At 42.1% G+C, this 55,719-nt stretch overlaps 1 protein-coding gene and 1 long non-coding RNA gene across 4 annotated transcripts; both read right to left on the reverse strand.

Annotated features, from left to right (window-relative positions):
* Window positions 1–3,440: 3,440 nt before the first annotated feature.
* Window positions 3,441–23,176, reverse strand: LOC140592556 (uncharacterized). 2 transcript variants are annotated; one of them, XR_011992884.1, is made up of 3 exons: window positions 22,873–23,176; window positions 15,205–15,378; window positions 3,441–5,369 (listed from the first exon to the last, which is right to left on the reverse strand). It is a non-coding gene; the product is annotated as an uncharacterized lncRNA (long non-coding RNA). The 2 variants fall into 2 exon arrangements; XR_011992883.1 differs by lacking the exon at window positions 22,873–23,176 and having other exon boundaries at window positions 15,205–15,662.
* Window positions 23,177–30,440: 7,264 nt separating this feature from the next.
* Window positions 30,441–54,980, reverse strand: LOC111851091 (RNA-binding protein 26). Of its 2 annotated transcripts, none has more exons than XM_023825630.2 (22): window positions 54,558–54,980; window positions 51,461–51,579; window positions 50,878–51,014; window positions 50,562–50,650; window positions 43,168–43,451; window positions 42,783–43,052; window positions 39,982–40,224; window positions 39,711–39,851; window positions 39,063–39,203; window positions 38,840–38,948; window positions 38,262–38,415; window positions 36,261–36,425; window positions 36,043–36,162; window positions 35,886–35,954; window positions 35,649–35,771; window positions 35,467–35,541; window positions 35,120–35,284; window positions 34,897–35,001; window positions 33,500–33,703; window positions 33,198–33,284; window positions 32,665–32,778; window positions 30,441–32,111 (listed from the first exon to the last, which is right to left on the reverse strand). In XM_023825630.2, exons 1-22 carry the CDS (start codon window positions 54,614–54,616, stop codon window positions 32,022–32,024), a joined length of 3,063 nt encoding a protein of 1,020 aa, XP_023681398.1. In that variant the 5' UTR covers window positions 54,617–54,980; the 3' UTR covers window positions 30,441–32,021. The 2 variants fall into 2 exon arrangements, with proteins under 2 accessions (XP_023681398.1, XP_023681397.1); XM_023825629.2 differs by having other exon boundaries at window positions 38,262–38,418; window positions 54,558–54,979.
* Between the last annotated feature and the right edge of the window lie 739 nt (window positions 54,981–55,719).

Consider the following 55,719-nt stretch of genomic DNA (forward strand, 5'->3'; position numbering starts at 1 on the left):
GAAGGGAGAGCCGGGCAGATCAGGCGCCGGCAGGACAGGCGAGACAGGCAGATCAGGCACCGGCAGGACAGGCGAGACAGGCAGATCAGGAGGGGGCGCCTCGGTAGGTGCCTCGGCCATGCGGCTAGTAGGGGGCGCCACGGGCAGAGCAGCTTCCTCCGCTGCAGGCGGAGGCGAAGCCAGGCCCTCGGGCGGAGCTGCAGCGGGCACCCTCAGTTCCCGGCCAGCAGGGGGTGCCGTCATCACCCGGCCAGCAGGGGGCGCATCCGCGGCCACCGCCATCACGCGGTCAGCAGGGGGCGCATCCGCGGCCACCTCAGGCAGTACTGCAGGCAGAGCTGTGGCAGCTGCAGGAAGCGGTGCAGCTGGAGCTGCAGGCAGGACGGGAACCAGCGAGTCAGGAACAGGCAGGTCCGGAGCAGGCTGGACCGACGAGCAGGGCTGGACGAGCAGAGCGGCGGCCTCAGGCAGGGCCGCGGGCAGGACAGGAACGGCGGCCTCGGGTAGGGCCGCGGGCAGGACAGGAACGGCGGCCTCAGGCAGGGCCGCGGGCAGAGAGGACATGTGGCCAACAGGGGGCACCTCGGCGGGCGCCGCCATCACGTGGCCAGCAGGGTGCACCTCAGCAGGTACCTCAGGCGTGCGGTCAGCAGGGGGCGCCTCGGCGGGCGCCGTCATCACCCGGCCAGCAGGGGGCGCCGCAGTAGGCACCTCGGGCAGAGCGGCGACAGCAGCTGCAGCAACCGTAGGCCGGACGAGCGGGTCAGGCTGGACAGGCTGTGCTGCTGGCAAAGTGGCGGAAGCTGCAGCAGGCGGTGCCGCGGGCAGAGCGGCGGCAGCAGCAACAGGCGGTGCCATGGGCAGAGCGGCGGCAGCAGCAACAGGCGGTGCCGCGGGCAGAGAGGCGGCAGTAGCAGCTGGTGCTGCAGGCGGGTCCGAAGCAGGCAGGTCCATAACAGGCGCCAGGGTTGGCGCAGGGAGTGCAGGCGCTGCCCCTTTAAGGGCCTTGGGGATCCGGGGAATGGCGTCCCAAACGGACCTGGCCCCCCAATTAAACAGGCGTGCTGCCCGAAAGTCATAAGCCGCCAAGGGTGGCGGCATCTCATCGGTGGGGCTGGCGAGGGGTACCGGCAAACTGGAAGCGGTGATGACGCCCGGGGTGACGGCAGCGGAGAGAGAGCAAGCCCTCAGAAAGCTCGCCGGTTAATGTAGTTTACTACATAATGTAGGTTCTTCTGCCTGCTTTCTCCCCTTGCGCCTCCTCCGGCTTGGCTTGGTGGGTCGAGTTAAGGCTGTCGCGGAGAGGGTGAGCGGCTGGAGCCGCCTCTCCGTTATCCTCTCGTTCACCTGCCGGAGATTTTCACGTACGTCTGTGAAGACGTGCGCTTCCGTGAGCGGGGTGATCTCCAGGAGGGTCCCGCTCCGGCTGGCTAAGTCCCGTGCCACAGGGTCCTCCTGGATCTCTGGTTGGGACAGCCAGTAAATGACCTCATTTAGCAGATCGAGGCATTGGTCCGCGATCTGCTGAGGTGTGCTGTAGAGATCCATCATTCTGTCAGGACTGTGGGGCAGGCGAGCAGGAAAGCAGGCGAGCTGAGCCGTGAAGTCGGACAAACAGGGTTTAATAGCAATGGGATGGCTGACAGGCACGAACATCAAGACAATACAATGACGGATCTGGGAAAGACAGACTGAGACTCTGACTAAATACAAAAGACCAGCTAGACGTAACAGGACACAGGTGATCACAATCAGGGCTGAACACGAGGTAACGAGGTGGGCGTGGCACACATCAGGAGCGGACGGAGCGGGGTGTGACAGAAACACCTGTTTCTACCCATAATCACGGCTCGATTTGCCTGCTTCCCTGCTCGCCCGCACGCATCGTGACACCCAAATTAACCTAATGGTTTTCACAAACACTTATTCAGTAGAAATTTGAAAGTAGCAGAGACAACTTTATGGTTGTAATAATAAGTGTATCTGGTATGGAAGTGGATTGCATTCACAAAAGGGAAAAAAAATCTTACCTGGGGCCTCATGTATAAACGGTGCGTACGCACGAAAATGTTGCATACGTCCATTTCCACGCTCAAGTCGAGATGTATAAAAATGAAACTTGCCATACCGCTACGCACATTCTCACGGCAGCTCCAAACATGCCATACGCATGTTTCTGCTCGACTTTGTAAACGGACCGCACTCAGTGGCAAGTCATTGCTACTGTGGTTTCCCTTTTTAAACTCACAATTGTTATGGAAATTTGGAGGTAGGAAGGAACAGATGAGTCCAATGGTTTAGCTTGGTTTCATTTATTGAGATATGTTACGTGCCGTAAGTTTGGGTTACGTGCCGTAAGGGATATGTGCCGTAAGGGATATGTGCCGTAAGTTTCAGGTACGTGCCGTAAGTGTTACGTGCCGTAAGTTTAGGAGGATGCCTGCAGGTCCTTCGGACGTCCTGCCCACTCGCCGATTGGTCACCCGCCCCCTCGACTCCGCCCTCTGGATCCGACCCCGCCTCCCTTGCCCTCAGAGCCGTTTCCGGTTCACCGGCTGAAGAGTTCGCCGCTTCGTCCCTTCGTCGCCCGCTACTTGCTTCTCGCCTGCTAGCTCGCTCTTTGTTCGCTTTTGCTTTGTTGATTGGTTGTGTATGACTGTTTTGCCCTTGACTTTCGATTCTCGCCTCGCCCTTATTTGTACTTTCGCCTTGGTTTCTGATTGCTTGATTGGTTTTGGACTTTCGCCTGTGTTTCGACTTCGCCTCTCGGTTTTCCCTTTTGATACCTTTGCCTCGGCTTGGTGTTTCGTGTTTCACTAGGTGTGTAGGGAGTGTCTGCCTTTTTGGTTTATTCGTTAACGTGGGGATTATTGTTTGTTTGGTCATGGAGATAGATTTAGGCATTGTTGTTTCGTTTCACCATATTCTTTGTGTTCACTTAGGTAGTTCAGCTTGGGTTACTCGGTAGATGTGCTTTTGTTTGTTTCTTTGGCCTTTGTCACTCCTGACGTTCGTTACACCTAGTGTTTGTACTGTGTTTGTGAAAAACTATAAAAAAACTATAAAAACTCCCTCTGTGTCCCGTGTTCCCTTCTCCTAGCCCTAGTTGTCCTGTCCTCCCCAATCCCTCCTTCCCTTTCACTTTGTTGCGGTCCAACCCTAGACTGGATCGTAACAGATATCTTTCTATGCGAGCTCGGGGAGACTCTCCGCAGACAGTTCTGAGAAGTTCTCCAAATAGCAGACCTCTATCTCAAATAGCTGCTTTCATTTTATATTGACAAACAAATGACCCTTCTCTGCAACCACAACCGGAAGACCCATGTCTGCTTTTGCACATTCTATGTGTAACCGGTGGATTTCTGCCTATACTCTGCGTTGTGTTGTGGGTTTAGACAGGTGTGTGGGGTGCAGAAGAAAGGGGATGAAGCAGACGTCGCTGTCGTTCTGGGGGTTTATTGAACTCTGTTTGACACAATTAGAGGGGGGATAAACCACATGTGCTCAGGCCCTCTCGCTCTCTCTCTTCCCGCGTGTGCGGTACAACAAAGGGCAATGCACACGTTATTCGCGCTGAGCTTAATACAAAAAAAATGATATTAATAAAGTAAATTTATACAAATAAAGACATACCTGTTTGACACAATTAGAGGGGGGATAAACCACATGTGCTCAGGCCCTCTCGCTCTCTCTACACAAAGTAAAATAACAGATATTCATATTATATATGGACATGTCTTTAACCCCTATTCATATTATAGAATGAATTAACTGGTTATAACAAATAACTGATTTATTAACCCAAGGGACCCTGCCACTAGATCCTCACCTCTTCCCGCGTGTGCGGTACAACAAAGGGAAGAGGAAACGAAATTGGGACCCTTATAAAGGAGAAAAGACAGTGGGAGGGGCAATGCAGGACAAGAGCATCATGGGAAAAATTAAGGGATATTGTACCCATTAGGTTAAACAGGAAAAAGAAAACAGAATCTTGTATAATTATAAACAAAATTAAAATAACAACCTGTTACATATGCTCAGGACAAGCTTTTCGTCTAGCACATGCATCTTATATTTACCATATATTGAATAAAAATTCATCTCTTGTCTAGCTTAACATGGGTAAAGTCTAAAACCCCCTCCCCAGTCTCTTGCATCTGTTTCTTCAAGCATAGCAACCTTATTTTGCAGCCTAATTTCCTTAGTAACCATTGGACATCATGCTTGGTGGTAATTTTCCACTACATTCCCCCCTTTGATACAAAATCAGTCTTGTATCACACACTGACGTCGTCCTCGTCCGAGGAGTAAGGGTTCCCAGGAGCAGTCCATTCCAGCTGGGCATGGGAGGCAGCAGAACATGCTGTCTGCTGCTTCTTCCTCTGTGGTGGAACGTCCTGCATAAGCTGTACCATCTGATGATGTGACGCCCGAGGATGAAATTGAGCCATAGTAGAACAACATGGTATACAGCATGGAACAAATAAGCACACACAGATAAGCAATAAAACAATAGGGAGAGCAGAGAGGATAATCAAGGTCCACTCCCCAAACCATGCCTGAAACACATTCAGGGGCCATGGCCATTTGCCATTATCATGAGACTCCTGACTGTACAGCGCATGGGCTACCTCGTGCATTTTGGTGATGGCCTGTGACAAATTTCCGTTGTCCTCGTCATTTGGGGGAATGTACGTGCAGCAATGGTCTCCCACCATAGCGCAAACTCCTCCTTCCTTGGCTAGCAGTATGTCTAGGGCTAATCTATTTTGGGTGGTCATTAAACGGTCAGCCGTGAGTTCCTCTTTCACTGCAGTGAATGCAACAATGGAGGAAACGGTTGTTCCACTGAGTGAGGAATCAAAGTGCATACCAAACAATGACCAGAAACGTTTTGTTACATCACCGAGAAATTTGCAAATTGCCAATACGAATTCAGTTGAGGCATATGATACGTTTTTGTTCCTACACCCTTTATATCATCTCTGCTTTCCTTTAGATTCACATGATCATACATATACCCTACATAAGCAATAATAGAACACAAAATTACACAACCAATAATAATGCTTATAGCTGGGGCCCAATACCCCAATCTACGTCTCCAAATCATAGTCTTTCAGGAGGACTAAGATCTCTTGCAGTGCGACTGATGGACCCAGGAGGAGATACCGTCGACCTTCACGGCGTTAGGTGTAGAGAGAAGGACTTGGTATGGTCCCCGCCACCTCGGTTGATGCCAATGCTTCCGGCGCAAGTCCTTGATCAGGATCCACTCTCCTGGTCCTATGGTCTCTGGCTGATTTGGCTCCGGTCCGACCTGAACAGCCCTGATCTGGCTATGGATCATCTTCAAGGAAATCTGTAAACTAGACACATAGGGTAGTAAATCGCCATCAACAGTTTCTAACGTGAGCATGCCTCCCGGGTATGGGAGCGGCATTGGTCTCCCGGTGAGCACCTCAAATGGAGCTAACCCCATTCCACTATGTGTTCTTCCCCTCTGTCACACCCGACTGGACATCAAGGAGGGTGTGAGTGTCATGTAATACCCGTGAAGGCATGAGCGCCACTGGGGCATCAGTGTGTAAGGCTGCCCTCTTAGCCCACCAATCGGCCCAGAAGTTACCAATGCTGACCGGGTCAGAGCACCCCGTGTGAGCCTTACACTTAACCACAGCAATGGAGTGAGGCAGTTGGATGGCAGAAAGGAGGTCTCGGACTAACTCATGGTGCTGTATTGGTTTACCTGTGCTGGTGAGGAAGCCCCTCTGTTTCCAGAGGGCTCCATGGTCATGGCATACCCCGAATGCATACCTGGAATCTGTGAATATCGTGACATCCTCACCTGCGAACTGGCGGCAGGCCTGGGCTAGGGCGAACAGCTCTGCAGCCTGTGCTGACCAGGTGGACGGTAACTTACCTCCAGACAGCAATTGGCCCTCTGACGCAACCACAGCATAAGAGGTAGATGGGCTCCCATTAGGGAGCCTAAGGGAGCACCCATCCACAAAAATGAACTCAGAATTTGGCAATGGGTCTTCACCCAGGTCTGATCTAGGCTTAGCGAGGGATTGAGCAACCTCAACACAGTCATGAGGGGAGCCTTCCATTTCAGTGGGAAGAAGTGTGGCCGGGTTTATTGTGGAACACCTTTGGAGGGTCACATTGGACAGAGTAAGCAGGATGTTTTGGTAGTGAATCAGATGCGCAGTGGTAAGGTGAGATGTTTTAGCCTGCGTTATTAGGGCATACACAGCATGTGAGGTGTGCACCACAAGGGGATGCAATTGGACTAAATCTGCAGACATGAGGACTGCCTCCGCAGTGGCTGCCACAGCTCTGAGGCAGGCTGGCAGAGAGCTGGCCACTGTGTCCAGACGTTTGGAATAATACGCAATGGGGCGCAACCTGTCACCATGAATCTGGCCAAGGACGGCGGTCATGAAACCACGCCGTTCATCCACATACAATTGAAATGGCTTGGGAAAATTTGGTACTCCTAAAGCGTGCACATCGCATAGCGCTTGTTTAAGGTCAGAGAACGCCGTCTCAGCCTTAGTCGTCCAGTCCAGTCTGTCATTAGGTCTAAGTCCTTGTCCCCCATGCATAAGGTCTAGTAAAGGTTGGGATCTTTCAGCAAAATCCTGGATCCAGGGATGGCAGTAGCCGACCATTCCCATCCATTTCATCAATTGCCTTTTAGTATCTGGGATGGGGGCCTTGCGAATCCCTTCTACCCATTTTAGACCTAGGCGTCTGCCTAGGTGATTGAGGACATGTCCGAGATATTGAACCTCCTGTTTGACTAACTGCAGTTTTGCCTTTGAGGCTTTATGGCCATTTTGGGCTAGAAACAAAAACAGCGCTTTGGTATTGTAGGATCACGCAGGCCCCACAGACAGTATTTTATGGCCGCTGAGGGAGTGAGTCGACCATGCTAAGATCTACCTCCGTACCCACACGCAGAGGGGCCCCTCTCCAGGGAAGCTGAAGCCCGCATTCCAATGTTTATGGCCTTCAAACAAAGGACCCAAATAGTGTGGAGAGGGGGGGAAGATCCTGCATACCTCTGGAGTGGGACAAAGCTAAAATCATATGCCACCTATGTGTATTTGACTGTACAGTATATTGTCCTCACTATTATTTGGCATCATTACTGTAAACTTGGTGGATGTGTATGTGTCAGTCACAATTGTCTTTTATTCTTCTTATGAATGTCCCATTGTATCTTTGCCACTTGGACAATTATATACATATATATATATTATAGAATATGCACAGATAGGTAAACACTGGGGTTATCCAACCATGCGCTCACACCTCTCTCAGAGATTGGGGAATGAGTTTAAGTGGTGTAACCAAGTAGGTAGAAATGTTTGAGCGCATAGTTATTTATTTAATAGGAATATTAAATATCTAAGGAAAGCCCCCACCCCTCACCAAAGGGGGGAGGGGTAGAAAAGCGGTCGCTTATCTATACCTTACAGCCGTAAATCGGAGATTCGCGCTCTTTTTCTACCTCCCTTTGTCTGAGAGAGACTATGCAATGTATGTTAAAACTTGTGTACGGGACCCCTTTTTAATAGCCAGGTTTGCTCCATTTTATAATTTGTCAATGCATAATAATCAATATTGTTCTTTTACTGGAGTAAAGACAGTTACCCGAGCCATCCTTAATTAGGACACACCATATGCAATGGGGTACAGCTTCAGTAAAACTCACCTAAACTTGTCACAGCTGTGAGATATACCACCTAACCAGGTATTCTGTACAGTGATGGCAATAATAAGTATGCACCTCATAAAAGGAATTATAAATTAATCAATAAAAATTAGCTAAGGTTTGGATCGAAGGTGGAATATCATGTTTGGTATCGATGTCATCCTAAATTATGTCCGAATATGAATCCGGGGACGGATTATTACACAATTGAACCTATCCAAAGCTAAATTACTTAATTAAAATCAGCACAAAATTTGGCCAAAGACCACCATAAATCTATGGGGCCATTCGGGGAGCCTGCAACCGGCCCCTCGGATCCAGGTACCAATTCTCATTGGGTATGAGTCGGACCCTGGGTCATGAATATTCATGGAGCCCATGGGGCATAAAAGCCTCACACCCAGAGAAAGAACGAGGAGGAGAAAAGAAAAGATGAAGAAAACGCGAAGCCTCCAATCCAAGACTGCGGGAGAAACTACGCGCGGAGAAGATAAATCTACCATTGAAACTACGAAGCCTCTTCGCCGCGAGTTTCAACAAAAGACAAAGCTGATCCCCGCTGCAATCACGTAAACTCACCGTCAACTCTCTCATAGGCAACTAGTACCGGCTGATTTACACTGAAATCTGGGTTGCCTGTTTAGATCCTAGGCTTGCCGTTGCAGAACAGTATTTAATCAAAGCTGATCACTGTTTCCTACTGTAAATCCATTTTCCGTAATTTCGTTATTGTGTTTGTATGTATTATGTTATGTTTAATGTTTGTCCTGTTTTAGTGTAGTATTAGAATAAACGCATGCTGTTCACATTTTAAATCTCCCTCTCTGTGCTTACAATAAGTCACTTTATTGGTCTGAATCCCGTTACTGAGCTTTGAAGTCCCACTCGCGTCCTCAAGTATCGCGAGACTCTCTCTTTGGCCAAGAGCTGAGTCGCTAGGTTACAGAGAGAAGCTGACCCGGTGGACGGGCAGCTATCTTAGACTGAGTAGTGATACCAACGAATGAATTCCATTCACATTCTGGACTTAAATCATCCAGCTCTTTACCAAGTGGGACTAATATAAAGACTGTGATATCGGAACAACAACTCAAACCTAATATTCCATATTTAATTGTGTATGAATTCATAATCAATTCCCCTGAACATTGGTGGAAAACCACCCCCATTTGAGCTGTTAAATTCCTACAGTATCTTGTTCACAACTCTGCCTAGTGGTGGAACACAACAGCAGGTCATCTACATATTGAATTAGGGTGCTCCCACCCGGGGGCTTGAACCCCTCTAAGTTCTTTCCTAATTCTTGAGCATAAACGCTAGGTGACTCAGTGTACCCCTGGGGCATCACTGTCCACGTATAACGCTTGCCTCTAAAGGTGTGCACAAACCAGTACTGTGAGTCTGGGTGAACAGGGACAGAGAAAAATGCATTTGCTAGATCAATAACAGAAAACCACTGAGCCTGAGGTGGTATGGATGATAGGATAGTTACTGGATTAGGAACAATAGGTGCACGGGGATGTATGGCGTCATTCACCCCCCTCAGGTCCTGTACAAACCGCCAGGATCCATCTGCCTTCTTCACAGGTAGGATCGGAGAATTAACGGGGGAGTAGGGAATTTCCTTCAGAGCCCCTTTTTGTACCAGTTCTTGGTGCACCATGGTGATACCCTTCTCTGCCTCAGGTGAGAGTGGGTACTGAGCTTTTACTGGTCTGTGGTTGGACTTTGGCTGGACTTGCAGTGGTGCCGCGGTGCAGATTCTCCCAAAGTCATTCTTGCCACTTGCCCATAGGGTTTCTGGTATCTGGTATCTCAGACAGACACTCAGGTTCAGTTGGTGGGGCTGGTAGGTTCATGGTCTGGCGATGTTCTCCAGAGAGGAACGCTTCTCTCCTGACATCTACTGTGAGGGAGATGGTATGTCTTTGAATGGTTCCATCAGTAGTAATACTTCGGCCATCCTCGACTGGAATCCAGTCTTGTCTGTCTTCACAGTCTTTGATCCATGGGCCTAGGTCTTTCCATTGGTGGGCGTCAGTTTTTCCCAGTGACACATGGGGCATATGATGATCAAAGATCCATGTACTTTGATCTTGGTTGAGCTGGACAGACATGCCGGCCATGGACGCGCTTACATACAGAAACTTCATTAACACGGTCTCAGGGGGTTTCTGTTCTTCCAGGAAGAACATCATCCATTCCCTTATCTCATGGTCGCAGTGTGAACTATAGAGAGCCGTGCAATGGAGGATAGGGGGTTGTTCAAGTGAGTGTGGCACCTTGTCTCGACCAATGGTGTTATCAGTGAGGACCCATGCGGCGTAGCATGGCTTGCTTTCTTGGGAGACATACAATCCAAGTGGGGGAGAGGTCAGGTGGACTCCCCTCTCGTCCAAATCAATTTTGCATTGCAGTTTACATAGTAGGTCTCTGCCCAAAAGGTTAACTGGACAGTGGTTATTCAACAGGAAGGCGTGATGGACAGGACCGGACCTTGTGGCAATGGATAACGGAACAGTCTCTAACAAGGTGTGGGGTAGGCCAGAGGACCCCACAACTGTCACATGATTTCCAGAGTTAGGGACTCCAGGGAGGTCTGTGTCTTTCACTGTGGACTTGGTAGCTCCTGTGTCCACTAAGAAGACAACAGCATGATCGTTAATCTCGAGGGTTATCGTGGGGTCCTCCCTTGATGTCTCTGTGAGGGACAGGAACTGGCCGTTTCCTGGTCCCTCAGTCCCCTCGCCTCTTCATTGTGGGCCATCTGTACCTCACTGGGGTGGGGGCCCCTGACGGCTTCCTCCCCTCTGTGGAGGCGGCCACTGTTGACCATTATTCTGGGGACAATCCTTTCTCCAATGATCTTGTTTTCCACAGAGGAAACATCCCTCTTGGTCATCACCCCGGGGTTGGGTGCGGTGGAACTGTCTCCGGTCTCGACTGCTAAAGCCGCCTCTTTCTCTTGGGGTTCGGCCCCTTCTGTTGTTAGGTCCACCCCGGTGGTATTGGAGCTGGGCTTGGGCTAACTGGAGCTGGGCCTGTTGCAGAGTCGAGGTCCTGGCTTTCTGGTCCTGGGTTACCTCTTCTGCATGTATAGCGTGACGTTTTAGTTCTTGCCATTCCGCCTGACTCCATCCCAGGCATATGGTTTTCACCATCTGTTGGACCTTGGGTCAGCGACCCGCCACAAAGAGTGTCTTCATGGCGTTCCTCCTTGATTCGTCATTGTCAATCCCAGAGTGGTCTTTCATTAGCCCATCCAAACGTGCTTCCCACTAGGAGATGGTTTCTCCAGATCCTTGTTTTTCCTTTTGGATTTTGTTCCAGTCTGCAGTCTACTTATATTTTTCCTTAATTCTGGTTCCCAGTGCTGCCATGTCTGCAGTGAATGGATTAGCCCGAGTGTTCATGGCATTTCCTCCAAAATCAGTGTTCACTGCAGCCCAGTCACCTTTCAGCTTCCTCCGGAGAACTTGTTCCCATTCCCTTCCACTGGGTTGGTAATGTAGGAATTATTAGCTCAAATAAATTTTAATATTCTCCACCAATATGTTTGAATTAATTAAAGTTTAATTAATAATTATTTAATGCCGATTATTAATCAATTGTTATGCCGAATGGTCGGCTCCTCCAAACTCGATTGTGGTATCCCCGTGAGTCTGTTAATGTGAGACTTAAATGGGATTCACTAATTACCAGTATCACTTAGTAACCTGGGTTAGAAGGCTCGTCCACCGAGCTGCGTCACCAGGTAATGTAAACAATTGGTAGCGAAGCCCCCCTCACGGCCGATGAGAGAGAGTCTCGCGACGTTTCAGGCGAGTTTGAGGTTCAGAGCGTGTAGCAAGATCGCACAAAGGCAGGAACCTATTATGAGACACTCAATGACGGAGGCTAAAGTTGTGTAAAAGACATGCATTTATTCCTAGCTAACACTACAACTAACATAAGACAGACATTACACCTAACACAACAACAAACACGAAATAACGGAATAAAACAAACAATGTAATTATGAAAATGCAATGACCGGATTTAAATGAGTAACCTTAAATGGGAAATACTGTTCTGCAAAGCAAGCACAGTTTGTGGAAACACGACCCTAAAGTCTTATAGCAGGTTAACAGAACAGCTTAAGTTGTTAGAATGAAAGGAAGTTGGTTTACTTGGTTGAAGAGTGGGGGGGGGTCTTGGCAGTTGATGGCAGAGCTGCTGAGCCGATGGCACTCAGGAAGGCGCGGCGTTTGAAGCAGTGGAGTGGAGCCCCTTTGGATTCTCTCTCCTGGTGAAGCTTTGTCTTGGGTGCTGTTCTCTGTTCAGCTGGGCCTTCACCGGAGGGTTTCTGGTGGGCTTCTCGTCTCCCGGGATGATTGTCTTTTCTGTACGGCTGCTGGGTGTTCTCTGTGCTGCTGCTGGTTGTTCTCTGCGCTGCTTTGTTCTGAGGTCCAGGTTTTTATGGTCTAAAGTTCATGAATAGGGATGACCAGGAATTCGAATCCTGGCCCAATGGCTGGCCATCCATTTGGCGGGCTTTCGGAAGGGGGTCTGTATCAGTCCTTTTGGGATTTATGGCCCGCCTGATTCTACCTTTACTGATGATTTTCATTAAGCTGTTATAACTTTTGATACATCCACTTTTATGGTAATCACTGACCAGATTCTGAATCAGGGGTGATTAACAATCAGTTTGATACCAAACATGCCATACCAGCTTCACAGGTACATACCTCATACCATCTGCATTAATTGATTAAACAATTAATTATTTTATCTATGTGACTCATTCACATCAGTATGGGATACAGGTGTTTTGGGTTGCACCTCAAGAGATGTTACACTTTGTGCAGATATTACATCAAAATATTCATATTACAAACAGCACATCTTATCCATAGATAGGCGTGGCCGTTAGTTTGTGGTAATATCAATATAAGTTGCACATCTGGAAACAACATATTTTGTTTGGTGTGGCTTATGCCAATTCATCTTCTCCAGAATGGATAAAATACAGCTTAATTCAGTTCTTTTAACATAGCATGGTAGAAACAAAGAAACTTGGTAACCGTCCACCAAGATCAGATAAGGACCACAAAGGAATGTTGGAAGAGAAGGGGGGGGGGGTTTTAACAAAGCAGACTCTCTAAAAGTTAGGACTTTCCAGATTCTTCTGGTATACCATGAGAACATACATACAATGGTAGCTATACCTATCTATTTATTTAAATTTATACGTGCTCAAGTGTAAAGGGGTAAAATAGGTGATACTCCGTGAACATGGTTATAAGGGTGGCACACAAAACACTAAGATTGTCTAAGGACACATACAATCATAACCTATCTGTATATTGAGACTAGTAGTCCTGAGTAAATCAATATACAGGGTGTACAAAAGCCAAACTTAAATGAAATTTCCTTTAGGGTGTTCGTCTGTTGGGTGAGTGATATGTAAGGCAGAGTGCATGGGGAGGGGGTTGTGTGCCAAGTCGAGGGACCCCTGTCCGTGAAGTCCACTCTGCTTGTCTGTAGGTCCCTAAATCTTTGGGCAATAAAAGTTGGAGTGCTAGCCTCCCTGGTTATCTGTGTGTGTGTGTTTGTGTGTGTAACCCCCCTTTGGTGCCTCTCGTACCAGGCTCGGCCTTGTCTCAGGCCACCTGGAATTTAGGCCCTGTGATATGTGCATGTGTGATCCTACAGTAAATTCCATCCAATGCAAAGACTTCATCCCATAAACGGGCCCTTCCCACTTGGTTTGGGTCTGGCAGACTGTTGACCACCTCCTTCAGTTCACTTAGATCCCAGTTCCTCTGCACCTGTACCATCCTGTCGTCTCTGGGGTTTGGCACTTCCACCAAGAGGAACTGTCTTGGCACTCCAACAGTTGCCCTTTGCTCTTCAGTCAGAGGCTGTTGCATGCGTTGTTGAATACGCTCACTCCTTCGAGGAGGAGTGTCTTCTTCATCTTCTGCCGAATCTGCAGCTCTTGCGGCTTGTGCTGTTGAGTATGCAGGGGGCAGATCCTGTCTCGCTGGAGGTGGCAGGATTTCCTGAGCAGGGGGAGCTGGCGGCGCTGAAGGGAGGGGTGGGTAGATGCAGCTGTCTTCCGCTTTTTTTTTTTCTTTTTTTTTGCACGACAGATGCACTGCCTTCGCCTATATCTTCTTTCTCTTTTAACAACATATTCAGACTTTGTTGTGCTTGGACTGCCTTTCCTATTTTTTTCATGATTCCCTCATTCTTGCGTCTCTCAGCCTCTATTTCGATCTGTCTTGCCACATTTTCCCACATTTCCAAACATCTCTGAAAAGTCCTTTCCAGTTCTTTCCTCTACTGCTTCCCTACATGTTTTACCCCGTAGTAAACCCTTATTTCCCTTATCACGTTTACGCATTTCCCTTTCAAATGCTGTTTCACCTTCCGGATCATAAGCCGGATCAGGAGCCCAATTTGACTTGCTACTGCTATTTCCCATTTTGTCGCACCAGACTTTCAGTACTGATTTATTTATTTTTTTTCTTTTTTAAGATAGGTTACTTAACAAACATGCACAGAATATGTTAGACAAGCCAGTCTTCTTTGCATAAAGAAAAAAGCTAAAAAAAAAAAGAAGGTAAACTTGTTTTCTTTGCAGGGAAAGAATATATATATATATATTAAAATTGTCACACAGTAGAAAAGTTCTATTCCTGTGTTATTTTGCAAAGCAAGTTCTTCATTGCAACAATGCAGACTTTTACAAAAGACTTATAACAAAACAGTTATATTTGTATAATTTATGTATGCCAAATGCACATCCCAGTAACATAAATCTCAATTCGGGGTGCAGTTCTGATAATAGGGACAAAGCAGTCGTGGGGATAATCTACAGTACACGGAGGTCTTTGTCTCAGCCTCTCCGTTAAACTATATGTTTGCGGAACCTTTTACACCTTAATTTCTGCTTAATTTTTTTTTATACTTATGAGCACATTTATTTGATATTCTTGACTTGTCAGGTTTCTAATTTCACACTCGGCACACTCATCCAAACCACAAACCTTACACATTCATACCGTGCACGTTACATTCATACAATCTTATTTTATCTAGTCTGCAGACAAAACACATTTCACATCTCGCTGGACGTGATACAGGTATTTTACGACTCTCTCAGTCGAACCTGGATATTTTACGACTCTCCCAGTCGAAACTGGATATTTTACGACTCTCCCAGTCGAACCTGGATATTTTACGACTCTCCCAGTCGAACCTGGTTATTTTACGACTCTCCCAGTCGAACCTGGATATTTTACGACTCTCCCAGTCGAAACTGGATATTTTACGACTCTCCCAGTCGAACCTGGTTATTTTACGACTCTCCCAGTCGAACCTGGATATTTTACGACTCTCCCAGTCGAACCTGGTTATTTTACGACTCTCCCAGTTGAATCTTTAGAAAGATACCGCAACAATTTTCTATTCCACAAAATTTGTCCTACCTTTTAGTCCGGTCGGAGTGACGCGGGACCGCAGGCCTCAGGAACTGCGATGGGTCAGGCTAAAATTCTCTGTCCTCGACTCCAGACGGGTACCTCGTCGTCCTTCTAGGACTCGCGTCCTTCTGAAGGTCCTGGCAGTCCCCGTGCAACCGAATCCCGGACGAGCCCCCAAGTCTGTTATGGAAATTTGGAGGTAGGAAGGAACAGATGAGTCCAATGGTTTAGCTTGGTTTCATTTATTGAGATATCTTTCTATGCGAGCTCGGGGAGACTCTCCGCAGACAGTTCTGAGAAGTTCTCCAAATAGCAGACGCAGCTGCTTTCATTTTATATTGACAAACAAATGACCCTTCTCTGCAACCACAACCGGAAGACCCATGTCTGCTTTTGCACATTCTATGCTCAGGACAAGCTTTTCGTCTAGCACATGCATCTTATATTTACCATATATGGAATAAAAATTCATCTCTTGTCTAGCTTAACATGGGTAAAGTCTAAAACCCCCTCCCCAGTCTCTTACATCTGTTCTTCAAGCATAGCAACCTTATTTTGCAGCCTAACTTTCTTAGTAACCATTGGACATCATGCTTGGTGGTAATTTTCCACTACACAATCATGACCATGACTTTATCCAATACTCCGACATTAATTGTATATTGTTTACAAATGTACTGATTTTTAATCAATTTGTAACAATAAAACGGTGCAGAAAATGACCGAACTATTACAACTACCATGGCAGCTCTTGCGTTATTGGAAGACAGCTTATGGAAAAATTAGATAGAGAGCGCATATTCAGGGATCATAGTGATTTCTTGGCCCATGATGATGACTGGCTTCTAAGTCGATTCATATCTCCAAGAGCAATCCTTTTGGAGTTGTGTGCTGAACTGGGGCCAGTATTACAAAGACAGAGGATGAGAAATTGCGCTATACCTGTTCCTTTACAAGTTCTGTCCACTCGCGGGTTCTTAGCCACAGGTGCTTTTCAGCGAGAACTTGCGGACCGATCGGGTATTTCTCAGTCAACACCAAGTCGCGCCATGGGACGGCATAATCCTCTTGTCACCCAGATACAGTGGTACCTCAGAACTGGAATTTAATCTGTTCAGAACTAGATTTTCCCCATAAGCAATAATGGAAAACCAATTAATTGATTCCCGGCCCCAAAAAATTACACCTAAATATGTTTTTTTTTAGCATTTAAATACAAAATGAACAGGATAAAACAAGAAGAGCATATACTGTACTAAACATATCTAAGCACATTTATCAAAACAGCAATTTGTAAAGTAAGAAAATAAATGTATCCAAACAATGTGTCCTGCCCTGATTGTCCGCTCCTTCGTTGTGCTACGCCCCCTCGTTAACCTCGTGTGGAATCCCTGTGTGATCAGCTGTTTCTGGTTGTTGTCATTAGTCCTCTTTATTTCAATTTGTTTCCCCAGACCGGTCATTGTATTGTCCGTCTGCGTTTTACCTGCCTTACATGTAATTAAACCCCGTATTCCCCAATACCCTGACGTCTGCGCCTTTGTCTCCATTCCGTCCCTGCTCGGTACGACAATATTATTATAATTAAATGTATTAATGGTTTATTATTAATATTAAAATAATGAATAAGAAATCTTTATTTTTAAATGTATTTTATTATATAATAATTACTGTTACTGTCTATCATTGTCTAAATGTATTTTTACTGTCTAAATACACTCACCTAAAGGATTATTAGGAACACCATACTAATACGGTGTTTGACCCCCTTTCGCCTTCAGAACTGCCTTAATTCTATGTGGCATTGATTCAACAAGGTGCTGAAAGCATTCTTTAGAAATGTTGGCCCATATTGATAGGATAGCATCTTGCAGTTGATGGAGATTTGTGGGATGCACATCCAGGGCACGAAGCTCCCGTTCCACCACATCCCAAAGATGCTCTATTGGGTTGAGATCTGGTGACTGTGGGGGGCATTTTAGTACAGTGAACTCATTGTCATGTTCAAGAAACCAATTTGAAATGATTCGAGCTTTGTGACATGGTGCATTATCCTGCTGGAAGTAGCCATCAGAGGATGGGTACATGGTGGTCATAAAGGGATGGACATGGTCAGAAACAATGCTCAGGTAGGCCGTGGCATTTAAACGATGCCCAATTGGCACTAAGGGGCCTAAAGTGTGCCAAGAAAACATCCCCCACACCATTACACCACCACCACCAGCCTGCACAGTGGTAACAAGGCATGATGGATCCATGTTCTCATTCTGTTTACGCCAAATTCTGACTCTACCATTTGAATGTCTCAACAGAAATCGAGACTCATCAGACCAGGCAACATTTTTCCAGTCTTCAACTGTCCAATTTTGGTGAGCTCGTGCAAATTGTAGCCTCTTTTTCCTATTTGTAGTGGAGATGAGTGGTACCCGGTGGGGTCTTCTGCTGTTGTAGCCCATCCGCCTCAAGGTTGTGCGTGTTGTGGCTTCACAAATGCTTTGCTGCATACCTCGGTTGTAACGAGTGGTTATTTCAGTCAAAGTTGCTCTTCTATCAGCTTGAATCAGTCGGCCCATTCTCCTCTGACCTCTAGCATCAACAAGGCATTTTCGCCCACAGGACTGCCGCATACTGGATGTTTTTCCCTTTGCACACCATTCTTTGTAAACACTAGAAATGGTTGTGCATGAAAATCCCAGAAACTGAGCAGATTGTGAAATACTCAGACCGGCCCGTCTGGCACCAACAACCATGCCACGCTCAAAATTGCTTAAATCACCTTTCTTTCCCTTTCTGACATTCAGTTTGGAGTTCAGGAGATTGCCTTGACCAGGACCACACCCCTAAATGCATTGAAGCAACTGCCATGTGATTGGTTGATTAGATAATTGCATTAATGAGAAATTGAACAGGTGTTCCTAATAATCCTTTAGGTGAGTGTATAATGTTAGGAAGGCTAACTTCAATTGTATGAGATTAAAACTAGAAACTGTGAACTGGATGGAGTTAAATAACGAAACTGTTGAAGAGGCATGGGAATTTTTTAAAAGCACATTATTGCAAGTGCAAGAGGACTTCATAACTGTTTCCAGTAAGAATAAATCTAGGAAATTGCAACCTAGGTGGTTTACTAGGGAAATAAAGTATAAAGTAAGGAGGAAAAGAGCTTTGTTCCAGAAATGGAAAATAACTGATGATGACAGAATAAAGCAAGAGTATCTAAATCTACAGGCTGAGTTAAAAAATTACATTAGACGAGCTAAAAGGAATGTCGAAAGGAAGATCACATTGGAGGCTAAGAATGACGTTAAAAGTTTCTTCCAGTATTTTAACTCTAAAAGAGCTCTAAAAGCTGAAATTATTAATCTGCAGGATAGTAAGGGTCTTATAATTGAAAACGACATTGATATAGTAAATGAGTTCAATGATAGTTTTGCACGGGTATTCACTGTTGAGGACACTAGTAACTTACCAGTTCTTATTACTAATCCAGCATCGTCTATAACTAATATATATATAACTGAAGCTGATGTTTTGCAAAGCCTAGCTAAGCTCAAAATAAATAAATCTCAGGACCCTGATGGCATCTTACCTATAGTGTTAAAAGAGATGAGGGATATTATTTGCCGACCCTTAACTTTACTGTTTCAAAAATTCTTATCTGAAGGTGTGGTACCTTCTGATTGGAAGCATGCAAACAAATCTGTTGGAGTTTTTTGAGGAAGCTACTCGGGAAGTTGATGATAAGAAGGCCTATGATGTCATCTACTTAGATTTCCAAAAGGCTTTTGATGTTGTCCCCCACAAGAGGCTCTTACTTAAACTCAAAGCAACAGGTATTTTAGGAACTGTAGCAACCTGGATTGATAACTGCTTAACAGATAGGAAGCAGCGAGTAGTTATAAGAGGCACAATGTCATAGTGGGGTACCGCAGGGTAAAATTTTAGGACCACTATTGTTCCTAATTTACATAAATGATATAGACACCAATATATACAGTAAACTGGTGAAATTTGCAGATGGCACCGAGGTGGGTGGTGTAGCAGATACTGAACTAGCGGCTCAGCAGCTACAGCGGGATCTTAATTTAATTAGTGACTGGGCCGATACCTGGCAGATGAAATTTAACATAGACAAATGTAAGGTACTCCATGTAGGGAGCAGAAATATAAAGTACAGGTATTTTATGGGACCTACTGAAATAAAGGTAGCTGATTATGAGAAAGACCTTGGTGTGTATGTTGATGCTTCCATGTCTCATTCTCGCCAGTGCGGGGAAGCAATAAAAAAGGCCAATAGGATGTTGGGGTATATCTCCAGGTGTGTGGAGTTTAAGTCAAGGGAGGTAATGCTAAGATTATACAATTCCTTGGTGAGACCTCACCTAGAATATTGTGTGCAGCTTTGGTCACCATATCTTAAAAAGGACATTGCGGCCTTAGAAAAGGTGCAGCGTAGGGCCACAAGAATGATTCCTGGTCTTAGAGGAATGTCATAAGTTAAGTTCTCCCCAAGTGAGCTCGATGGGCCGAATGGCCTCCTCTCGTTTGTATAGTTCTTATGTTCTTATGGAACAGTACAAGGTGGAGTCGTACAATGTCTGGCGCATAGTCAGAGAGGCGAAACGCAGGTACCGAGAACAGGTGGAGTCCCACTTCCAGCTTAACGACCCACTTGTGTCACAGTCTGCGCACCATTACAGACTTTAAAGTTAAAAACTCCACTGCTGTGAGTGCTGTCTCCGCTGTCCACCAACAGCCTGCCAACGCAGCGCGGGGACACCAGGGGTGAACTCCCAGTGTTTGTGACGCCACGCGACGTGCACGTGGCTCTGCAGCAAGTAAACACCAGGAAAGCTGTGTGACCGGATGGCATCTCCGGATGTGTACTGCGGAGCTGTGCTAACCAGCTAGCTGATGTGTTCGCTGTAGTCAGGGGCGGATTAACACACAGGCTAGATATGGCTTAAGCCTAGGGGCCCCACGTGTGCCAGCCTGCAAGGGGGCCCCCATTGGCACGGAGGGGGGCACGGTTCGGGGGCCCACAGACTACTGTAGCCTAGGGGCCTCTGTACACCTTAATCCGCCCCTGGCTGTAGTATATGGATCTGTTTCTTTAAGTGGATTCACTCCGGTAGTCATTGGTTTATCCTTATTGGTGATCTGCCATGCGCATGGATACTTTTAAGTTGTAACAAGTAAAAAGCGTGAATAATGGTTCACGAGTTCACCTGCCGCAACTGTGTGCGTTTTTTCTTAATATAAATATAATGTTGTGCAAATACACAACAAATTGGCGACGAGTAATTCAAACCTAAAACAACGATACAGAACAGGACGTTAACTGGAGTGAAGGAGAGACAAGAAAACAATAACGGCATTACTAGAGGGAAAGCGGAAACTAGCAAAAGACCCGTGAGTATCCGTGCATAGCATACAGTGAAACTACGCATAGACAGCAGCTAAAACAGGGGATGTCGAGTCTGAAATGGCTTTCGTCGGGAAAGTAGATGAGTTTGATAGCGCCAGTGAAGACCGGGAATCTTATATTGGAAGAGTTGAGCTGTACTGTGAAGCTAATGATGTGGAGGAAGAAAAAAAAGTTTATGTACTCCTCAGTCTGATGGGAGCAAAAACACATCATTTACTTCGAAATCTCGTGAGCCCGGACAAACCGTCCAGTAAGACATTTGAGGACATTAAAAATACATTAAAAAACCACTTGAGACCTAAGCCTCTAGTGATAGCGGAAAGATTCTGATTTCATAAGAGGAATCAGTCAAAATAAGAAAGCATATCTGAATATATGGCTGAGTTACGCCGACTCTCCCAGTATTGTGAATTCAAAGATGGACTTGTTGATGCATTAAGGGACAGACTAGTATGTGGCATGTATTGTTCAAGCACAGAAAAGTGATTACTGTCTGAAAAAGAATTGGATTTAGACAAAGCATTAGCAATAGCTATCTCAATGGAAACTGCAGCTAAGGATGCTATAGAGCTACAGAAGAAAAATACAGACTATGAGATGCATAAAATGTCCTTAATTAATTGGAAAAAGAGGAAATGCCACCGATATCATCTCATGATGCAAATGACTCTTGGTTTAAAGTAAAGACCTGCAGAAAGTGTAACAAGCAAGGCCACATAGAAAGAGTGTGGAGAACAGATGAAAAGCACATACAGACAACACAAATACTGATGAAAATGACCTATCACGTCTAGAGTTGCATAACATGACGGAAACGGACCGGAAAATAATATGGATAACAATAGAGGTGTCTGGTGTAAAACTGAAAATGGAGCTGGATACAGGTTCAGCTTTGTCTGTAATTTCCGAAGTCGACTACAACAGACTGTTTTCCAAGACACCCTTAGAAAAGACCTCAGTGATGTTGAAAACATACACCGGTGAGAACATAAGAACATAAGAACATAAGAACATAAGAAATTTACAAACGAGAGGAGGCCATTCGGCCCATCAAGCTCGTTTGGGGAGAACTTAACTAATAGCTCACCTAAAGACAAACTTAAGGTAAATGTGACCTATGGTGACAAAACACACCAGTTAGAGCTCTATGTGCTGAAAACAGCTGGACCAGCTCTTCTTGGACGTGAGTGGTTAAGAAGAATTCAGCTTGATTGGCATGCAATCAAAGCACTCAACAAAGAAGCTGGCCTCAAGAGCTCCAGTATCAGCTCTGATCAAAAATTGTCGCAGCTTTTACAGGCTAATGCACAGGTGTTTGAGAAAGGCATTGGTAAACTTAATCACATAAAGGCTAAAATTGAATTGGATTAAAAGGCAATACCTAAATTCCACAAAGCACGCCCAGTGCCGTACGCACTGCGTCCAAAGATAGATGCTGAACTGCAGAGCTTAGAGACATCCGGCATTCTCTCAAAGATTGACTGGAGTGACTGGGCTACCCCCATTGTCCCAGTGATTAAGAAAGGCAAAAGTGGAGGTGTGCGCATATGTGGAGATTTTAAGGTGAGCATCAACCCGGGCAGCGCACAATGCAGTACCCCCTGCCACGAATCGAAGACATCTTCTCATCTTTAGCTGGAGGGGAGAAGTTTTCTAAGATTGATTTGTCACAGGCCTATCTCCAAATGGAGGTGGAGGAGTCAAGTAGGAAGTTCCTGACCATCAACACACAATAAGGGTCAATACAATCGCTTAGTGTTTGGCGTTGCATCGGCTCCAGCTATTTGGCAGAGAGCAATGGATAAGGTGCTCCAGGGTATACCTCAAACACAATGCTACCTTGACAACATAATCGTGACAGGAAAAGATGACACTGATCACCTTCAAAACCTCAGCATGGTGCTCACCAGGCTAAATGAGTACGGCTTACGTGCAAAGAGAGACAAATGTGAGTTCTTCAAAGAAGAAATCTCATATTGTGGATATATCATCGACAAACATGGCTTACACAAATCTCAAGAGAAAATTGAGGCAGTGCTAAAGGCACCTAAACCAGAAAATGTGTCTCAGCTGAGATCATATCTAGGTCTGGTAAACTATTACCATAAGTTCCTCCCAAATTTTGCCTCAGTGCTGTATCCACTGAACGCACTGTTGCAGATAGGAACCAAATGGCATTGGTCAGACAAATGTGAAAAAGCATTTACAGAAACAAAAAGATTAATAACATCTGATGAACTACTTACCCACTATGATCCATCACGGCCTATTCGACTGGCATGCGATGCATCCCCGTATGGCATCGGCGCTGTCTTGTCACATACTATGGTTGACGGATCTGAGCGTCCAATTGCATTTGTTTCAAGGTCTCTGACAAGTGCAGAACGCAATTATGCACAGATAGACAGAGAGGCCCTTAGTCTTGTGTGAGGCATAAAGAAGTTTCATCACTACCTTTATGGCCAAAGGTTTACTTTAGTGACAGACCATCAGCCCCTTGTATCTATTTTTAGTCCTCAGAAAGGAATTCCTGTCATGTCAGCCACCCGATTACAACGTTGGGCACTGTTCTTAGGAGCCCATTCTTATCACATCAAGTTCAAGGGGACTAAGCAACATTGTAATGCTGATGGTTTGTCACGCCTTCCACTGTCAACAACTGAGGAAATAAAACCCTCATATCAGTATCCAGCAGAAGTGTATCATACTAGTGGACCAACTGCCAGTAACAAATGCTATGATACAGAGAGAAACACGAAATGACTCATCACTGTCAAAAGTTTATGACGTCACTTCTACAAGGATGGCCAGCCCATGGGAATCCCAATTTTTCTACGAGACGTGAACAGCTGTCAGTTTGTCAGGGAACTCTGATGTGTGGCTCACATGTGGTAGAGCCTTCAAAGCTTTGTACCAGAGTGTTAGAGAGCCTACACGAGGGCCACCTGGGCACTGTAAAAATGAAAAGCCTAGCCCGAAGCTACTTATGGTGGCCAGGAATAGATAAACAAATTGAGGACATAACCAAAACATGTACAGGATGCTATAACATTCAGAATGCACCCCCACAGGCACCCCTACATCCATGGGAGTGGCCATCTGCACCCTGGAAAAGACTGCATAGTGATTTTGCTGGGCCATTCATGAACTCCATGTTCTTAATAGCTGTGGATGCCCACTCAAAATGGCCAGAGGTCATACCAATGAAATCCACAACCACAGAAAAAAACATTCCAGTTTTGAGGAACATTTTTTCCAGGAATGGTCTGCCTGAGCAAATTGTAAGTGATAATGGGCCACAATATACATCCGATGGGTTCAAATTCTTCATGAAGAAGAATGGCATTAAACACTTTAAGTCAACGCTACACCACCCAGCTACAAACGGTTTAGCGGAATAGTTCGTCCAAATCTTTAAAAAGTCAATTGAAGCAATGGCAAAAGAAGACATCCCTCTGCAACACAAAGTAGACAATTTCCTTCTTGTGTACCGAAACTCTGTCCATACAACGACCAATCAAACACCAGCAATGCTGTTTATGAACAGAAACTTGAAATCATGCATTGACCTCCTCAAACCAAATTTACGGAGGGAAGTGCAGAACAAACAGTTCAGGACATTGCCAAACGAACCAGCAAGGAGTTTTTATGTAGGACAACAAGTCTTAGCACGTGGTTATCGGGAGAAAAAGTGGACACCCGGACGGATAGCCACCAAAAGCGGACCACTGATGTACGAGGTGGACGTTGGAGAGCATAAATGGAGACGTCATGTTGATCAGATACTGAATGCTCAACCAAAGACCCCTGAGCAGCCGGCCTTCAACAAACCAGGCTCAGCATGTTCCCCAGAACCTCCACCCCAAGTTGATCATGGAACTAACACCAGTGTGACAACCCCAAGTAAGAAGGTGCCCTCTAGTGAGAGCACTCCACAAGTCTTAAGGCGTTACCCTGAAAGAATCAGAGCACCACCTAAAAGACTGGACTTATGAGTTGTCTTGCTTTGTAGTTACATGTGTTAGCTACAACCAAGCTATCAATGCACTGTTTAAAAAAAAATTTAAAAAAAATTGCTCTTGAAGATATTGCAAAATCAGTGTGTTTTGGATATATTGAAGAAGGTTATGAAGCTGAGTATTTTACTGTTTACTCAGGTGTGTAGCATTAATCTATAAGGGGAGGAGTGTGGATTCACTCCGGTAGTCATTGGTTTATACTTATTGGTGATCTGCCATGCCCATGGATACTTTTAAGTTGTAACAAGTAAAAAGCGTGAATAATGGTTCACGAGTTCACCTGCCGCAACTGTGTGCATCTTTTCTTAATATTAATATAATGTTGTGCAAATACACGACATTCACCAGTGTTAATTTTGACAGCAAATTTTAATTTAGTTTTAGTCATAGTCTTTTGATTAAAATGTAATTTAGTTTCAGTCATAATTTAGTCATCTAAATAATTTTAGTTTTAGTCGGCTAAATATCACAAGATTACAGTTGACTAAAACTACAGTTGATTTAGTCGACTAAAATTAAAAGTGCAAAGTGTCATGTTTAAGGTCTCCCTTCAATTTCTGAACGTCATTATGTTCACCAAGATAAAATGAAACCAATGTTAAGGAATGGTGTTAAGGTCTGACTGTGCAGTACACAAATACAGAGATTTCACTCTTATTTGAAAATATATTTACCCGGAAACTGAGTACTGTAAAATCAGTAGTGCCATTAGTGCAAAAATAAAATCACTTCAAAGAAAAAGTGCATAGGCTACAATGCCACCAGGCATGCTCTCTCTGAATATTAAAATAAATATTTGTAATATTTTTATTTGCTATTGTTCACTGTTAAATGTTTCACCTGAAATTCTGAAATATCTTCAAAGAAAAAGACCAATAATGGTCTCAGGGATTTATATAGGCCTACCCATTATCAAGAAAAAAATATCCAAACATTGAAAACATACTTCTCAACGGCTATCAGTATAGCAGGAAGTGCAATCATTCTATTTTAGCATTTTCAACAGCAAAATAATTACCTCAAGGCTACAATTCTATTAGTGTATAGAGCCAAAAATCAACTCTCCCCTCTTTCAGGTGATTTCATGTTCGTTGAAGTTTCCGCTTTTTAACAACTGTATAAAGTAATGTTATTTGTTACATAAATCAACTCAGGTGAAACAAAAAAATGTACGTTTTCAGGGTTGCCAAATCTCAAGCTTCTGGTATGATACGCTTTCAGACTTAATCTTACGGCAAATCTATTTTATTCCATTATACACCTAAAATTAGCTGCGTCATAAGTGTACACGGTTAAATACAAAAGCAGACTATTTACATGGTAAGAACTGTTACATATGTGTGCAGACATCTCGAATTGAAAATATCACTCCAGCCTGTTGGCCGAAGTTGGCAACCCCGCGTTTTATTTGAGATGAAAAGTAAAATGCTCTGTTTTCGCCTGAAACGGCTCGTCATTCCGTTTGCATTGTTACTCCGACAAATATAAAGCTAATATGAGAAAAACATGTCACGTTTTATAATATGTTTCGAAGTAATATGACCGCCCTTATCCTGCTCTAATTTGCATTTGAAGTGATAAGTTTGTATTTATTTATATTAAAATGAGACTTTAATTTTATTACCGGTGTGGGATTATTGAAACCAATACTAAAATCCATGAACACTGAAATATATGACATAGAAACGATTGTATTAGGGTTTTACGGTTTAAGTTAAGCACTTTATTCAAACATGCACAATTTTCACAATTTTATTATATCTCATTTTGAAATGCAGCCCTACTTTTAAAATGTCCTTTTAAAACTAGTAAATGAGAAAACATTATCCGTATCGGCAGTCATACATATATGTTCAGCTTTATGTCACGTGACAATAAATATTGTCAAGAAGTTTTTGAATTGTACTTAATTAATTTGATTTGACAGGTATTTATTATATGCAATGCTGATCCAACTATAATAGGCTACTTAATAGCCTATCACACTAAATAGTTAGACATTACGATCTTCCGGATCTTTGCATCAAGAAATATTCTCTAACTGGACCTCTTTAAATGTTAGTTGAATACCCCTGCCTTACGCGAACTGCATTAGATCTGATTGTATCTCATCTCTGGCAAACATTTTCGTCTCGTTTTTATTCGTTGACGAAAGTGTCAATACACTTCCGTCATAGTCTTAGGCCTCGCAAAATCATTTTTATTTAGTTATTGTCTCGTTTTAGTCTGAAAATAAAGGTCGTTGACTATAACGATAATGAAAATTTTTCGTTAACAAAATTAACACTGGTGTTCACCCATATTTTCAACTATTCTCTGGCTCAGTCTGTCGTACCAGCGTGTTTTAAAAAATCCACAGTCGTCCCGATTCCAAAGAGTATCATGCCCTCGAGCCTCAATGACTTTCCTTGTCATGAAGGTGTTCGAGCAATTTGTTAAGAATTTCATCTGTTCTTCCATCCCTAACTCCATCAATCCACTGCAGTTCACCTACTGCACCAACAGATCTACCGGGGACGCCATCTCTCATATCCTACACACTACCCTAACTCATGTGGATGGAAAGAGGGGGAATTATTATGTGAGAATGCTGTTTATAGACTACAGCTCAGCATTCAATATCATAGTCCCTCTCAGACTGTTCACCAAGCTGAGGGATCTAGGACTGAGTGACCAACTGAGCAAATGGATTCTGGATTTTCTTACAGGAAGACCCCAGGTGGTGAGAGTAGACAACTGTGTATCCAGCGCAATCACCCTCAACACAGGAGCTCCGCAAGGCTGTGTTTTGAGCCCATTGCTGTACACCCTCTACACCTACAACTGTGTAGCTACACTCAGCTCAAATTCCTATGTGAAATATGCTGACGACACAGTAGTGTTCGGCCTCATCTCCAACGATGAGTTGGCCTACTTGAAGGAAGTGGAGAACCTGGAAAGGTGGTGCCAGCATAACAGCCTCCAACTGAATGTCAGCAAAACAAAGGAGCTGATTGTGGACTACAGGAGGCAGTAGGGCTCTTACACCCCTGTCCACATCAATGGTGCAGTGGAGAGGGTGAGCACCTTCAAATACCTCGGCATCCACCTACAGGAAGACCTCACCTGGTCCACACACGCACGTACTCTGGTCAGCAAGGCAAGGCAGCGGTTCTTCCATCTGAGGCAGCTGAGGAGGTTTAAGGTCTCTCCTGCTGTCCTTAAGGCCTTCTACTCAGCTGCCATAGAGAGCATCCTGACCATGAGCATCACATCATGGTTCAGGAACTGCTCTGCCCTGGACCGGAAAGCACTGCAGAGGGTGGTTAGAGCAGCTGAATGCTGCACCAGATCTGCCTTGCCCTCCCTACATGACACCTACAACAACCGTTGTAGGACCAGAGCAACAAAAATCTCCAATGATCCATCCCACCCCAATAACTCTCTGTTTTGCCTGCTGAATTCAGGCAAATGCTTCCGCAGTCTTATGACCAGAACGGAAAGGTAAAGGAGCTGTTCCCTCAGGTCATAAGGCTCCTAAACCAGGACAATACTCAATGCCTCTAGCTACTGCTTTCATACTGTCCAAATTGAGGCACATACCTCAGGCCTCTTGCACAGCAAAATACCTCTTACTTATCACTTATGTATAGATTATGTACAGCTGAACATTTCATATATATATATATATATATATATATATTATATTATTATTATTCCTTATTTTTTCTCTATATTTTGTTATCATGCACAGCTGCTCGGAGTGACCAGGGTTACATTCCACTACATGTTGTATGTGTACAACTGTGTATGTGACCAATACACATCTTGAATCTTGAATCTGTTAGACGTTTCTTGTAGTTGGTCCCCAGGTTTGCACATAGCACAGCAAAAATTTCAATCCACTCCTCTTTGCAGATCTCTTCCAAATCTTTGTTTTTAGGCTATCACTTGGATGCACGAAGCTTGAGTTCCCTCCACAGGTTTTCAATGGAATTAACTTCTGGAGACTGGCTAAGGTACTCCATTCTTCTTGAACCACTCATTTGTTGCCTTGTCCGTATGCTTAGGGAAATTTTCATGCTGGAAAGCCCACCCGCAATGCATTTTCAATGCTCTGGTTGAAGGAAGGAGGGTCTTATTCAAGATTACGATACATGGCCCCATCCATCTTTCTTTCGATGCAGTGCAGTCATCCTGTACCCTTGGCTGAGAAACACCCCCCAAAACATAATGCTTCCACCTCTGTTTGACGGTAGGGATGGTGTCCCTGGGGTTATAGTCAGCATTCTTTCCCTCCAAACACAGCAAGTAGAGTTGATGCCAAACAGCTCCATTTTGGTCTCACCTAACCACATCACATTCTTCCAAGCCTCATTAGAATTAATCAGGTATTCGTTGTCATACTTCAGACTGGGCCCTCTTGAGCGGGGTTCCTGCGTAATGTTACCAATGATTTTTCATCCCTACCATTCCTTGGTAGTTGGAATGCTTTGGATCGTTGTCCCATTGCATAATCTATTTCCATCCCAGCTTCAACACTGACTGATGGCAGGAGTTTCTGGTCAAGAATTTGTTAGGCCTGGGAATTCATGGTTCCCTGGATAATATGAAGTCATCCAGGTCCGAAGGCAGAAAAGCAGGCCTAGACCTTCATATTGTCACCACCATGCTTCACTGCTGGGAGGTTGTTCTTTTCTTGATATGCAGTGCTGACATTTCTCCAAACACAGCACCTGTGATTATGGCCAAATAATTCAATTTTGTACTCATCAGTCTAATGGACTTCTAGAAGGCCTCTGGTTTGTCTAAGTGCTCTCTGCCAGTTTAAATGGCCAACTTTGTTCTTGAGAGGCTTTATTCTAGCAACTTTCCCATGAATGCCATGTCTATTCACTTTTTACCTGATTGTAGGAACATGTATTTATCCCAGATGCTGCGAGAGAGGTCTATAACTCTCTGGAGGTGATGTGTGGGTTGGCCTTTATGGCGCTTTTCTGGTGAAAGCTTTGATGGCCGTCCACTTCAGGGTAGAGTTGCAGTGATGCTGAATGCCCTCCATTTGTAAATGATTTATATTGCAGGGGATGGATGGAGCTGGAATCTTTTGGAGATAGTCTTGTAGCTTTCCCCAGACTGATGGGCTGTCACCACCTTCTTCCTGATGTCCTCGGATGTCTCCTTTCCTCTCGGCATTGTTGATCTGTGTGCTTTACGGCTTGGCACGACAGTGGTTTGGTTGGTTTCCTCTCTTTTAGTCAGTGCCGTTCAAAACCTTTTCTGACGATGTTTCATTTGATCGATCTGCTTAATTGACTACTTAAGCACCCACATGTGTTTCACCTATTACCTATTTGACTTCACCAATGCAGCTTTTACTTACTTTTGAAAATACTGATTCCATGTTTCAAGTAGTCTGCTAGCTACTTACAGTTCCCTCAAAAAAGGTACATGGAATTGACAAACATAAACGTGACATTTCATATATAAACTGGTGATGATAAAAGATGAAAATCATGGTAAAAAAATCTAAACTGCAAGGGGTTCACAAACTTTCAAGCAACACTGTATGTCCATCCTTAGTGAACTGTCGCCGACTGACTTCTGATATGAAGTGCAAACCTTGTAAGGGACATATATACGTTTTCCATTAATATGAATTACGGTACTTATTTTCCCATGTTAAATTTAACCACACTTTCAAATAAACACGTAAAATCACATTAGTCAAAGGGCTTAATGTTGTTCCAACACTGAATATCAATAAATCAGAGATTATACAAAGTTATGGAAAGAGCTATACATTAACAACAAAGGGATATCCATCAAGTTTTATTTTCAGACTCGAGTCAATTCATCTTGTCAACACAAATGAAAGAAACTAGAGCTTTAACAAATGTTGCTGAGGACATAAACATGTTATGTTGTTCAGTTTAACTTCATGCTGTGTTGAGACCCAAGATTTGCTTCAGAGGTACTGATGAAAATCAAAGTAGTTTGGATTCATGTATACTATGTCCTAAGCAGAGGCTAGTACAGATTGCGGGACTCATCTGACCAAAAACAATACCACCAGAAGTTTTAGATGACATAATACTGCACTGAGGAATCAACAATCTTGGGTGAAACAACGATCTTTAAAAACAGCATGACAGCAAAAATTACAACTTTCAGAAATGGTATGAATAATCATTTATATTTAGACATATACTGATGAATTCAAATACAGTGTTCAAGTACAACAGTACTTAAAATACCACTTTATATTGGCACTAGTCTCTCTCTCACACACACACACACACACACACTTCATTGACAATTAAGTGGGAGGGGTGGCCATCCTTCTGGATCCCATTAGGCAAGACACCTTGAAAAGAGGAAGAAAATATGTTAATACTGCAGCAACAATGACAGCTTAAATTTTTTAAATGGAACTTAAGGTGTTACATGCCTTAGTTTATACTTTCAAAATTTAATATAGAAATTAGGGTGAAGTGACCCTACAAACTAAAAATTAACTAGAATTCATTACTTTACATTTTATAAGAAATTCCCACATTTACATTCAGCTTTAAGCTAAGCAACCTATAGCCCTCCCTTATCTGCCACACTATACTGAAATCTAACTGATCTGTACAGAACATGCATGTCACACTCCATTTACTTACCTTCATCATACAAGACACAAAAACACCGCCTCTTACCTTGCAAAAGGGTACCCAAATTGAAGACTGAAATGGATTTTTGCTCTTTCTGTGAGGAGGGGGGATTGGGGGAATTTGAAATGGTCTTTAATTTTTTTTTTCCTGCTTTTTTTAAATGCATATTTTCTCTTTTGCCATTTCCAATGTTTTTTTTTCCTTTTTAATTTTTAAGCAGTTATGTTAGACCATTTCAATTTTTTATTTTCACATTTCAAAATAAAGCCAAGTGACTAAATCAATGCCATCATACAAATCATTAAAATTCATACATAAAATATATACACAAAAGCAACTACCAAAGGTTAAAGTACACAAAGCCTACTTATGCAGCTCTAGTAACTTTACCAAAAAAAAAGTCCAAAGGTTCTTTCAATTTCTCATATTCATTAAGGAATTCAACATATCTATTCCATAATATGGAACCATGACTAAAAACAAATCTGGTCATTTTTTAGACCAAATTAAAAATGGAAAAAACGTACCAATTCAGTTCAACAGTTTCACATTACATAAAAGCTGTACTTCCTGTTATTACTACAGTATAGTGAACACATTGTTTTTTGGAAATATTTTCCAAGGAAATTTGCATTAAATGTTAAATTCTAAGTAACTAGTTGTTAAAAACAAGCATTTCAAGAGAAAACTGTTATATAAGCCTCCCGTTGACTGTCCACAGTGGGCGCCCAGAGGTCTTCATCTTCTCCAGGATCGAGGTTCATTGTCATCGTCTTCTTCGTCATCGTCCTGCAGCAATGCATTATCCGCAAGTGGTGTATCCTGAAACTGCATGCAAAGATTTAAATGACATTGTAATTCATTCTCTTAATATAAAAAGCTAGAAGGCTACAAATAAAGTAATAGCACAACTATTACAGAGTCAGAGGCACCATTATAGTCAATCTGCAGTAGAAAACTAGAGGTGAAGACAATTTTAATTAAACCTCTTCACACTACTACTGGCAGAGGCCTTTATAAACCTTAGATACAAAAAGGCTACAGCCACTCGAAGACCAGACCCACTACCTATCAATCATCTGACTAGCTGGTTTTGCCCCCAGTTCGCTAATAGTCCATTATAATGTACCTGCCTCTTAATTTTAAGGTCAATGCCTGTCTATGGACTAGGGGTGGGTACTCTAATTACTTCATATCGTGCTTGATCTTAAAGATGTACTTTTCACTGGATTTTTACCATTCTCTGTACTTCTGGTCTTAGTATCGGAACTGGTATTCGGCAATGGAAGATGAAGTAAAACAGACACAAAACACAAGTACGGTCAAGTATGCAGGGTAAGAAACACCCCATAATGTCTAACTAAGGCTGGATCCCACTGACCTCCTCATCTTCTGGCTCCATGTCTTCAGCATCTATAGCACTGAGAGATGCAGCAGGTTTATGCCAGGACAACTTCAGGTCCTGGTTGTTGAACTTCACCCCATGGACTGCAGCCTACAACAAAACTTGAAAAGTGAAGGCAAGCAGTAGCAAAAGAACCAACGAACTACCAATCTGATGGACCCAGGTCCAACAGTCATTAAAGGGTATGGACCAAGTTTCAGTGAGGGTTCACACTCATACCTCTGTACAAAATCCTGTAACAATGAGCTATAGGATATAGGCAAAACTGAAAGGAATTCTTGATAACAGCACATGTCTATTGATACAATGAATGTATTTTGAGGAATATACTGAAGAGTCAATTAAGACTGAAAAACCCAGCAGATGCTCAGTTCCTTTAATATATACCATAGGTTCTATTGGGTCCATGATCTAAAGAGATGAAGTGAAATAAAAGTACAGTATCTACTTGCCCACACTCACTTCAGGACACATCCAGCCATGCAAAAGACCTTACATGCAGTACTTACTGTCTCGGCCTCTGCCCTGGTCTTGTAGGTGATTACGGCACTCTGAGCACTCTCGTTGATCTGGCAATCTTCGATTTCACCAAATTGCTTGGCAAAACACCCATGCATTGTAATTAAAGTTTGACAAAACACACATACCTTAACTTTCAGCATTGTTTATTCACAGTAGTATCTAATGTTAATCGTAACAGTGTGACTGTTCTCCAGTAGCTTTCAGAACATTATTTAACAGATCTAGTAGAGATTGTTCAATTACACCATTTTTTAAAAATAGCTAAATATGGGGAGAGAGTTAGACTTACTGCAAAATGGGGGAGGAGGTCCACCCGGTCCTGTTCGGTAAACCCTGAAATCTCCAGAGCCCGTGGGCGATGGTCTACTACAGCATGGATCAAGACCCCTCTGCCCCGGCCTCTAATCCCACGTCCCCTGCTCCGCAGGGACCCACGACCACGGATATGGGCGCCTCGGCCACGGCCTGAGGCCAAGATACCTCTTTTGGCAGCCTGCAGAGGAAAAGAAAAAAATAAAAAACAGGGCAAGATTCTGCAGCATTAACTGTTGCACCAAGAATGTGGGACTCTCATCAATGCAGCAGAAAAAGGTCAGAAGAGTAACTATGTATTAAGTTCTTGAAAGAACACAGTACAGTGGTACCTCAGTTCTCGAACTCATTAGAACTCGAATTTCTTAAATCGAACCAACCAGTTCGAGAAAAAATTACCTGGAACTCGAACTGTATCTCAGAAGTCAAACTAAGTACTTGTATGCGTGGGGAAATGAGTCACGCGGCACGTCTCTCAGCAGAAACAAAGGGTAACGCTTCAGTCTCAGCCTCATATTCACTGTGATAGCATCGTTTGTTGGTGATACGCAATACTCGTACAAATGTTACAATCTAAAAGTTTGCGATTTACGAACAAATTAAGAAATACAGAGTAATAATAAAAATTAACAATGGACCGCATGGCATAGTCTAGTGTTGGCGCAGTGTTGGGGCATGGCTTGGGGTTGTCACAATCTGCCGAGCTGGGACCGGGGAAACAGGGACAGGACTCAAGCGATCGGGAAACACGGGGTTTAATTGAGAACTGGCAGAACAACACAATGACGTTACAATGACCGGACTGGGGAAACAAACTGAAACGCGGACTAAATACAGAGGACTGACTAATGACAACAACCAGAAACAGCTGATCACACGGGGATTCCACACGAGGGGGCGTGGCACACAGAAGGAGCGGACGATTGGGGCAGGACAGGGGTAGTGTTGAGGTACATTCTTTATAGTTTTGGAAGCCATTAAGAAAAAATTTCTTGTTTTATCCTGTTCATTTTGTGTGTAAATGCTAAAAAAAAAAAAAAAAAAAAAAAAAAAAAAAATTTAGGTGTAATTTTGGGGGGCTGGGAAACAATTAACTGGTTTTCCATTATTTCTTATGGGGTAAATTCAATCAGAACTCGAACTTTTTAGGATTTGAACCCAAGTTTCGAAGGGATTAAGTTTGAGTTCTGAGGTACCACTGTATATGCAATTACAGGTTAGTTTCAGCAATACTTGTCTTCCATTTCAAACACTTGTCACATCATGCTTGTGTTATTATACACCAATGGGTGCAGAACGCCCCCTTGTGGCGTGAAATATAAACTACAGAAACAAGAGAATGTGGAGTTCAGATAGTGCCTTTTGAGGGGGTACCTCTAGCTGTAATTGTGTGTATTTCTTCCTCAGCTGCGCAGTGTCTTCCCCAGCTTGCATCTTCTTGTACAAATCCAGCTCAGTGTCTAACAACTCCTTCTGGGCCTGTAACGCAATTACAAACCACATCATGGCACCAAGCTTAGTCAAATGGCTCTCAGATTTTGCAAGTGTAGCCAAATTATCTGTAAATCTAGAGACAGAAAGCATCCTCAAAACTCACCTGAGCTTTGCTTTTAGTGGTCTTCATAGGATTACCACTTGAAATGGCTTTGATCTCAGCCTGCAGCTTGGTGATGTTTTTAGTAAGTGTGGTCAGCGTTTCCATGATTTGAGATTTGTCCTCTGGTTTGATGGATTTATTTTTCTCCAACTTGGATATCAACAGCTATAAAAAAAATGTAATCACATTGCTATGTTATGAAAAAGATTAATTCATTAGTAAAATCATTAGAGGTGTTTGGAAATCTCTCACAACAGGTATTTTGCCAGTATATTTTCTTAGTTTTGCTTAATATGGAAGGAAATCAGACCAAATTCTCTGCAAAAAACAATGTGAAGACGAATTACTTTTTGTGTTTCTATATGCTTCTCCAGGATCTCCTGCTTCTTCTTCCGGACATCTTGCTGAAGCTTCAAGGCTTCCTGTAAGAAATACCACATGTGCAAATTTGATCAGTCCTTCGCACAGGTAAGGGACCGCACATTTCAACCCAAGCCAAACGGCAGCCTTTCATCATGGACTGCTGTACCTGCTTCTTCTTAAGAGCCTCTGAGGCAGCACCTGGGCTGAGGAAAGGCAAAGCCTTCTGGGAAGCTTTTAATGCTGCTGGATTGTACACCGTTTTGGTCAATCCCGTTGAAGTTGAAAGAACCTGCAGGTCATGGATTAATAATCAGGCTTTCCAATTCCTGGAACCTTCAGAAGGACATCTAAAACTTTCAACAACCTGGATCATTTCATTTTCATATAATCTGACAGAATATACCTTTCCTTCAGCAATGGCCGGTTTTATGGAAAACCCCAGCCGATCCTTTACTGGAACTTTAGCTGTGTTCTGTTGGAAAGGATAAATGAACACCGCTACATCAAAACCATACAAGACAGGGTAAAACACTGAAGCAGGAAGTGAGGCTGAAACCCACCTGAGAGGCAATGCCTGACTCCTGGGGGGGCTCCAAGTTCCCTGTTGGAAGGGGGCCCAGGCGATCTTTAACGGACTGCTTGAGGGCCATCGCTGGGGGCTGCTGAGAGGCCTGCATAGCCTTATTCAATGACAGAACCATACCATTACAGGTGAGTGACCTGGGCTCTGACTGAAGTTTTCAAAAAGCATTAATATGTCAACTGCCAGGGCACTGACCGTCTGTGACTGTGGTTGAAGCTGGGGACCAGCGTCTTCGCGGTGCCAAAACACCTTGATAAAGCGGTTGTTCAGCACAGCCTCTGTACTCAGAATAGCTCGTTTGGCCTCCTCGTGTGTTGCGAACTGGATGAGTGCTCCTTCAGGGTCGTTCTGGTAGGCAACCTAAAGGGCAGAGTGAATGGCCTCAAATTATATCCCAAGACCACTTAAAACCATACAGAAAACAAAAAATATAACCAGCTACCATCCCTTCAAACAATTTGTTTAGGACCTCTCCCAGCACAGGAACTTTTTTCAAGAACCGGGAAATTTTTCAGGAACTCAGGAAATATTCTGACCTGGCTACAGCTCCCGGGAAGTAATGCCTGAATCTTTTTTAGTCCCTATTCTTGGTAAGGTACTACTTTGGGTTAGAACTACTAGGGTTGGACTCAGCAATACACTACTGATTGAAGTGTGAGGAAAAAAGATGACGAAAATATTTTTGCATTTAAATTACATGAAATGTATTAATGAATACTAGTTTTTGGTTGCATCTCCATGTTTTTGCCTTGAAAAATTCAGTGTCCATAATTCGACATGAAAGTGCTCTGGCTCACTTTTTTTTTTTTTTTTTTAGCAGCAGTACAACGATAATCAAATTTTGAGCTATACCAATGTATTTACGTCCCATATCACAGATACTGGGGAGGGGGATGCTTTTTTTTTCCTGGGGAAAACAAAAGCCAGATTTAATAAACATGTTGCGGGCAGTATAAAACTATCAATGGGCCAGTATTTTAAAACCTTGTCTGTTTAGATCTGCCATCCGTCTCATTTTATAATATAATACTGTGTTTGGTGTTGAACCAGTATGACACACAATTTGACCTGTATTTTCACTGCAAAGTTTAACCATGATACTGTGAAATACTTTTATTGCCACTGTCAGTTCTTAAAGTTAAAATCATTTATCACAACGAGGGAGAATTCCTCCCTTATGTGTAGGACATGGGGAGAATTTAAATTTTTCAGTGGGAGTGCAATAAACAAATGTATCATTATGGGAAATAAAGACCAATTAAAATGTAGCATTATCCAAGGCATTTTCAGTGGAATCTGTTTCCCTCCTTCTCATGACAAATGCTGTTCGTGTGAGAAAACAACTCTGGCTAAGTTGAGATCATCAGAAAAATAAGTCATAATCTAGACACAAGACAGAAAGAGATAATGATTGATGTCATTTATGGACAATACAGAGTTGCAGTGAAAAGAAGTTGTGTTCACATGAATGAGACGTGAAGAAGTGAGAAGTTCCTTGCTTTGAGTAAGTTCTTTAAGTAATAAATAGCAAGCCAAGTTATATTCATCTATTCTTTCTGATTCGAAAAAAGATGCGATTGGTGACTCAAATACTGTGATACAAGCGGAACTGTGAGTTTTGTGATCTTTTGCACCCCTAAACAATACCTACACCAAGCTACCTACTGAACTCACTTCCTACACCACACTGCTACTAGTGGCACATTATGGGTTTCCAGCACAGCTGTGGGTGAAATACTTCTCACAGATAGAGAAAAATCAGTAGCTATGTATAACCCAAACTTGACAAACATGGAAGTGGGAGCTGGTTATGGTTAAATCAGGAAATGATACCGATTGGTTGTCCATGTTGACATTCTGTGCGATAATATTTTTATGTAGTAGCTACTAACTACGGCGCAACTTAAGCAGCAGTGGTACAACCGACAAAGAACACTGCCCTAGTTTAAAACTAGCTAGTTTCAACGTATGATTTAATGTATACTTTGCATCCAACCTTGTGATCAAACTTACACTTGGTACAGCTGGTACAACTCACTGCTAAACTTCATTAGGAAAGTGCCTTATATCGATAGGGTCACAAATTTTGTGCAGAAAAGTACAGAAATTTTAGACAGTGATCACAACAAATCAACTACAATATTTATTTGCTTCGACTTAGATATAACAATAAAAGCTGAAGAAATCCAGCCTTACCTGCAGGTTAACAATGGTCCCAAACTTACTGAAGTGTTCATTGAGTTTGCTGATGTTGTTAAGCTCTTTAGGAATCTGCCTGACATCCAGCTTTGCATTTGGTGAGCCAAATGGCATCTTGTGAAACCCCTGATTAGGTTTGTTAAAACTGTGCCTGCTTAAAATAAAAGATAAGCGTATAAAATTCAATCAAAGTAACAATCATTCACTATACACAGAATAGGACATCTCATAAGTTTTAAGGTCTGTTTGCCCACATGTTTTTTTTTTATTTTACACATCACTGCCACCAAGAGGACTTTTGAGGAACTTGAATTATACATTTGCAACTACAGCACACCAAAAATTGACTGGTGCAACACTTTTTAAAAACACATTTGCAAAAACACTGAATACATGCCATGAAAGGAATCTGCTATTCCATATGCATTTCTGAAATCCATAAGCAGCATGCCAAACATAATGGGGGGAAAAGAAAAACATGCAATTTCTAACATACAATATAAATGTTTTTAATTAAGAAGACAGTTGCGTTGTAAAACCAAAAAAAAAGAAAAAAAGAGGTGAATCAGACTTACTTGTCAAACCATGGCTTCTTTGCTGGAATTCCATCATTTAGGCCCGCTGATCGTTTTCTGGAGTCTGACTCAACAACAATCCTGACACTATTGCTGTTTGAAAGTTTTTCTGCAGTGATAAAGGAAACTCAGCGTCAACATTTCTGGCTTAACTTACTAATTCAAAGCAACATATTAAGAGAGGTGGAAGCAAGAATTTCCCTGTAGACTGAGATAAGCATACCCCGTGGGGGCAGGTCCACCTCCCCCATAGTCAAGCCGATGAGATTTGGTCTCTGCGCATGCACTCTGTGCCTATACACAGGTCTGGAAGAGTTGGTGATACTGGGAGCCTCAGGATTGTACATGTCTGTCTCAAAGGTGTCTGAGTGTCCAAGGGAGCATGGAAAATACAAAGCTGTGTCAATCAAGAGCTGGCTTAAATAAGAACTCGCCTGACTGAAGACTAATGTTTGATACAGTAATATCATAAACCTGCCTATATGCACCACTGGTTACTTCCATATACTTTTAATCACAAGTTCTGCATTTATACTGAAATGCATTATTGAAAGAAGATTCAACCGTGAATTAATGACATGTGAATGCAGTCAGTCATTTTCTACTTTACACAGTTACTTAAGTTTTACATTAGAATTACTGCAGTGATTACTCAATTATTTAGCTCTTAATTGTTCAAGGGCAACAAAACAGAAAAACTGAATATTGAATAAATTGAAAATTTACATTTTAACTTTGCGCCTTTATTGAAAAAATCTTTTAATTAAAAGCCCAGTAAGGCAGAAATTCTGTGCACACTGAAGGAGGTCCAGGGTCAGGGAAACATTGATAGAGCTTACTGCTACACAGAGCAGCTCCTTGGAAGCCATACCTGATGTAAATAGAGGTGTCGGGGTCTGTGGTGGGGGGAGGCGGATCCCTGATGTGACAATAGTCGGCACAGAGCTGGTGATGGAGTTCGGGGGGGCATCCATTCCCGAGGGTTGAAGAGGGGGGAGTGGTGGTGGCGGACCTACATGAAGATCATCATGCTCAGAAGCACCTATGACGAAGGCTATTGACCACCTTTGTTTTACATTTGCAACTACAGCACACCACACAATCAGTTACTGATTTAGTACTATGCTTATGGCTGGCTGTACCTGCTATAGGAGGGAGGCTGGGCGGCAAGGCCCCTGGTGGAGGCACTTGCGGCCGCAGGTTCACGGGTGGTGGTGTCATGAGGGGCGGAGGTGGTGGGAGACCTGGAGGTGGCGCTGCCTCCACCACGGGGAGGGGCTGTGCTTGAAATGGAAGAATGCTGGGTAGGTTTACGTCCTCCACAACCACTGGGTCGCTGCCGTGGTCAAATGGGCACATGTCACCGCGCATGCAGAAGCCTTTCTCTGGAATGGAAAAGACAGTCATCAGTGCCAGCACTCCATCCAATCAGAGAGCTGTATGCTGATATTTTGATCAGGTGTATTAAACATGGTAACAGTGCAGCTAACTGTAACCATGAAGCTGTTGATAAACCAGAACAACTTAATATGTAAAGTTACCCTGCATCAATAGTAATTGACAAATCAGTGAAATGGGAATGTTAGCCTCCATAGTAGCTAAGCTACCTTCATAACTACTACTAATCATGATAAACTAATAAGCCAATGCTAAGCACACACATACACATGTTTTTATTTATATATAAAAAAATGAGCGACACTCCCATAGGGGCATATTGTAAAAAAGGTGGAGGAATTTCTGGTATTCACAGTCCCGATGCCGGAAATTCCTCCACCTTTTTTACAATATGCCCCTATGGGAGTGTCGCTCATTTTTTTCTACCAGTCTGCTACACAGAATGCAGTATAAGCATACAGTAATATTCCTTCGTGTGAAACACGGTGATCACTGGGCAGTACATAGTCTTGTGGATTAAATGAAGCATTGAATCAAAGAATTTGGATCAAGGATTTTTTGTAAGAGTTATTCAAGTTACTCAATGAATCGTTGCAGCCCAGTATGCACCTGAATGTGTAAAGATTCTTACTTCAAGGACTACAACCCTGTTTCCAAAAAAGCTGGGATGCTGTATAAAATGTAAATAAAAACAAAATGCAATGATTTGCAAATCATATGAACCCATATTTAACTGAAAATAGAACAAAGACAACATATCAAATGTTGAAATGTTATGACAAATATGAGCTCAATTTGAAATTGAAGTTGTGTAATGCTAAACAAAACATCTGGTTGAATATATCATAGGTAATTTTAGATTAACTGGCAACAGGTCTATAAGATGATTGGACAGTAAAAGAGTCTATGTGGAGTGAAGATGACAATGTATTTTCCGAGCTAAAGAGGAGAGGGGACCGTCCCAGCTTGTTATCAGAGAACAGTTCAAAAGTGAGCATCCATGATGGTATGGGGGTTGCATTAATGCTCATGGCTTGGGCACCTTGCACACCTGGGAAGGCACCATTAATGCTGAACGATATAAATACAGGTTTTGGAGCAACACATGCTGCCATCCAGACTTCTTTTTCAGAGAAGGTGTATATATTTCAGCAAGACAATGCTAAATCACATTCCGCGCATATTACAACAGCATCGCTGCATAGTAGAGTCCAGGTGCTAGACTGGCTGGTCTACAGTCCAGACCTGTCACGCACTGAAAACATTGGGTGCATCATGAAACAAAAAATTCGACAAAGGAGATCCCAAACTGTTCAGCAGTCGAAATCCTGTATCAGGCAAGAATGAGACATTTCATTTTCAAAACTCCAGCAGCTGGTCTATTTGTTCTATTTTCAATTAATTATCAAGTTTCATAAATCATTGCATTCTATTTTTATTTTCTTTTTACACAGCGTCCCAACTTTTTTGGAAACGGGGTTGTATATGATTTAATTCTAATCACCTTGAATCAAGTACAGTAAAATCCCGTTACAGTGGACTCACTAATAATGGAACCTCGTCTATAACAGACGAGGTCTGCTGGACCTTTAAGAACATGCAGAAAAAGCATCGAATATAGTGGACTCGCATATAATGGAATTTCGCATATAACGGACAAACAATTTGGTCCCCAGGGCTGCTTTAAGCTGTAGTTTTGATTGGCTATAACGGACATACAGGCTTTGCCTACAAGGCACATGGCGTGCCGGTGATATCCAACGCAGATACGTAGTCGGGATTATTAATAGTCGCGCATCTGGTCAGGTAAAGTTGCATTACTACATATACAATATAATAATCTATACCACAAGTGTATCTGCTGGGGTGTGGCATGAGTAAATGGTGTCCTGTAGTTGTGTTCTGGGCATACAGCAACTCTGGATATAATGGACTGTTTTGCCAGGCCCCTTGAAGTCTGTTATAACTGGATTTTACTGTATACAAAACTTGTACAGTACAGTGCAAGAGTTTTGGGAAGTCTAAGGAAATGTGTATATTTGCTCAGAACAAAAACAATTTAACATTACAAATTTGCAAATTAAGAATACCACAAAAACTAACAAGAATATCTTGTGCTCTCCAAAAAGTAACCGACATCTTGTTGGATGGCTAGAAGGACACCTCTTTCAGACATCTCTCCTTACGGGACCCCAGACTTTCCATGTGTTTAAGTCAGCTGACGGTGAAATTTATTTCACGAGTTAAATAAAAGTCAACGAGGTATTGATTTGTCATACAAAGTTTGATAGTAGGCAAACAATGCACAGGTGTACTGGATGATTGCTGCAAATATTGGGGTGACTTTTTTTTTTTTTTTTTTTTAAAGAGGTTTTTAAATTCACACTCTTACGGACCAAGTTTTTGACCAATATGAAGACCATGTTAATATTTTCTTTGACTGTTAGAGAGTTTTGCACATTACTGTATGTCATGTTGAATGTAAAAAATAAGTCATAATAAAAACCCAATATGTGACACGCATACTGTTTCTCAAACACGTTACCATCATAGTCCCTGCAACGTTTCCTCTGCGGTGCCCCCTGGCCAAAGGAGCTGTGGTCCAGTGTGTGTTCCTCGTGGAATTCCGACCAGCTTTCCGTGGTGCTGTTGCCGTGGTGTGTGGGAGCGATGACCGTAATGGTGCTGCTGAGAGTAGGCACTGGGAAATGGCCAGAAGAGATGCCAGGCACCAGTGGTGCAGGAGTGTAGCTCTCCGGGGGCTCTAGCCTCTCCACACGGTCGTGGTCATACTTTGATTTGACAGTGTCCCTTTCTGTGATTAAAGGCAGATTAAACCTTTGATTAAAAATGAATTCCAAAAGGTGGCTGTTCAACACATTATGTTTCATTAGGAAGAGCAGCAGCTTAACAGAAGACATGTTGTTGACCTCGACTTTTAGTCCTGCTCTGGCTCCTGGAACGACTTCTGCTTCGGGACCTGCTCCTGCTCCTGTCCCTATCCCGATCGCGGTCCCTGTCTCGATCTCTCTCGCGGTCACGATCACGATCCCGCTCTCTGTCGCGAGGGCGGTCCTTGCTCCTGCTGCGGCTGTAGCTCCGACTGCGGCCCCTTCTCCGGTTATACCGATCCCTGTAAGAGTCCCGCCTGGGAGGCACGCGGTCATAGTCACGCTTTCGGGAGCGGTCATCCTTTTTGCGATCATCACTCCTTCTGCGTGCAACAGATGAACACGAAACACTTCATCAACAATTAAGTTTCAAAACTAGTCAATTCAATCTAAACTTCATTTTAAACACAAATATAAAAACTTGCCTTTTCCACTGAACAGTAACACTCAAAATACTCACTGCAACAATCAAGGAAGCTCCATAAGCAACAACACAAAAACAGTGTGGGGCAGGGCGGTTATTTTGAAAATCAAATTGTTTCATTTAAGGTAATTTTATTTCGACAACAAACTATGTCATTGCAGGGCTTTTTGGCACTATATAGACCTCATTAATGCCCACAATTCGATCAGCATATTAGTAGTGCGCCTAAAATATTAATGAGAGGCATACTGTGATGCCCCTAAGTTAGTAATCTGCATAAATTCAAAGCATCCTCAAAGTATGCTGCTGTTGTTTTGGTATATTCTGGAAGCGATAAACTTTTAAGAGGATATATTATGGATAAAAAAAAAAAAAAAAAGGTTGGTAGATGGTGGTACTTTTTACAGTCAAGTCCAAGATGTTTCCCGGTAAATATAGTTTTCATTTACAAGCCCAACACGCATGAACACACACTGGCACTATCAATCAACATAGCATATGTACAGATTTCAGCCTAAACATTTCCTCACTTATTCAATAGAGATTCTAAGGTGGCAGGCAGATAATTTTATGGCTTTATTAACCCTCTGGGGTCTAGGGGTAGGGAACACACATTTACTGACTGGGGCATGATCACACATTTCTTTCAATATCATAAACTTAATTCAGGGCAAATAAATTATTTCTTATATATTTGTGTTGGCATTAAACTAATCTTTATTTAATGTACTTTATAAACATGTCAGATTTATGTTAATTTGTAATTTTACATCAAAGTATACACATTGCAAAATGCAGTTTGAAAAACTTGCAGAAACATTATAAAAGTACATAGTTAGCAATGGTAGCAGTTTGTTTTTATCCCAGATATCTGATCACCAAAGTTTTGGCTACATGAAGATGACTAAATGGTGTAGTTGCAACATTCAGTTGGATAAATAAGAAAAAGCTAACATGTCACTATTTCTGGCTCCTTTCATTGAATATGTAGCAACTTTCATGTGTATGAGCAAGCCATTGACACCTGGCCACATCCCTCCCCCGCCTTTTATGGCGCTGATGGGGATGTATCTGGATCGCGTTTCACCGTTGCGCTGTTCATCTAATTACCATGCGAATGCAATTTGAATACGAGGTAATGCAGCTATTTTGAATGTGAATAGTGATCTTTGGGTGATAGTGGCACTACATGCCCCTGATGCAGGTAAAACAAAGTAAGGTGACATGGTTTACTTTTTTGTCGATTTAACCTAATTTTAAAAACTTTAATACTTCCATCAATGGACGTTTTGAAAAGACGACAAATTTTGGATTTAGTCAGCGTTTTTTTCATGATTCTACATAAAGATTCCAGCAAGATAAAAACTGAAATAGGCGCGAAAAATACGCTGCGTCATCGACGACACACTCGACCCCAAAGGGTTAATTAGTGTATTTAGCAGCTACAAGAACAAAAGTTATTAAAAAGCCCTCCATACTAATTGTAATTTAATATACAATATTTAAGGTGGCTTTACCTTTTCTGGCGGTCCATCATCCAGAATAGCACCTGTGTGTTTTCTCTTCAGGTGCTTGTGTATAGTGCTAGTGCTGAAACTTTGCACAGTGTAAAACCACGTTTTTGTTTTCTGATAATTTGAAAAACTCCCACAATTATGTAGTGATATTGAAGGAAAACATCTGTCACAATGAATAAGCATTTTAGAAATCAAAGACTTCATTAAAATTAAAAAAAAAAAAACAAAAACAAAATTAAAAATATTGAAGTTCACGCATTTTCACCGCCAATGTCATCGACTGACAACTAATTGCGGTAGCCCTAATTCGGATATTATGCAACTAAATGACAAAGCTCTCAGCAGATAATACATACATGCCACTCTGTACATAGCGACATGTACGGTCGCCTCCAATAGTATTAGAATGGCAAGGTCTATTAATTTGTTGTTGCTATACACTGGAAGCATTTGAGTTTGAGACAAAAAGATAAACGAGACCAGAGATCAGAAGAAAAGGTGAGTAAAGCATCCTTAGACCATTCATGCATGGGGTTGCTTCTCAGCCAAGGGAGTGGACTCGCAATTTTGCCTAAGAACACAGCCATGAATAAAGAATGGTACCAAAACATCCTCCATCTTGTTGGGAGAAGAACAACTTCTCCCAACAATCCAAGAACAGTTTGGTGACAAACAATGCCTCTTCCAGGATGATGCAGCACCATGCCATAAGGCAAAAGTGGTTTGGAGAAGTAAACACCTACATTTTGGGTCTATGGCCAGAAACTCCACAGGCTTTAATCCCATTGAGAACCTGTGGTCAATCCTCAAGAGGCGGGTGGACAAACAAAAACCCACAAATTCTGATAAACTCCAAGCATTGATTATGCAAGAATGGGCTGCCTTCAGTCATGATCTGGCCCAGTTGTTGATTCACAGAATGCCAGGACCAACTGCAGAGGTCTTGAAAAAGAAGGGCAAATACTGCAAATACTGACTCTTTGCATAAACTTAATGCAATTGTCAATAAAAGCCTTTGACATTTAAGTACATTAATGTAATTATACTTCTGTATACCACAGAAACATCTGACATAATCTTAAACTGAAAACCAATACTTTAAATTATCACACTCTTACTGACATCAGTTTTTGACCAATATCACTCTCAAAACTTTTGGCCATGGCTGTACTGAGCAACAGACATCCAACAGGTTGACCAAGAATTACAGCAGTTAAAAACAGAAACACTGTAGAGCTTAATGAAAAAGCCAAAAAATAAGTGTCAGCATCATCACCAACACCAACAGGGATGACCATTTTTAATTCAAAGAAGACATCAAGAGCAAACCACTTCAGCAGTAAGAACTGGAAAGACCGGAATTTGCATAACTGTAGAGGTGAGCTACAAGAGTACTGGACTAAAGTTTTATGGATTGATAAGACTAATATTAGCCTCTACCAAAGTGGTGAAAAGGAAAAATCATGATCCAAACTATCTGTGAAGCACAGTGGACATAGTGTTAAGGCTTGTATATCTGCTTCTCAAAATGGCTCACTAATCTTTATTGGTGATGTAACTCATGATGATAGCAACAGAAAATTCAGTCTACAAATACATTTTTGTCTGCCAACTTAGAGAAATTAGGGCTTCAGACTGCGACCAGAATGGTTGCATATGTGACCTTTTGAGTGCGCTTGATTTTAAAATTCACTTGGTCACATCGTTTGGAGGCTTTGCTCCAGCATGGGTACCACGTTAAATTGGGACTGAATTTTTTTTTCTTTTTCCCCAGTTTGGCGTCTCAATTTATTTATTTAGTGCCAAGTTCTCTCCCTATCTGCACGTGAAAGTACGTAAAGATGCACCAATAATGAAAGGTGCTGAGCAATCCCTCTAGCTGTGGTGCAAGAAGGAAGTGGTCTATAGCTGATTTTTTAATTTTTTATTTTTTAATAGAGAAGAAAAAGGATGAGGCTGGTGGTAAGGGGGAGCCAAAGAGAGGTTCAGAGTAAAATGTTTTGCAAGAACAGTAATTTACCCCTTTCACATTTGCGGTTGTCATTCGCAAGTTAGCTGTGAACACTTAAACGCAAATATTTTTGGAGCTTGCCGAAAGACTGCAAAAACTTAGACGATGTGTAAACTAAAAACAATACTGAAATTTAGATTTTGGTAACATGAAAATCATATAATTATCAGTAATAATTAGTAATACATGATACAGTGGTACCTCAGTTCTCAAATTCATTAGAACTCGAATTTCTTAAAAGTCAAACCAACCAGTTCCAAAAAAAATAAAAATTACCTAGAGCTCGATCTGAATCTCAGAAGTCAAACCGTGAATGCCGACCTAAGAACTTGTACGCGCGGGGAAATGAGTCACGCAGCACGTCTCTCAGCAGAAACAAAAGGGTATAGCTTTAGTCTCAGCTTTGTATTTGCTGTGATAGAATCGTGCATGTTTACACTAGCTGAATACATACAGTATATTTAGACAGTAAAAATACATTGATAACGATACAGTAACAATAATTATTATAACAAAATACATTTAAAAATAAAAAGATTACTTATTCATTATTTTAATAATAATAAACCATTAATACGTTTAATTATAATAATATTGTTGTGCCGAGCGGGGACGGAACGGAGACAAAGGCGCAGACGTCAGGGTATCGGGGAATACAGGGTTTAATTACAGGTAAGGCAGGCAAAACGCAGATGGACAATACAATGACCGGACTGGGAAAACAAACTGAAACGCGGACTAAATACAGAGGGCTAATGAAAATAACTAGAAACAGCTGATCACACGGAGATTCCACACAGGGTTAACGAGGCGGCGTGGCACACGGAAGGAGTGGACGATCGGGGCAGGACACATTGTTTGGATACATTTATTTTCTTACTTTATAAATTACTGTTTTGATAAATGTGCTTAGATGCGTTAGTACAGTATATGCTCTTCTTGTTTCATCCGGTTCATTCTGTGTTTAAAGGCTAAAAACAACATATTTAGGTGTAATTTTTTTAGGGCCGGGAAGCAATTAATTGGTTTTGCATTATTTCTTATGGGGAAAATTCAATCAGAACTAGCAATTTTTAGGATTCAATCCAGAGTTCTGAATGGATTAAATTCGAGTTCTGAGGTACCACTGTACTTTCTTTTTCTGGCAAGACATTTTTACATAATATACAAACTATCTAAATTATGCACCTGTACATTACAGCTGGGCAGTATGACCAAAAATTTATATCACGGTATTTTTCAAAGTTATATCGGTTTCACGGTATATGACGGTATTTTTTTTAAAGTATGACTGGACGTTTACCACATTTTACAGGACACATTTTTGTTTTACGTTTTTGTATTGTTCCCACATCAACTATATTATTTTATTATTGGCCATTGCACCTATCCACTACCTTAATGATAGACAGCTAACATGTTTGTGGGCTAACTGCTTATAGATAAACGGCTAATGTTAAGGCTTGCGGCAGCAAAGTTAACATTTTTGATAAATGCCTTTATTATATTATAAAAGTATTATTTGAATTGTCACATTTGTGGGGATTTTCTGCCCCACACCCTAACTAACATGAAGGGTTACTGTATAAAGTCTTGAGTCACTGTCAGCCTTTCATCAATATAAAAACCAGGTTATGCAAATTAGGACAACTATTCATTAGCATGCAAGGTGAATGAATAACACCATGATGCACTACAAAACAGGGCGCACCCAAATCATGTGCTGGTGCAACCAACTGGGAAAGCTGGTATCATTGGAAAAGCAAGTCTGGAGCCCAGAAAATGCATCCAAACTAATGTGGACAAACTTCTTCAGGCAGCAAGACAATGATGCAAAACACACTACCATCTCAATAAAAGACTTAATCTGGGGGAAAAAGTTGAAGGATTTAGACCGGCCAAGTCAATCACCAGACCTTAACTCGGCTGAGCATGCACTGCACCTCCTGAAGGGGATATTGAAGGGAGAAACCACCCCCCAAAACAAACAAAAACTAAAATGAGACTGCAGAAAAAGAATGGAAAGCAATACAAATAAAGAAACCAACAAAGGATACACCACTAAATATTAAAGGTTATTTACTTTAAGACTCTGTTCCTATACTTTTGCTCACTTATAAACTGAGTGGTCTGATACAAAAAGTGCCATGTTTTTGATGCTTAATACATAGATGCACATACAAATGAAAGAGTGAAAGGTCAAATTCTGAACTTTTATGCCAAATTCATCTTTTGATTACAAATCCAAATGTCTTCAATATATAGCAAAAACAAATGAATCAGATTCTTCTTTTTTGCTGTTCCAAAAGATTTGTTTCAATTCACTTCAATTCAATTCAAAATACTTTGGCCCCTGAGGGGCAATTCAAGACAAGCATGTAAGCAATAAAATGGACAAATTTCATTCACACAAACACACACACACAAAAATACTAACAATTCTCTGACAATATACTGACGTTCTAAGACAATCTAAAAAAATACATACATACAGCTGCAGAAAAAAACAGAAAGACCACAGCACAATTTTTTGTTTTACTCATTTCTTAATCTGAATCTGTTAATATATATTTTCTTGTAAACTCCAGCCTAGTTCTTCCCTGCTTCTCATTGATGAAGGGGTTCTTCCTTACTTTATGGGACTTCAGTCCTACTTCTAGGAGCCTGATACACACTGTCCTAGCAGTGCACTTCACACCTGCACTTAATGTCTCCCATTCCTTCTGAAGGTCACTTGTTGTCATCCTATGATTCATAAGAAACTGTCGGACAAGTTAACGGCTATCTCTGGCATTAGATTGTCACTTCTGCCCTTTACCTGGCTGGTTTCTTGTCGTTCCCAGTGTCTTCACCTTATTCTTGTGTACTGCTCTCTTAAATTTTGAACCTGGAAGCAACTTACTGCTTTGCATAGCCTTCTGCCAGCAGAACTACGATTAAGCCAGGATTTAAAATGTGGATTTAAGAATATAGAGTGGTCTCAATTTTTTACATGGCTGTACATACATAAAGATTAAAGTGCAAGTTAAACTGCAAGTGCCTTCATCAAGGTAAACTGACTCTCTCTTGCACTGTTACTGTTCACCAATTTGAAGGCTTCTGGAATAAACCTAAACTTCCTCCTATTTGTTTTACATACAGGCTGTCTGAATTGCATTCCTGACGTACACAGCTAGAAGTCATCATAGAGAACACGTGTGGGGTCATTGATAATCTTATATGGTTTTAAGGCATATATTTATTTTGTCAAAATAAAGCTGCACTAGAGATCTTTGTGTTTGCCCAATAATTTTTGAGCTGAGGAGGTAACTGCAATTTCCAAAATAAGACTCATAAGTCATATTAATAAGGCAAGATCAGTACAAAAAATATGGGCATACGGGAATATCAATTCAGCCATTCTCAACATAAACAGTCCATGTTACAGATGCAAGCCACAAGAACAGATATGAGCTGACAGATTATCCTGCTATGCCCTCACCTGCTGTCTCTGTACCGTGAAGTGGACTGGAGAGGGCTGTGTGTCACCCTCCGTGAGAATTTTTTCTCCCTGTCATCTTCTTTGTTGGGCTGGAAAACAAGACCAGAACATGACCGGTGGATTCTCTGAGTTAAAAAAAAAAACTAACATATCGTAAACATAAATAAATGCAGCACAGCGACTAGGTAGGGAAATCTGGGAGACTATATTAGCAATAATAATATCCCAACTGCTTTCACTACAAGTTATACCAATTTAAAAAGCATTTAGATATACTAATATAACAGCATGATACTATGTTAAGCACAAAGGTTACCTCTTCTTTCTTCTGTTCATCTTTTTCTTGCCGCTGGTAAGCTTCTGTTTTGACGACTGTCGATGACTGCTCAAATTGAGGTAGATAACTCTTTGTGTTCACAGCTTCAAAAAGTTTATCTACAAAGATCTGTGTTTCTGAGTACAAAATGGATTTGTATCATATTCCTGGATCTAGGATTCAGTACCTTTTATCAAAAAAATTCACTTTCAAACAATAAAACACTTAATACATGTACTGTCCTTTGTGAACAATAGTTTAATCTCCTCCTAACAGAACCCAAGCTAACAGACATGGTAAAGCCTTTAGTGACCAATGCACGTTCCAAGACCTGAAATTATGGTGACATCTCATGCATCATAATAAAGAAGCAGGGATGATCTAAGATCATCTACACTTACACAGAAAACTGCTTCACATAATAAAGCTGGCATCTCATAACCATGTAGGTGTTTAACAGGATTATCAATTCACAAACCTCTGCAATTGAGCTGTACACAACATCCCATCCACATTTTAGGCATTATACTTATGACATACTTGAAAAGGAGCAAAGGTCCAACATGTGCAAGCATGAACTTACCTTTCTGGAGAAATACATCCAACTGGTCAATGCATAGTGCTTTCAGGTCTTTCTCTGATTTATCTTTCTTCACCAAGGCTACAACATATTTAGCCAGAGCTGACGGGTCAGCATCACATCTAAAAGGCAAAAGGAAATAGTCACACTTCACATGATCACACATACAAAACAAACTAGATTTCACCATCTTGTACACTGACAAAACTGAAACCACAAGTGCTTAACAGCAATGGAACTCAAACCTAACATCATCTACCAACAAGCTGACAACTCCACAAGTTTACTCATGCGAAAGTCTCGTACTCAATCCCCTCCATTCACAAATTCTAAAATGCTAAAACATCTAAACACAAGCCTAAACTGATTACATGGATGTGATTATCTGCCAAGCATTTGGATTCACTTCTTAGCAATTAGTTCAGCATAAAAAAATTAGGCAATCTTTTTTACATACACTACATAAAATGTTCAACTGAACCAGTATGTTCTCAGCTCAACTTTCAAATTACAGAGACGTGATGTTAATGTTTAAACTTAAAGTGTTTAGATTAAAGTGCTGCACGTTTATTAATCAAGGGTGCGTTTCCCGATAACGATGACTCTTAGAATCGAAAGATATATCTTACAAAAGGTATTTCTTATCCTATGTCTGTTTCATGAACAATCTTAAGAGACTGCTTAAAGGAGAGCTTCTTCAGTGCAACCTTAAAAGGCGCCGAACTCCTGATTGGTTGACATCGATGGCTCAATAATTAATTATATATACATTTACAGCATTTGGCAGATCCCCTTATGCTACGTTCACACTGCGAGCGGCGAGAGCGTCAAAGCGACCGGAAGTCATTCATTCTCTATGGGAGGGAGCGTCGGGAGGCGTTGAGAAGCGGCGCGGCGCGTCACGATCTGGGCAGCGGGAGAGTCAGACAGAAGTTCAATCACAGTCAACTTTATGGTAATGAGCTGTGACGCGGTTGGGCGGCAACCAATGGGAATGTAGAGATGCTCCGCTAAAGAGAGCGCCGCAGAACATAAGCGTGTAAACTTTTGTTCCGACCCAACCGTTCCTAGGCACAATGGAGGAGAGACTTATTATTGCTGTGGCCGGGTACCCAGTTATATATGATGTGTCTCTGTTTGCATACAGGGACATAAATTTTTAAAAAAAATGAGGCATGGACCAGAGTGTCCAAAACAATCGGTGTTCCAGGTGAGATGGTGAAGTGCATAATATATTTTTTTGATCAGTAGTAATTTAGGCGCCATAGCAGAGAAAACAGTGCAAATTGTCGGTAATGTTAAACCTATTTATAGCATTAGTGTTTGTCAAAACATAATTATGTGTTTTAGAAGCTGTCATCATACATTTTAAGTACTATTTATGTTAACTAAAGAAACAAAGCACAAGCAACTACTTGGCGATCATCCATTGTGAGAAGGTAAATTTTAAAAGCAGCGCTACACTATTTATAGGTAACATTTTCCCTCCAGAACACTTGATTTTAAGCGGGAATGCAAATAACTGGCTCACAACAATATTTATTTGACAAATTATGTCCTATCAGGAGTCGGCGCAAAGATATAAGCTACACGTTTGTTTGTTTTGCGGCCCCTTTAAAAAGTCCTCAGAGCCTGGCATTCTGAGTGGCCTTGTCCCCGCCCACTCTATGACATCAGAGAGTGTCTCCGGCGTTGGCTAGCGTCGCGTTCAGGGCGGCGGGAGCGACGGCTGGCGTCTTTGACGCTCGCGGTGTGAACGTAGCATTAGCCAGTGAATACATTCTGAATTATTCCCTCCATGTAGCAACTGCTTGACTGCCGCATGAGGGAAAGTGGTGTTATTTGTAAATAACATTCCAGGAATCTTTCAAAATATTGCATTAATAAGAACTGGGCAGAACATAAAAATAAAATGCAAAATTAAACTGAATCATCTAACAGTAAATATGATTTTCGCTGACTGGGTGCACGAACCCGCCTCCCCAGATTTTAGTATCAACATTTTATTTTTTGTTCTATAACACACCTGCATGCACCAATGTGTGTGCATATCATTAATATTGGGATGAGCTATGGCAGGATAGCCAAAAGAAAAGTTGCGTTACCATCTTAAAATAAATCCTATGTGCTTCAGTATTGATTACTAGGGACTATACCAGGGTGCTTTTTGGGGGAAATACAACAATACATCCCCGTTAATAAATAAATACATAACCAACAAACGCGTTCCTTATCTTTCATTATGAATCTAAGCATTAGTGAGGCAAATTGGCTAAGCATTCAGGTCGCAAGGACGAAATCTAATAAAGATTGTAGTCATGTATCAGAAAAATCATTTTATCATATGGATCAGTTATTTTTTGTGTTAACTGATGTTTGGTTATGATACTGTACCCTTAACGATGTTAGTATTATTTTAAATGAAGCGTGTGAGCCGACAACGGCGATAAGAGACAGCTAAGAGCGGCTCAGGGCAACCTTAACGAAATATCTTACGGAAGATATACTTAAGAACGTTTCTGGGAACACCGTCGGAACGTAAAGAGACAACTTAAGGCAGAACTTACGAACGACGTAGCGTTAAGAAAGTTTCGGCAAACCCACCCCAAAGCATTTATACTTGTTTACAAGCTAGGAAGTCATCATTCTGGAAGGACTGACTGCGTAAAGTGAAGATAAATAGATAAATTGCTTCGCATTTGCTATGCAGTAACATAGAAATAGCAAAACGTTGCGTCAGCAACGCTAACGGTTTGTCAATGTTGCAGATTAACATTTAGCTTGCGACGCATAATTCCGTTATATGTATCAACTAAGCTTTAGCAACGACAGCTGAGGACACTGAACTATTAGTTCAACTTGATACAAATGTTACTTGAACAAATAAGTCCAGTGGGAATTAATTTCACTTGCAGCTCCCAGTTGAAATATTAAGATATTCCCCGTCATGCAGAATTTAACTGTGATTAATTAGAAGCAGAGGATTAAATGTTTCATGGTGCAAAGCAGTCTAGGTATTAGACAGACAGAACATGTTATATTTCGAAGTTAGCAAATTAGATAGCTAGCTGGCTGATTTCACTCAACGGGTGCTACTTACATTGGTTCAAGGGTTTTCGAGAGCCAGGACTTCAAGGCATCAAGGTTCTCTATAATCATTTTTCAGAAAGCAGTCTACCTTCCCAAATACAGTAGGGCTTAACCCTTACAAGGGACAGGATGCTAAATAAACCGAAAGTAGCAACACACGCGACGTGCAGGCAGCCTTAGCTACCGCCTCTAGCTCAAAGGCCGCACGGAACCAAAGACGTGCTTAACTGTGCCAAAGTACACCCTGTTTCACCCAACTTGCTCTGTTTCTAAAGGGAAAGGGGGAGATTCGCAGGTACAAGAACGAGTGTTCCGTGATCGGCGTGAAGCATACAGCTAGTTGAACACGCAAATATATTGGAATCTTTTCCAGCAGTTTTCGCCCACTCTCAGCCCCGCTCCGTAAACATGGCGACTGTTGACTCCCGCGAGAAACATCGCGAGATAATGTACGCGTCCCTCGAGCATGTCCTACGTCAAGTACGTTCTACGCACTTCAAACCGCGATGTGAGAGCTGTATGTTGTGATTAGGCACCTGTGATTTCTGTGGGATAGAAGAGGAAAATGCTATACATATGTTTTATCATTGAGTATACACAAGATTATTCTGGATAGATATACAACAGTTTATCAAGAACAACTTAAAAAATGATATAGTGATTGATCTAAATATTGATATATTTTTTTATTTTAAAGGTAGTAATTTGGTGCTAAACAATCTATATGGTATTAATATACTTTTATTAGGTAAATTTCATATACATAAAGTAAAGTGGGCAAAAACCAAAACAAACCACATATTTTGATTGAATTATCTTTGTCTATATATATGTGTGTGTGTGTATATATACACACACACACCCCTGGCTGTTCGTCAACATAGTGCCCCCCCGCTCTGATATTTCATGTCTGTATTAATGAGTTTCTTGTTTGTATTTATTTTAATTGTTAAAAGTATGAATTGACCTTTAGAAATGGCGAAAATTGCCCTGACTAAATCATAGCATTTCATTCTTAGTAGTTCCTTATTTGTGTTAACGTGTATAATTTGGAAAAATCGTAACTCGATAAAGATGAATATAATCGTCAACGTATTTTAAGTGGTTGTATGGATCGCAAATCTGTTGTCTTAATAATAGTCACGCTCCCGTACAATACTGTATTTATACAA

Source organism: Paramormyrops kingsleyae, chromosome 1 (genome assembly GCF_048594095.1).
Source record: "Paramormyrops kingsleyae isolate MSU_618 chromosome 1, PKINGS_0.4, whole genome shotgun sequence".
NCBI classification, from domain to species: domain Eukaryota; kingdom Metazoa; phylum Chordata; class Actinopteri; order Osteoglossiformes; family Mormyridae; genus Paramormyrops; species Paramormyrops kingsleyae.

Coding starts and splice junctions, on each gene's coding strand:
- LOC111851091 (XM_023825629.2), bottom strand. CDS start 54,616: ATGATTATAGAGAACCTTGATGCCTTGAAGTCCTGGCTCTCGAAAACC. Junction 43,452..50,561: donor TCACGGTACAGAGACAGCAG/GTGAGGGCATAG, acceptor TGTTGCACGCAG/AAGGAGTGATGATCGCAAAA. Junction 33,285..33,499: donor ACCTCCTCCCCCATTTTGCA/GTAAGTCTAACT, acceptor TGTTTTGCCAAG/CAATTTGGTGAAATCGAAGA.